The sequence below is a fragment of the Eublepharis macularius genome, chromosome 8, assembly GCF_028583425.1.
Source record: "Eublepharis macularius isolate TG4126 chromosome 8, MPM_Emac_v1.0, whole genome shotgun sequence".
In the NCBI taxonomy this organism is placed as follows: Eukaryota; Metazoa; Chordata; class Lepidosauria; order Squamata; family Eublepharidae; genus Eublepharis; species Eublepharis macularius.
In genome coordinates, this window is record NC_072797.1 from 86,065,021 (window position 1) to 86,137,109 (window position 72,089).

Below are 72,089 nucleotides of genomic sequence, written 5' to 3' on the forward strand. Positions count from 1 at the left end.
CACAGGAGAAAACTGAGATCTGGGTGATGAAAGATGTTAGAAGATACTTTTCTGGAGATTTCAGGAAAGGCTTTTTTGACCCACAGTGAAGTGGGCAAACAGAGATAATAAAAACCCCTGACACAAAGGAAGAAGTTCTCTTTGGTAGATTCCAATTTGACAGAAGGAGCTCTTTACACCTGGGCTCCCGCTGAAGGCCATCATGTGGAGATCTGCTGTCCAAAACAAAGACTCCAAGGTAATTAAAACACTGTAACTTCTAAGTTAAGAACCCTGCCTTAGAATAAGAGGTGCTAGGGCATGTACAGAATGAGAGAGTGGAAATGTGTATACAATAGAGGTGGGCAACATGCTGGTTCGTGAACTGGCGGTTTGTCAGAGTCCATTTCTTACAAACTGCAACAAACTTTAGGCCAGTTTATTTGGTTCGTTTTTCAGTTTGTCACTGCAGACAGCCTGGCACTGATCAATTAGTTTCCCAGGCAACCAGGGATGGACTTTCTGCAGTAGAGGTGTGCATCCAGCCACTTTTCAGCTGATGGTAGGGTGATCTCCCCATCAGCTGAAAAAAGTTGCTGGCATTTGAAAGCAGCAACATTTTTCTTGCTGTGAAGCTTTGGTGCAGTTTCAGGCTGCAGGGAAACAGTATCAAGAATTAAAACAAGGTACGATGGATATGATAACCCCTTTAGCTCATCATATGGATGAATTGGAGACTCCACATAAGCAAACTGCTCAAAAAGTGGAAAAAGCTATAAAGAAAATTGCTGGCTTGGAAAAAAAGATTGGAATAACTTCTCAAGATGGTTGGTCTAGAGAAAAAATTATGATTCTGGATTCTTGTTTAAGAGATAAAAATTTGAAATGTCGTGGTTTTTTACCAAACACTGAAGCAGCAACAGAACTTCCCATTTTCATGGTGTCCTGGCTAGCTACTCTGCCCTTGCACAACTCCTATATGGTATTAATTTGGGCATATCCATTGATAATTTGTGAGTTCTCGAGAAGATTCAGTCCAAATTTATCCGTGCCATCTTACAGGTACCCCCAGGAGTGCCAAATGCCCTCCTATGGCTAGAAACAGGCCAAATGATAATTGAAGCCAGAATATTGCTATCTTCTGTTTATCAGTGGCTCAAGATATATAACAATCAAAAAGGCCTCCTCCCTCTAATAAACCAAGATCCTTACCAATCTAGGTGGATGCGGATGGTTAAGAGAAACCTAGTAAGATTGGGACTCTCACCTGACGACCTACTGACTCAGGGCAGTGACCAGGCAAGAAGTATTGTTAAACAAAGGGTGAGAGACATATAGCGCCAACAAGATTTAGCTCAATCTCCTCATTTTATGGCCCCTAGAGAATCTAGATATGTTATGGGTATGGCCAGATATCTCACTCATTTGGATGTGCCATCTTATAGAAAAGCTTTCACTCTGTCCTGATGTCTGACCATTGAAGGGAAATATAGAAAGATCTCATACGAGGACAGATACTGCTGTTGCTCCATTGAAGTGGAATCACTTATTCATATGTTCTTTCGTTGTCCTTTCCATCAAGTCTATAGGGACAAGTTTATTTCCCCACTCTTAGACAGACCAATTGCAGAGGCAAATAAGGCCTGCCTGGAGAAATTCCTAATTGATGAAAATCCAACTATCTCCAGGCAAATAGCTGAATTCTGTTTCTATTTGGTTAAATTCCATAATAAAAAGAATAGCCATACATAGTCCTGCTCTTTTTATGATTTTAACTGTTTTAATGTCAATGTTTTAAGTATTAGAATTACTTCGGTTCCCAGAGAACTATATACATTTTAAGATAAGATTTTAAATGCTAAATGTATTTTTCTATGTACTTTACATTTTTATGCTGGATTTAACTATTCTATTGATTGCTAAGGATGTATTGCCATTGTTATGGTCTCTGACCACAAATAAATTCATTCATTCATTCAGCTACTTTGCTAAAATTGGAGGAGAGAGAGATGTCTTTAATTGTGAGAGCTTACCAAGTTGGCAAAATAATAAATATTTCTGAGACAGCCTTTCCCAGTAGAGAAATAGTGGTGGAGTTTGCTGATTATGGGACCAGGAAGAAAATTTTATTGGAAGCATGTCAGCATAACAGTTTGGATTTCCAAGGAAGCAAAATATCTGTATTTCCTGACCTCTCCTCAGAAATGCTTAGGATTTGCAGAGATTTAAAACCCACCATTTCAAAACTGCAGGCAGCTGGGGTTAAATATCATTGGCTACGCTCTGGCAAAATGTTTGTGGATTATAACCAAACTCAATATATCACATATGATCATGCTTCTGGAGCAGCTCAACTATCTGCACTGGGATTGTCTACCTTAGAGCAAGCGGGAACTAGAGCTGAAAAAAGAAAGACTCAATCTCCATTGATTTCAGCCAAAAGCAACAAATTTTATGTTACAGAAGAAGTAGAAGATGGAGAAATAGTATTAGAGGGGTTCTAAGTTCTAAATTCTGAAAATTTAGAAGATATTTTACTACAATAAGTAAGCTGAATATGTAATAGCCCTGAATGTTCTGTATGCAAGAAGCTGGGGGATATAGGCAGCAATTAGGTATGTGCCCCCACATTACAGGTCTATGGGTGGGGCAGATTTTCTTTTTTGGTTTTCTTTCCCAGCCCACTACTTAGGCTTCCCTAGACTTGCTCAGTTTTTTTGTTTCTGTACATTTACCTTTTTGATAATTAGTTGTATTATATGGATTAATACAAGAAGATAGAAGACCTCAAAGAACCTGAGAAATTAGATATTGTTGATTGTATTATAGCATTAAGTAATGATTGTGTTGTGATTCGGTTTCGTTTTCCCGGCCATGTCAGACGCTCCTCTCCGCTGGTCCGGGAGGAAACGTCTGAGCAGCCTGACCAGGCGGTTGACCCGCGAGGGTTAACCCCCAGGACTCCCAGTGAGGGAGTGAGGGTCCGGGGCACCGTGGGAAGAGCCCCCTGAATGTGATGCAGGGGGTAAATTGCCCGTTTGCTCCAATGGAGGCCGGCAGACTTGTGCAGCACATCGCGTGCAGCCGGGCCATGGAAAACGGCAAAGAGCAGAACTAGGCGAAAGCCTGTAAGTAAGCGAATCCCTTCTGTATTATAAGCGTACGTGAAGGATTGGTGGGATCTGAAGCTAAGAAGGCTTGGGTTTCTTCCCCCTCACTGAGTTTCAGAACTTGGTTGGTGGTTTCCCCCCACCCCTAAAATGGCGACGAAAAAGCAGAGTCCCGCTTTGGGCAAGTCAATCTCGGCTGCCCTGCAGGGTAAAGGGGAATCTCTCGAGGACTTGGTGAAGCGGTTGGTGACTGAAGCCATAAAGCCCTTTGTTGACAAGCTGAATGAAACGGATCAAAGGGTCGGCTTAATTGAGAGCGAAGTGAATACCATTATGGAAACAGCTGGGGGGGCAGAGAAGTCTGCTCGGGAAAATGCATTACTCATGAGGGCAACAAACAAAGAATTAAAGCTGGTGGAGAACCAGCTGATCGGGTTACAAGTGGAATGAGCACAGAAAATTTTGCATCTCCAGAACATGAAAGAGGAGGAAAATGAGAATTTGCGGGATCTGGTCTCGGAACTTTTAGCGACACCCGCAAGGGCAACTAAAGAAGAGTTAAAAAGCACCATTTTGGAAGTCCGTCGGGCTTCTTCAAAATATGCAACGAAGCGTCAGCTGCCTCACGAGATCATCATTGATTTCTCATCTAAGAGGATTTGGGACACTATCCTATATAATACATACAATGTGGATCTGGACTTTTTGGGCAATAAGGTTAAGATATTGAAGGACGTTCCATTTTTAGCTCGGAAAAGAAGATTTAAATACAAAGGGTTTGTGGCTCTTTTGAGGAAACGTGAAATAAAGTTCAAATGGTTATTTCCGGAAGGTATCTGGTTTAATTACAAAGATCACGCTTACAAGATAACATCAGAAGATCAACTAAGGGACTTTGAGGATCAGCATCCAGAGTTCCAGCAGGATTTGCAGCAAGAAGAGAAGGGTTCCAAGTCTGAAGGGGGAGGGGCGGAAGGAACGAGTGCGGCGACTGCAGCTGTTCAGAGAGAACCGAGGCCCGTGGGGGGGGGGAGGAAGACTTAATTTTGATTATAATCTGTATTTTGCAAGGTCTACCAATCTAACAGTATTTTACAAAGTTTTAATTTTAAACAATGGCAGTATGAAGGGAAAGCATTATTTGTAGTGTTGATATGTGTTTTTTTTCTTTCCTTCCCTCTGCCCCCCTCCTTTCCCTTGTATTGTTAGTAATTAAAAAAAAAGTAATGATTGTGTTGTAAAGTAAACTAAAGGAGAAAAGAAGAACATAGTTTAAATACAGAACCAGCAATAACACTGCATTATCAATATCTAATGTTAATTATAAGTTAGGTTGATTGTGCATTGTAGACTCCCTACAAGGAGCTGAGATAATATACTTCAAACAGTATTTTTGTTTGGTTATGTATTGTTATTAGTTATATATGGTTCTTCAATAAAAATTATTTAAAAAACAGGAGGAATGTGCAGTAATGTTACAAAGTTACTGTTACAACATTACAACGTAACGTCACAACCCACTTTTGTCTTTGAAAAAAAAGAGAGAGTGTATGCATACCCTGAAGGAGAAAGAGAAAAGCAGTCATTTAACCCTTTTCTGGCTTTTAAAGCCAGGAGGAATGTGCAGTAATGCTAATGTTACAATGCTACTATGTTACTATGTTACAACATTACAACCCATTCTTGTGTTTGGAAAAAAAAAGAAAGTATGTGCATACCCCAAAGGAGGAAGGGAGAAGCAGCATTTTAACCTGGCTTTTAAAGCCAGCGGAGAGAGCGCTTGCATACCCAGAAGAAGGGAAGTCAAAGGAGAAGCAGCCTTATGACCCTTACCTCACTTTAGCTCCCTGGGGAAAGGACAGCAGCGGCCTTTTAAAAGCAGCAACACTTGTGCAACAAAAGCATTGCTGCTTTCAACATCTGGCAGCTTTTTTCAGCTGCTGGGGGATCCCTCATCATGAACCAAACTAACTGGTTCACGAACTAGGACAAGTTCGTGGTGGTTCGTGGTTCATGGTTCGTGAAATGCCACAAACTATGAAACATACAGTTCGGCATTTTCCCAGTTTGTGTCCATCTCTAGTTTACAACTTTTGTTTGGATTCCTTGCTAAATCTGTTGCTCTGGTGACAGTATGCGTGTGGGTATTTTCTTTTTAATAATTATTTTTCTAATATTGAATGCTGTTAGTATTTCTCTGTACCACATAGACCTCCATTGCTCAAGCACACTATTAAAAAGGATGTCAGGGCAGGGGTGGAGGCAGAGCCTTACAAACTTTAAACATCATTGTTGTGTTATATCCTGGAACCCTACCCAGAAAGGAAGACACAAAGAATGGATTAAACTAAGGGACACAAAGAATTGATTAATTAATGAAAATGCTGAACTGCAACACCTACACTATTTATCTATCGGCACAGGCACTCTAAGGATTAGGTAACCCAATGAATACACCAGTGCTTAAACAATACCTTCTTTCCACTTGTAAAATGTTTGGTATTGTTGTGCCAGATCTTCCACTTACTGCTGTAAAGTTAGTATTTTGGTAGTAAAGTTTACATCAGGACCACAAAGCATAGCATCCAGACAAGAATAAAAGAATATGAAAGACACTGCAGACTTGGCCATCCTGAAAAATCTACAATACAAACCCCTGGGTCAAAATCAACAAATCAAAGTTATATTCAATAGTACATTCATTCATGAAAATTGTTTACAAGCATATAGATTTTCATACATATCATAAATTTGAATACATTTGTACCACCATTCAACTGAATTTCAGACCGTGTGAATTCTTAGTCCATGTGTCAATTTTCCATGTAGATAATTTCGATCTCGCAGTGCATCAAAATAAAGTTATTCACCCTTAAATGTGTAGTTCATCTTTCTTCCAAAAATTTTTTTCTCCAGTGCACTGCAAGACACTAAACTCCCAACGTGCTTGAAGGGGTTGTGTGGAAATTGTCTTTCCAGAGTTAATATCCAATTGCCTGCGGGTAGACGCCTGACAAACTTCTTTGCTCGTAAATGAGAAGAGCACGTGGGAGAGGGGGCCTGGCCGGTCTCCCCTCCCTCTGCCCAACAAGCCGCTTGCAAGAGTCGCTCAGCTTGTTTCACACCATTTCCTCAGGAGCATTTATGTCTCGTTCTTCTATCTATAAACCTAAGAAAGTATTGAAAATCATCAGCCTTCTTGTACAAATTACTGAATGATTATTACATAACCTACACCTTATCAAAAGTAATGCTTACCCAATGGCAAATCACAAAATCTCAGATGCTTCTCTCAGTGCACTCACACACGGTCTGTACCAATTAGGAATACCTGCCACACCCGACAGTTATATACAAGACTGGTTACAATAGTTTAAAGTTACAGAACACATTACAGCATACAGTGAAATTACAGCATATAACCCTGCCCCCATCTGTTGTTGTTACTTATAACTGTCACAAAAAACATGACAAATTTTGTTCTAAGTTCAAGCCCCTGGGTATTAAGGTTTGGAGATTGTGGATCCACTCTGCTTCTCTTTGTAGGAGGTTTCTCTGCACCGCAGTCTGTGTACTCGCAGGGGACACATACAAGATGGTAAATTTAAATTCTGTCTCCTTGGTGTGATGTTCACAAAAGTGCTACACTAGCGGTGCCTCCATATTCCTGTTCTTGATTCTGGATAAATGTTCCAGCACCCGTATGCGTACCGCTCTTGTAGTGCTCCCAACATACATTTTATTGCAATTACATTTAATGAGGTAAACAACCGCAGTTGTTTGGCATGTAGCAAAATGGGATACTCTTATGTTCCGAGTTCTACCCGCAATTTGGAACTCACTCCCTGACCACATCAGTGAACAAACCCGACAATGGCCACACGGAAAGTTACCGATTGGTAAGCTGTCATTTCTAATTGGTCCCCTCATTTTCACATGTACTAAGATGTCTTTTATGTTGCTTGTGCATCTGCAGCCCACCCTCGGTGGATCTCTGCATCCCTTTATATCTGATACCAAGTGCCAGTGTTGCCGGATAATACTCTGAATCTCATATGATGAAGGTGTGAAGTCTAAGGAGATAGTTATTGCTTCCTGAGTGTTCCTGTGTTTCTCTTTAAAGAGTTCCTGCCTTGAGACCCGAGCCACCCTTTCTTCTGCCTTCTGTATTTCTCTATATGGGTAACCCCTGTCTAAGAAATGTTGTTTGATCCTGGTGCAGCCTCTAGAGAAATCTTGGGCCGAAGTGGAATTGCGCTTCAACCAAAGCATCTGGCCATATGGTATATTCTCTCTGGTGTGGCGAGGATGGAAAGACCTGAAATCTAAATAGGAGTTCCTGTCCGTGGGCTTTTTAAACGGTCTAACCCCTATTGTACCATCCATGTTATGATAAGTGACCACATCCAGAAAGCTAATGAAATATTGTTATCCAATTGATTCATCCATGCTGCAAAGTCACCAGCTTGTTCCAATCCCCTGAATAGGACATAGAGATCGTCAATAAATCTGCGATAAATTATGATCTTATCATAAAAGGGGTTCATGGTGGGTTCAAAAACAAATCTCTTCTCCAAGTCTGCCATATACAGGTTTGCTATAGAGGGGGCGGCAGCACACCCCATGGCCACCCCTTTTGTTTGGAAATAGAACTGTGATTTAAATTGGAAATAGTTCTTTTCCAAAATAATGTCCACTAACTGTAACAAAAAAGGAGTGCTCGGAGTAGGATCCTCTCTTTGATGCAGGAGTGTTTCTACCACCATTCTAGCCCCCTCATGGGGGATGGAAGTGTAGAGGGACATAACGTCCATGGTGATGAAGACATAGTCTAACTGCATCTCCTCACCCTCAATCAGCATCTCCTTACCCTCAATCAGCCTGTATCTTTTAAGAAGGCTGGCGTCCTCATTACAAAAGGTTGGAGGGAAAAAATCAATATAAGTAGATAGGGGGTCCAGAATGGAATTACACCCAGAGAATATCGGGCATCCTGGAGGGGGATGGGTGCCCTTGTGTATCTTAGGAAACACATAAAACAATGGTATTCTCGGGGTCTGGTTCAGCAGCGCTTTATATGTCTGATCTGAAATCTCCCCTGCCAACACTCCTTCATCTAGTACCAGCTTAATTAAATTAGCTATATGGCCAGTCGGGTCCTGGGGGGTGGGGGTGTAGCTTTCCCTGTCTCCCAATTGTCGGAGAACTTCTGTCTCATACATGTTTGTATCCATTACTACCACCACCCCCTCATCTGCTGGCTTTATAACTATGGAGGGGTCTCTTTCCAGTGATTTCAATGCCATCCAATCAATTTTAGATAGGTTGTGCCAAACTTTGCGGTTTTTATTTTCAGCAACAGAAATATCTCTCAACACGACATATTCAAAAGATTCAATGCGGTGGTCTACTACGTTCGGAACAAAGGTGGATCTCAATTTAATCCCACTCTTCTCCCTGGGATGTGTTTTGTCCCCAAAGAACCTTCTTAATTTAATCTGTCTGATCAGTTTATAAATGTCAATTTGTGTTTGGAATGAGTTGTATCTAGGTGTTGGGACAAAGCCCAACCCTTTTCCCAACACACTCAGTTCACTAGGGGACAACTCTCGGGAGGAGAGGTTAAAGACTAAATTTTCCTCCTCCCTCTCTGGTATGGTCTGCTGTATCCCTTCCCTAAAAAAGACTGCCCCGAGTTCTGGTTGATGGTACGACTCCTCAGTGTCTGAGGAGACTGACACACTTCTTTGCTCGTAAATGAAAAGGTGTGGCAGGTGTTCCTAATTGGTACAGACCGCGTGTGAGTGCACTGAGAGAAGCACCTGAGATTTTGTGATTTGCCATTGGGTAAGCATTACTTTTGATAAAGTGTAGGTTATGTAATAATCATTCAGTAATTGGTACAAGTGGGCTGATGATTTTCAATACTTTCTTAGGTTTATAGATAGAAGAACGAGACATAAATGCCCCTGAGGAAATGGTGTGAAACAAGCTGAGCGACTCTTGCAAGCGGCTTGTTGGGCAGAGGGAGGGGAGACCGGCCAGGCCCCCTCTCCCACGTGTTCTTCTCATTTACTAGCAAAGTAGTGTGTCAGGCGTCTACCCGCAGGCAATTGGATATTTACTCTGGAAAGACAATTTTCCACACAACCCCTTCAAGCATGTTGGGAGTTTAGTGTCTTGCAGTGCACTGGAGTAAAAAAAATTTGGAAGAAAGATGAACTACACATTTAAGGGTGAATAACTTTATTTTGATGCACTGCGAGATCGAAATTATCTACATGGAAAATTGACACATGGACTAAGAATTCACACGGTATGAAATTCAGTTGAATGGTGGTACAGATGTATTCAAATTTATGATATGTATGAAAATGTATATGCTTATAAACAATTTTCATGAATGAATGTACTATTGAATATAACTTTGATTTGTTGATTTTGACCCAGGGGTTTGTATTGTAACTCTGGCTATTCCTTGGGCTTTGCCTGTTCTAACCCCCTCTTTTTGGCTTCATCCTGAAAAATCAGCAGTGGCTGAACATAGCCTAACTCAAACAGGACACAGTATCCTATTCCAGGGCACTAAAATACTTGACAACACTTCCAACTACTTTGTCAGATTGCACAGGGAAGCCATTGAAATTCATAAGCATAAACACAATTTCAATAGGAAAGAAGAGACTTTAAGAATGAATAGAGCATGGCTTCCAGCCCTGCAAAACACCAGGCTAACGAAATACTCCACATCCCACAATAGCTCTGCAGAGAAGATTAGCATATCAAGCACCAATCCATATGCAAAAGAACCTCCTCAGGATACAGTGATGCCTCCCTCCATTAGCATTCCACACCCTGGGAAACTCCTACAGGATGACTCAGCCCAAACCCACTTTCCTGAGTAGATATAAATTACCTGCCAACATCTCCACACCGTGACACTGAGAGATCTCTGTCTTTTGGTGCTACACCTCTGAAGATGCCAGCCACAGCTGCTAGCGAAACATCAGGAACTACAATGCCAAGACCATGGCTATACAGCCCAGAAAATCCACAGCAACCTTCAATCTGAGGTTTTGGAGTGTATTGTGTGCCCAATCTCCACTCAGTCCAGAGAATGGCTCCCTATCTTGACCCTGCTAATCTGGCCATGTGGATCCATGCCGTGGTAACCTCAAGGCTAGAATATAATAACATACTCTCTATATGGGTCTGAAAACAACTTGGAAAATCTAGCCATGCAGAAAGCCTTGCTCATTTGCTATTAGGAGCTAGGCAGAGTATGTTTATTATGCTTGCAGTCTCTCCACTGGTTACCGATACATTCCCAAGTTCATGGTGCCTGTTATTTACCCACAAAGCTATTCATAGCTTAGGACCAACTTTTATACAGGACCATCTTGATATGCTCCACTGAGACTTAACTCATGTGGACAAAGCCTGCTGAAGATAGCACCCTGCAAAAGTGTAAAAACAATAGCACCCTTATCAAAGCTTTATCTGTCACGGACCCTTTCTAGTGTAGTGGCCTGGCTGTCAGAGTCAGACAAGGTCCCCACACTTTGGTTGTTTGATAGACAATGTAAAACAGAATGGTTCAGGAAAACATTTTAATTAAGATGTAGATGTAGTAAAACAAAATTCTGCAGGAAGGACAGTATCTAGGTAATAAAGTTTTAATTTAATAGCCTGTGAAATTTTTAAGCAGCTCTTTTTCCCCCTTACTCCCTCTTTATGCAGCATTGCTTGCAAAATGTATTATACAATCTGTACTTCAGTGTTCTCTAATTGTGAAATCCAGTTTATTGGATTATTGTTCTGTGAAAATACTACTTATTTGGGAGAATTGTATCTAGCATATTCTCCCTGCACTCATGGTCAAATAAAATGACTGAAAAGGGCTACTATCTACTTTTCAACATCTTTCAACTAGACTGTTGAATTTTCTCTACCTGCTATCTTAGTCATTTTCCTAAGAGTTTTGTTTGTTCTTTGCTCTCTGTTGTTTTTATGATGAATGACCAGATTTAATGGATTTGCTTCCTGTATCCTGCTTCTACTTTATTCTGGTGGGTAGTTGAATTGATGGAAAGCTCTGATTTTTGAACTTTTATGTGCTCTTCAGATTTTGCATCTAGAATGCTCTGCTGATACCATTTTGAGCCTTTGGGTACTGATCCTGCAAAGTTGCTAAACCAAGCTTGACCCAAACAGGTAGAAGTAATCAAACAAATGCCCTGTTTCTGAATATTCATATGTACCAAAGAAGCTAAGCTGTGTAATCTTCTGTGCAGCTCTATTAATTTTAGTATGTCACCTTTTCATTGGTACTATTGATGCGTGCCTTGAAAGGCTCTATGCTCCTCTAATGCAAGGGCAGTAAGGAGAAGAAAGGGCAATGACATACATGAGCAAGTGTTTCAAAGTCATTTAATGAGACACTCTGCATAAAGATGAGGTTCTTTGAAACTGACACCATCAAAAGTTTAGAAGCTACATGCTGAATTGATTCTCATTAAGTTTTTAAGATTAATGATAAAATCAGTAAGCTGAATGTCATATGTATGATAGAGATGTTGAAGTCAAAAGAAGAACAAAAAATTTCACAAGCTAGCTTCATGATACAATATAGATTCTCAAATGTATGTTGTGGTATCTGTATTCATTTGTCAGAATTAAGAATAAAGGAATCAGAAAGGCAATGTCTTGAAGATCTGACCTTTTAAATATTCTGTATTTTGACAGCCCATCTAATTCAGCTTTTCCTAAGTCATTTTTTGAAATGGTAAACAAGGAAATAACAGAAAATTGCCAGGAATATAACTTTGAAAAAACCTGGTTTAAAAGGATCCATAAATAATCAAATTTGTTAGGAATAGCTGGATAATTTTCTCAATACAAAGATGAGAATGGTGTAAAGAAAATATTCATACTCTGTTCCAATATTCATGAATCAGATGGTAAACAAATCCTGATTTTGAATCCACCAATTGTGGAATTTACTTGTTACGTTACTGGAATTTCTAGGATCTGAGGGTCTGATTATTTTACATAGATAAATACCATAATAAAAAGATTGGCCTCTGGTTCTTAATTTATTTAAAGTTATTGTTTAGGTCACTCAGTCTTGACCAGGCCAGCACACTGGCCCATATGAGATGCGTATGCTCCACCCTTTCACTTGGGATTCCTCCTCCCATGACCCTTCCTCCATACATGAGCTTCCTCACATCATAGTCATAGACATGCCGCCACACTTGCCAGGCTAAACACCTTCCCAACTGCAAAACTAAAGGGACGTTTTGCCAAAATTCCATATTCGGGCCACCTACGTGATTGTGCATCTGGTGCAATAGGGAGACTGTATCATCTTTAATTATTCTGCCATCAATGGGCAGCCCCCAGGTCCCTTTGGATTACCTCCATTTTGAATAAATATGAACTTCTCTTGGAATCCTGGGTAATAGCCCCATTGCTGGCAGACTCAGATCCTGAAATAACACATCTTGTGGCAAAATATCTACAACGGTAAGCTCCCTTAAATGACATTGAAATGTCTTGTGTATTAACCTCAAAATAACAACAACAACAACAACAACAACAACATTCAATGTATATAACACCCTTCAAGACAACTTAATGATCACTCAGTACAGTTTGCAAAGTATGCTATTATTATCCCCACAACAATCACCCTGTGAGATGGATGGGACTGAGAAAGCTTACAAAATCTACAAGGTATACTTACAAGATCTATTACAGGGCTTTCAGATTTATATTAAATTTAAATTTAAACTGAGATTATGGAATTGTAGCAGTCTGTATCTTATTATTTTCTATCTTCTTGTTTTATATATTTTATATATAAATTATATTTTATAAATTTATATAAAAATTATAAACTAGCTTGATGTCCATGCTTCACTACAGTATTTAACTATAAATTTCATTATAATACTTATGGGCAGGGGTCATTTCCTATAAAAAGAACTACAGAAACTCATTAGCATAACTCATTAGCATAACTTATTAGTATATGCCACACCCCCTGACATCACCGGAAGTGTGTCAGAAGGCAACATCCACCCCTCAGGTCCCTTTCTGCAAAAGTCTCCAGGTATTTCCTTAAAGCAGAATGAACTCAAAGCAGCTTACCCTCCTCTGGAGAGCCAGCCCTGCTTGCACCCACTCACTCACTCTCTCAAGTCACAAATGAAAATAATGCAGCATGAATTCCAAGCAGCTTGCTTTCCTTTGGAGCTCAGCACCACTCGGCTTGCACTCGCTCACTCATTTTCTCTCCCCGCCCCCAGTCACAAATGAAAGTAAAGGAGCAGAGCAGAATGAATCCAAGCAGCTTGCATTCCTTTGGAGCCCAGCACCACTTGGCATTCTCTCTCTCTCTCTCCCCCCCCCCTCGCCCCCCAAGTCACAAATGAAAGTAAAAGAGCAGGGCAGAATGAATCCAAGCAGCTTGCGTTCCTTTGGAGCCCAGCACCACACGGCATTCTCTCTCCGCCCCCCCCCCCCGTCACAAATGAAAGTAAAAGAGCAGGGCAGAATGAATCCAGCACCACTCGGCATTCTCTCTCTCTCTCTCTCTCTCTCTCCCCCCCCTCGCCCCCCAAGTCACAAATGAAAGTAAAAGAGCAGGGCAGAATGAATCCAAGCAGCTTGCATTCCTTTGGAGCCCAGCACCACTTGGCATTCTCTCTCTCTCTCTCTCTTTTTCCCCCCCCCTCGCCCCCCAAGTCACAAATGAAAGTAAAAGAGCAGGGCAGAATGAATCCAAGCAGCTTGCGTTCCTTTGGAGCCCAGCACCACACGGCATTCTCTCTCCGCCCCCCCCCCCCGTCACAAATGAAAGTAAAAGAGCAGGGCAGAATGAATCCAGCACCACTCGGCATTCTCTCTCTCTCTCTCTCTCTCCCCCCCCTCGCCCCCCAAGTCACAAATGAAAGTAAAAGAGCAGGGCAGAATGAATCCAAGCAGCTTGCGTTCCTTTGGAGCCCAGCACCACTTGGCATTCTCTCTCTCTCTCTCTCTCTCTCTCTCTCTCTCTCTCTCCCCCCCCTCGCCCCCCAAGTCACAAATGAAAGTAAAAGAGCAGGGCAGAATGAATCCAAGCAGCTTGCGTTCCTTTGGAGCCCAGCACCACACGGCATTCTCTCTCCGCCCCCCCCCCCCGTCACAAATGAAAGTAAAAGAGCAGGGCAGAATGAATCCAGCACCACTCGGCATTCTCTCTCTCTCTCTCTTCCCCCCCCCCGCCCCCAAGTCACAAATGAAAGTAAAAGAGCAGGGCAGAATGAATCCAAGCAGCTTGCATTCCTTTGGAGCCCAGCACCACTCGGCATTCACTCATTTTCTCTCTCCCCTCCCCCACAAATGAAAGTAAAAGAGCAGAAGGAATCCAAGCAGCTTACTGTTCCTTTGGAGCCCAGCACCACTCGGAGGAAATCACGTGGGCGGGGCCAAAACCTACGTGACCTCTTTTTAGACATACCGGAATGCCATTCCTGTGTGTTCCGGCTCCAAATGAGCCCTGCTTATGGGTATGTAACATTTTTTGGTTTGTGGGGTTTTTTTTAGTTGGTTTTGTAGTATAATAGCATAGAACCCGTGCTTCACAAAAGTGTTTGAATAAAACAGGGCATGATGTGATGCATAAAACTGATGAAGTGAATTTTGAAATGTAATATTTATTGAAGAGAATTTTAAAAGGAAAAGAGTGTAGTACAATAAATAACATGAAAAATATGTACAACCTTTTTTTCCTACTGAAGGACCTCTTTGTAGACCTCATTGGTGGTTTCCCCACACTTTGGAGCCCCCACTTTGAGGAGAAGCTTGTGAGCTGGGAAGCCAGGAGGGTTGAGCATGTTGAGGAACTCCAGAGGGTAGTGGACTGCAGCATCCATTTACCCCACTGAGTCCACAGATCTTTACTCCATTTCTGCCCCTTTGGGGGAGTTAAGTTGTGTTTCATTAATGATGGCAGCCTTGTCATTCTTGGGGGTCAGAATGGCATGCTTGCACAGCGTGTCCATGGACTTCTCCATGATAGTGATGATATCAGGGTATATCGTGGCTGTTAGGTCTGCTAGGGTCGTCACTACGGTGCCCAGGCCTGCAGGAATGGTCACCTTTCCCTTGGATGTGAGACTTGCTGGTACTTGGCCACTGCTGCTCAATGCACCACAGGAGTACGATGTGGATATTTCTTTGCCACATCTCTAAGTTGTTTCCTCCTTTTAGCATTGGTATATCTTGCACAACATCTGCCAGGAGGCTTCTTGGGGGCAGTAAGAGGTGATGGCTGCAAAAGGTGTGAGGTGGAGTTAGATTTAGGGAAGGGAGGTGTGGTGGGCACTTTGGCAGGTTCATGTAAGAGGTTCACATTGAAATGGTCCCTAGAAAGGTTGTGCTCTATCTCCCTATGGACATTTAAAAACTCAGCTACCATACTGACTTTTATATAAAATCCTTTTTCAGGAGTCTTGTACTGTCCTTCTTCAACTGTCTGCAGTTTCCTTAACCTAATTTTACTTCAGAACACAGTTTCGCAGCTTACCCATCAGCCTGCCAGCCACAGAGGAAAGCCAGGCCCCAGAGGGAGATTGGCAACCCTAAACTGGGAAGTGTATTTTTTCCTCAGGACACGTTCAAAGACTGGGAATAATTTAATGTGTCCTGAGTACTGCATGTGTCTTGCTTACTGTTTAGAATGTTGGTATGATGACCAATCAAGGCCGCACGTGTAGATGACTTCAGGGCAGAGTGGCTGAGTTGGCAGTTGGCAGAGGGAGGGGGATGAGCAGCCTCCCAGCCATACAGGAAAGCTGTATCCCTATGGGAAAACACATTTTACCCCTTTTTACTGCCTTAGTGGGAGAATTTCTTAAAATCCCTTCTTGGTGAGCCCCTGCATCATAAAAGGAATGTTCTCCCTCAAATTTCACATATCTAGATCCAGGGGTTTGGGCTGGGCATTGATGAGTCAGTCAGGACACTTGTCTTTATATATATAGCTTGATGCCCATGCTTCGCTATGGTATTTAACTACTTTAAATCCAGTTATAATATTCATGGGTATGTAACAGTTTTTTGGTTGGGGGAGGGGGGGTGTTCAGTTGGTTTTGTAGTATAATAGCATAGTACCTGAGCTTCACAAAAGCATTTCAATAAAGCGAAGCATGTTGAGGCCTAAAACTGATGAAGTGAATTTCGAAATGTAACATTTATTGAAGAAATTTTTAAAAGGAAAATATTGTAGTGCAAGAAATAAAGTGAAAAATACGTACTGCCCTTTTTTTCTACTGAAGGACCTCTTTGTAGACCTCACTGGTGGTTTTCCGCTCAGGTGCTAGGATCACCAGGCTGCTGGGTGAGCTCACTCTGGAGCAGACCATGTAGAACTACCAATGTGAGAAGCAGTCCTCCCTCAAAGTCAATTCTTGCTACCTTCAGTGTGTGCCCCTGGGACTTGTTCCTCGTCATAGCAAAGCAGGCCTTAAGGGGGAACTGCAGTCTCTTGGATTTGAAGGGGTTCTCTGATGGTATGAGTGGTATGCATGCTATGAACACCGACCCCTTGCCCCTCAGCACTGCTGGTGAACAATGTGGCCTCGATGATATTCCTGTGGAGGCTTTCACTCATAGTCTTGTGCCATTGCAGAGTTTGGGTGGGCTAAGGTTCTGGAGTAGCATCACTGGAGCCCCCATTTTGAGGAGAAGCTTGTGGGCTGGGAAGCCAGGAGGGTTGAGCATACTGAGGAACTCCACAGGATAGTGTACCACATCATCATTTTGCGCCACTGGGTCCACAGATCTTTACTCCATTTTGAGTGAGTTAAGTTGTGTTTCATTAACGATGACAGCCTTGTTGATCTGGGTGGTCAGAATGGCATGCTTGCACAGCCAGTCCATGGACTTCTCTGTGATAGTGATCGTATTAGAGTATCTCATGGCTGTTAGATCTGCTAGGATCATCACTACTGTGCCCTGGCATGCAGGGATGGTCACCTTTCCTTTGGACTCATGATACGCTCCTTCCTCTATTTTTAGTAGGAGTTCAGAGAATTCCTCAGCAGACACCTTGCCTCTCAAGTCAACCTTCAAGTTCTTTCTTAGTGGGAGTCTCCTGATGAGGGGCCACAGATACGACACCTTAACATACGCAGTAAACTTGTCAGCTTGAGTTCCCCTTGGGACTACTGGAAGAGTCTAACAGAAGTCTCCAGCCAGCAGCACTCTGACTCCCCCCATTGCTCTCTCACTGCCCCTGACACCTTTGAGGATTATGCTTTGTGCCTCAAAACACCTGTTAAGCACCATGGTGCTCTCATCCCAAACAATGAGCTTACAGTTCCACAGCACTTGGGCCATGTTGCTTTGTTTTGAGATGCTGAACAGGGGTGTTTCTGCATGGATAAGGTTAAGAGGTAGCTTGAAGGTAGTGAAGGATCATCTGCCATGCCTGAGTGAGCCTTGACCTTCCATGGAAGTGAGCGCCTCTCTACTTGTCTTCCAGGATCGCTTTGCTCATAGAAAGACTCTGCTACTCTGTGTACCTTGGAGTGATCTTGCCGGGATTTGGCCACTGCTGCTTGGTGCACCGCAGGAGCAGGACATGCATATTTCTTTGCTGTATCTCTAAGTTGCTTACTTTTTTTAGCACCAGAGTATCTTGCACTACATCTGCCAGAAGGCTTCCTGGCAGCAGTAAGAGGTGATGGCTGCAAGAGGTGTGAGGTGGAGTTGGACTGAGAGAAGGGTGGTGTGGTGGGCAGTTTGGCAGATTCATGTGAGAGGTTCGCATTGAAATGGCCCCTAGAAAGGTTGTGTACTATCTCCCCATGAACATTTAAAAACTGCTACCATACTGACTTTTATATAAAATCCCTGTTCAGGAGTCTGGTACTGGCTTTCCTCAACTATCTGCAGTTTCCTTTGCCTGATTTTTACCTCAGAACACAGAGTTCCACAGCTTTCCCATCAGCCTGCCAGCCACACAGGAAAGCCAGGCCCCACAGGGAGATTGGCACTCCTAGACTGGGAGGTGTATTTTTACCTCAGGACACAGTCAGTGACTTCCAGTAACAAGTATATACTCTTTAGAATGTTGGAGAGATGGCCAATCAAGGCTGCATATGCAAATGACCTCAAGGAAGAGTGGCAGTTGGCAGGGGGAGGAGGACCCTGCCAGACACACAGGGAAGCTGTATCCCTGTGGGAAAACACATTTTACCCCCTTAGGGGGTGAATTTCTTAAAATCCCTTCTTAGTGAGCCCCTATATCACAGAAGGAACGTCCTGCCCAAATTTCACGTTTCATGCTTATAGGGAATATTGTATTTTTAACTATATATTATTTATGATCTTAGACCTCATGAAATTTATTGTCTTGAACTTTGTTTTACCTGCTGCTATGTAATACTGTATGTTGTTTTAAATTGCTGACATGTTTTTATAAGCCTATAAGCTTAAGACCTCTGGTCAAATGAGCTAATAAAAAAAGAAAAGGTTTAGGTCACTCAGATACACTACCTGGCTATATCCGTTACAATGTACATACAACATATAAGTGCCAAGTTTGACCATTAGTGTTAACTATCATTAGCTGATTAGGTTGCAGATTACTCTTAGTCATCACTAGTCAGTGATAAAGGAAACAACATTTTTATGACCATGTATTAAATACTAGACAAGAATTAAATATATAAATAAATATACTGAAAACCAGTATATTTATTTTTGAAGCATTAAATAAAGATTGAAGAGACATGGGTTCAAAGTCCCACTCAGTTGACCAATCACAATCTCTCATTCTAATATGGAGAGAGAACCATATGCTTTGAAAATTACCTAATGAACTAAAAGCTGATTCAGGGTCCATTTATGCACACAGCAGGCATGGGGAAAGGCTAGACAATGATGACCCATGCTGAGCATGTATATTCATGTACAGTACAATGTGATTTAGTGAATTCATCCTCCAGTAGTGCATGTACTAGCTCAGCATAGTCTGAAGCAGATGAAAATCAGTACAGGTTAGACTTTTCCTAAATTTGCCATGTTCTGAGGAAGTGAGGTGGGAGTCTCTGACATACCTTAACATATGTACAATTCTATTTATTTGCTTAATGTATTATCCCTTCTCATGGATACACACCTTAGCATGGTGAGGGGGTTTGAGTGCATCAGGGAGGCTGAGAGCAATTCCATCAGGAGTGCAGGCTTGGACAAGCATCTAAACTCCTGAAAGTGTCACTCAAGGCAGAATGGTCAAAGCTGAAACACTCTGGTGTCTCAAAGTCAGGAATCAACGGTCACATCAGCAGAAGACACCCTGATAGTTCCAATGATGGGTGCATATGAATTCTTGAAGAGTAGCAACTGGGCAAGAGCAGTAGTGGAAAGTGAAACTGGTGGAGGATCTTTCACAAACAATGACAGTGTCACATCAGCTAACACTGGTTAATACTGCTCAGAAGAAGACAATGGCAAACCACTTTTGATAATCTCTTACCTTAAAAACCCTATGGAAGACTGGATATTTTGGAGATCTTTCATTCATATGGTTGCCATATGTCGGAGGTAACTTGATGGCACATAACACACACAATTTATACTCCACCTTTCTCCCCAGTGGAGACTCAAAGTAGCTTATATTGTTTTCCTTTTCTCCATTTTATCCTCACAACAATCCTGTGAGATAGCTTAGGTTGAGGGTATAGTCACCAAGCAAGATTCCAGGGCAGGGTGGGGATTCAAACCTAAATGCAACATTTTAACCACTATGATACTTTCACATTTGAAGTTGCTTCTTACGGGAAGGATAATGTAAAATTGGTATTTTAATACATGCTGTGAAATGCAAACTTTAAACCACTTAAAATGAAAGTGTGATTCATTGCTTTTTTTGCATACAAATTTGCATACAAATTTCTAAGTTGTACATTAGAGTCAGACATATCTTTTTACTTTTTACCTTTAAAATTTGCAAATATTGTAGTTCCTATTAATTAATTACACAACAATAGACCAGATTGACCTCTTTTCCAGCTTCTTTTTTGGCTTCTTATAGCAGGTCATTATAAATATATCCAGGTAATAATTTATAGTAATAGTTTATAGAATATGATGTCCTGCTAAAGTGGACATCATATTCATTTTGCTACCCCCTATGATGGACTGCATGTTTTAAAAAGCCTGGAAGGGCTGTATACACAAAGTTGCAGGACTGTGAAGGGTTAATCCCTTACAGAATTAGAGAGCTTTGAGTGACAGACTACTCCAAGGAATCTGATTGGGTAGCATGAGCTGAAAAGAGAAGGGTCTTTTTTCAGCTCTAGCATAGAGGAATCTAGTATGAACAATGGGAAGATGGAGTCCTAACTGAACACAGTTTTAATACCAGCAGGAGAATTGGGGAAAGTTGGCAAGGAGGTTTGGGAAGTAGGTGCAGACTCTCAAACGGGCCAAAGAAAGGGATCTTCTAAGGAGAGTTTTTCCCTACCCAGTCAAACCGGAAGTAGCTCTGGAGAGTGAAGAAATCTCTGGCAGGCGTGGTTGGAAACTGCCTGTGGAGACCTTCAGATACAGTTAATGACTGAAGGAACGCACTGCTGTGTAAAGAGAAGGGGACTGGGATATTAGAAAGTGGCTCCAGGAGATAAAAATAATACTAAAAGAAAGTATACTAGAGTGCTTGAGGAAAAACAAAGGAACCAAATCCTCAAAACAGAAGTCTTTAAGGATCTGTGAAGAGTATATGCCATGAACATATGTGCATGTTCTGATTTTACCTCAGATATGTGTGTGTGTTAAATTACCTCAAAAATTTCAACCCTTAACTTCACCTGACCTTTCCCCTTTAAAGTAAATAAACTAGTCAGTTGTATTGTCAAAGGCTTTCACGGCCGAAGAACGATGGTTGTTGTGGGTTTTCCGGGCTGTATTGCCGTGGTCTTGGCATTGTAGTTCCTGACGTTTCGCCAGCAGCTGTGGCTGGCATCTTCAGAGGTGTAGCACCAAAAGATAGAGATCTGACACTGAGAGATCTCTATCTTTTGGTGCTACACCTCTGAAGATGCCAGCCACAGCTGCTGGCGAAACGTCAGGAACTACAATGCCAAGACCACGGCAATACAGCCCGGAAAACCCACAACAAGCAAACTAGTCAGTTATTTTTGGAATTTTAAAAATGCCCCCTTCCCGCATCTTGATGACAAGATCAGCTCCTGCATGCGTATCTGGCCAGACAAAAGATGGAGAGCCAGCAATAGAAGTTTGCCTGTGTCTAATGTCATCAAGCTAAGTGGAGTAGAACAGGCTGTCACAGAGAGGACCTTCTGGCTACCAGATTATTTATCAAGGATCTGAGTGATGAATCTGCCACATTAGCTTATCTGAAAAGAATTTTTCTCTGCCTTTGACTTGCCTCCTAATAAATGGATTGCCTGCTAAAATCACATCTCCAATCAGACAAAGACTGCTTATCAAATACACTTAACTTCCCACCTGGTTTACCCCTCCTCTTACATTTTTTGGAAGTTTTTCCAAGCCCTCAACCATCCATTCTTTCTCTTTATTTTACCTTGTCCGTTCCTTCTTTCCAAGCCTGGAAAGAAAAAAAAAACTTCCTGGCAGAGGATTGTTTTGCCTATTGTATAACTGCCACTAGGGGTGTGCACTCCCCCAAAAATCCAGGTTTCCTGCTTCGGGTTTACCCACCCCCACCCCCCACCCCAGGGCAAACCCACCCACTCCCATCCACCCACCCCACTTACCTGGCCAACAAGGAGAGGGGAGGCCGATCAGCTGGGCGGCACAGAAGTGTGGAGCCGGCTCCTGCAGGACCTGTGCCACCTCCTCCTCCACCTTAGCAGCCAGCTGGGCAGTGGAGAAGGCCCAAATCAGCTACTTGATAGGGATTTCTATGCCAAACAGCTGGTCTGCAGATTTAAATGCCCCTTTCTGTGCTGCTTCACATTTATATGAATCACTTTGGGAAGCTTTGAATTGAGGTTTCCGAATCGAGCCCAGCATGCTGAGCCCACTTTGGTAATCCCAAATCATTGCGAATTTGGTCCGATTTGGGTACTTTACCTGAATCTGAAGCCTGAATGGTACACCCCTAACTGCCACAGAAATCTGTCCCCAAAATGTACTTTTGACCGTCCTCAAACCACTCATGTTTGTACATCCTCTTAGGCTCCCATTGCCATGTGAGATACGGTCTTGCTTCTTTTGCCTGTTAGATTATTTTCTGCCTAGATGCTTGGAATCCTTCTAAGACAGCAATAACCTTAGTTTAGGGTACTTTGGTGTGGATTTGGGCTCAGATTGATACACGTTATTGTATGTGTGTCCTCAAACCACACATGGTATAAGGCAGAAATAAAAAGAAAATCTGCCATTGGAAAAAGCTGAAAATGCTGTCAAATAGCAAAATATGCACTAGTTACAGAAAACAGTGATGTTTAAATTCTAATTAGAATTTAAAAGAAACTATTTTTATATGACTAAAACACTGTCTTGTTCAAGGTCAGGAGTTGCCCCTGTGGAAATTCCTAGGATAAGGGTTAAGCACCATAAAATTAGACTACTTTAAAGTTTGAATTACAGCACATGAATCAAGGTTCTAAGACTTAGCACAATCCTATTGATTTCAATTTGGATTTTAGGTGAGTAAGCAAATTACACTGTAGCCTGGAAGATCATTTTAAAGATAATCATTTTAAGTCCAGGAAAATAAGAACTATAAGAAGGATCATTTTCTAGCATTTCAGCAAACAACTTGTATGTTTGCTAGAGCTCCACTGGAGGCAAAAGCAAGTGATACTTGTAAAAGTATCACTTTTTAGACTATTTGTATGGTTTGCATGGATTAAATGCATGGTTTAAAATGCACCAACCTCCTAATGCATTATGAGAGTTCTAGAGAGACCATCCCACAAACACATAGTATTTGTGCAGTATTAGCCATTTTCAGTATGACTTCTTTGAATTTATGCTTCTCTTTGGATTTTTGCAGTGCATACACTATTGTATTGTTTTTTGAATGTCCCAGTTGTTGGTCATATTAATACTGTGTAATCTGCTTTGAGTTTCAGTGAGAGAGAAAGCTCACAGACTCACCATGGGCAACATTGCCACCAAGGGCCAGACTGTGGGGGATGCAAATGTGTTCCAGAGGAGGAAGAGGAGTGGAAGGAGGCCTCTTCTGAGAAGACAATGTGCTAGTGCCATTCCAGCGCAGCACCAGAAAGAGCAAGGGTGACAGGGCAGACTTTAAGTATGACGAGCAGTTCCGGAAATGGGTGTCCAGCTGTGAGCTCACCAGGTGAGACTGGAAGGACAGTGATGTGTGAATTGACATGTTGGGGATGTCCAGTCATGGAAGGTCTGAGTGGGCCTCCACTGATAGGGGGACCATACAGCAGTACTCGCTCAGAAGGCCTTGTTGGGAGTTCAATGTGGGGCAGTGCCATTGGATGCATTGTAGGTATGATCATGTGTGCAAGGGATGCTACAGGTGGCACCCCTGTAAAGATTTCCCCCAGAGTTCCGGGCTGCAGCAGCCCTTTTGAGGAGGCAGGGCAGCCAGGGGAAGGACAAAAGGGGAGGTTGGGACTTGAGCCACATCTGGAGGTGCAAAGAAATGAACTGGGACAGAAGGGAAACTGTTGGGCACTGGCTGGTTTGGGGTTTTTGAGGCATTGGGACGCATCCTCAAGGGGTGAGCAGGGCAAAAAGAGTGGTTCACTCCTGTGGAATCAGGAGGCAAGGGCCAGACAGCATGGCTGGGGCCGAACACCATTTGCTCCCTTGGGGCCAGCACTGGTCTGGGGTGTCATGCATCGAACAGCTCAGAGCCTTTCGATGCCAGAGGATCCACTGCCCAGATGCCTGGCCAATGCTCCAACCTGGCAGTAATCAATACAGTTGTGGCCATTCCAACCAAAACGGAGGTGTCTGTGTATCATTGCTGGAACCCAGCCTAATATAGCATATAAGTGGCAAGAAAGCTTGCAGACTCACCATGGGCAACGTTGCCACCAAGGGCTAGGCTGTGGTGGAAGCAGGCATGGTCCAGAGGATGAAGAGAAGGAGTGGAAGGAGACCTCTTCCGAAAAGACAACGTGCTGGTGCCATTCCAGCACAGCGCGGGCAAGAGCAAGATGCTGTACCGCCCACCCACTGCTCTCAAGGCGGCCAGTGGGCCAGTCACAACTTTATGGGAGTTGGCAGTTTTGAGGCATTGGGCTGGACCCTCAAGGGGTGAACAGGGCATAATGGGCAGCTCACCCCTGCGGAATCAGGAGGCAAGGGCCAGTAAGCATGGCTGTGGCCGAACACTACTTGCTCCCTTGGCGCCAGCATTGGGCTTGAGTGTCATGCATTGAACAGCACAGGGCCTTTCAGTGCAAGAAGATCTGCTACCCAGATGCCTAGCCAATGCTCCAACTTGGCAGTAATCAATAAAGTTATGGCCATTCCAACCAAACAGAGGTGTCTGTGTATCATTGCTGGAACCCAGCCTAACATAGCACATAGGTGGCAACATACTCTAAATACATACATACATACACACATACATACATGGTTGAGAGTGCCCTGGCAACCCCTGGTGGGATTTTCATGGCAGGTGACTAACAGAGGTGGTTGCCATTGCCTGCCTCTGCAACCCTGGTCTTCATCAGAGATCTCCCATCCTATTACTAACCAAGGCTGACCCTACTTAGCTTCTGAGATCTGATGAGATTATGTTCCTCTGGACTATTCAAGTCAGGGAATGTACATATATATATGTAGCACAGATGCAGTAGAGATCATGATGCTACCCACAGCTCAGCACCAGTTTCTGTTACCTCTCTCATTCTGCTGCTGAGTTGTAAAGCTAGTATGGCTCAGCTGGGGGGGAGAATCCAGAGCTCTTTAAAGGGCGAACAGGTGTGTATGTTGGGGGTGGGGGGAGATTGTCTGACTTAGCTTCACTATTTTGAAGGCAGAGTTTAACTGTACCTCCTCATAGTATTGGGTGGATTGTTCATTGATATGATTTAAAGGAGAAAGCCTTGAGTCATGTTAAAAATGAGCGTAATGTTGTGTGGCGACTCATTTAAATTGGGCACTTCCTCATGTGGAACCAACTATAATTATTAATTACAATTTGTCCAAATTAAAATATATGTATATTATTATCAACTATCAGCTGAGATTGAGGCATGTTGAAAAACTGTAGCTTCTACTCTTCTCAGGAATGTTTGAAGCCTTCCCCTACCTAAGGTGTCTTCTTCCAGTGGAAGTAGTTCTTCCTCTGGTAGGAGCCATCTCTGTTGGGGAAAGGCTCCTTAGATTGAAGGAAGACTTAAAACTTTTCTGAGCAGAGTTGTAGGAATGAAGCTGTGAGGAAAAAATACTTAGCTAGAGAAACTATGGTGTCTGATAATATATACAATGAATACCAATTTTTGAATTAAATATGGAATAGTCAGTATATTCTTGCACATGCTCTCTATGACTTATTTTAGCATGGTCCATAAATTCAGAAGCTGGATAATCGTGTGAACTTGCCCTATACCAAGGGAGACCAGCATAGAATAATCTTTTCTAACATCTGCTGGAGATGGCAGAATTTGAACCTGGGACCTGCTGCTTGCTATGTGTTCAGCTGATACTGAGCCACAGGTCCTCTCAATCAGTCAAATAATGGTCACATAGAATACTGTAGGACTTTCTGTTAAAAAGAAGAACATTTGTGAATTGTAAAGGAATTGTATTTTTGGTCCTACATGATATTTATAATAAATGTTTATATTCTCAGCAGTGTGTGTATCCAAAGACCTTCCCTTGTGTTTTTTGGATTATTTGTTCATTCAATGTATTCATAATGAACTTTTTCAACTGATAGGCCTCCAGGATGGTTTCCTGATGGTTCCGTCAGGGAAAGGGGTATTTAATCATTTAAAGGGCCCTTTCCTGCTGCTTGTAAGGGGCAGGACCCTTTAAACTATCAGCTGGCAGGTGGGGGAATCCCCCCTGCCGCCTGCCAGCTGATAGTATAAAGGGACCTGCTGCTTGTAAGCAGCAGGGTCCTTTAAACTCCCCAAACCCCAGCACCGACCCCTAGCCCCCACCCTGCAGCCCCAGCCCCTCACCCCTCCAGTTCCAGCCCCAGCCCCCCCACTTACCTTCCCTCTGATGCTGGGGTGATGGAGGACTCCTTCACTGCCCTGCAGGCCTGCACAGCAGAGGAGAAGGCCAAAAACGCCCTTTTCGCCACTCAAATGGCAGCCGTGGCTGCCATTTGAGTGGCAGAAAGGGCTTTTTTGGCCTTCTCTGCTGACTTGTGGGCCTGCAGGGCAATGGAGGAAGCCGAAAAGGGCCCTCCCTCCCCTCAAATGACAGCTGTTTTTGGCTTCCTCTGCTACACAGTGCACCCACAGAGCATTGAAGGAGGTGGAAAAGGGCCCTCCTGCCCCTCAAATGGCAGCCGTGCTGTGCGGGCCTGCAGGACAGTGGAGGAGGCCTCCACCACCCCAGCATCAGATGGAAGGTAAGTTGGGGGCTGGTGCTGGGGCTTGGGAGGAGGGTGAGGGGCTGGTGCTGGTTGGTGTGGGTTGGGGCTGGGAGGTGGAGGCTGGGGGTTGGGCTGTTTAAAGGAAAAGTTTAAATGGCCATTTCCCCCAGGGAAATGGCCATTTAAACTGACCCTTTAATACGAACCAAATGAACCAGTAGTCCAGTTTGTGGAAGTTTGTGGAAATGAGCTTCCATGAGCCCTGGTTCGCGAATCATGAACCGAGTTGGTTCGTGGGGTTTTTTGGTTCGTATTCAGGTTCATGCCCATCTCTATTCACAGTAAGAAAACATTAAGATCAATAAAGCATTGGTCACTGGTGGGAAAGTTGATGATTTATAATTGTGAAGACAAAATATGAGAGGAGACAGAAGAGTGTGGCTGACAGACACATTGATCCATCAGCAAAGTGTTTATCAATCTCAGCACCAAAGAGGATGATTTATTGGTTCTTATGGACAGTATTTGTAATAAGGATTACTGAGAAAATGAATATCAAGCACTCTGTCTTCTGCTATCTAGCTTTTCTTAGTGTTCCACCCATGTGATGCCACTCAAGAGATCCCTCCACTGGCTTCTTATGATGTTCCTCATTCAACTCAGTGCTGTGCCATATAAATGAAGCCAGAGACCCAAAATCATACTCAGTGTGATGCCATGGCATGCCCAGCTGTGTCATGAACATTCATATGTATTCCTGTTGGCTTCATCCCTGTTTGTGGCTATAGAGACTTTCTGATTCTAGGCACATGGTCATGTGTCTCTACCCATATAGTGCAAAAAATGTTGCTTGTTTAACCTAATGTGTGATGTGGTGTTTAGCACACAGGTTTTAAGATGTTTGAATTCAACATGTAAATAGCCCTTTGGTAAATCCTCAATTCACTGCCTTCCTGGAACCTTCTAGAATTTCATCCTTTACATATAAACACAGTTTTATTTCAGAAAAGAATCTAGAGATCCTTAACTAGGCTTGTTTAATCTTATTTTTTGATCTAACAATCTATGTTGCTGTTGGACATGTTTCCCCATCTCTCAAAATATTGAGGGGTTGGTCTTTTATGCTGCATGATCACAATCAGTCTGGAATAAAATCTTAAAAGAAACTACTCTTAAAAAACCATGGGCCATTAAAACTTCTCATTAAGAATGACAGATGAATTCTATTACATTCTCAGCAGAGAATTCAAGGTAACAGAAGCCTGGGCACAGCTAGCATACAGCAATCACATTCAAGAGAAAGAAAAAAAGCAAAAAAAAGCATCACAATATTATCAGGCACTAGCAAAATGCCTACAAAATATACAGTTAAACTGATTTGTGCCTTAGCAGAGAAATGAAGGTACATCTCCCATGTTCAAAGCTGCTTATCAGTTTTGCTGGCCACCTTGCCTAACTGCATAGCTTTGCATAGAATTAGAGGAGAATCACATGCAAATACACATCCTTACAACAATCATAGCTTGGTTTGAAATTTTTTATAGATTTTCAGTATGAAGTGAGCAAATGCCCAGATCACTGATGTATAGAGCTTTGGCTTTGTTTTCCTAAGCTTCTGAGCCAGAGCGCATCAGATAAACTAAAGGAAAGACATCCTTTAAACCTTTGAATATCACAAAGAGGAAACACATGCAATACTTATGAGTGGGATCCTGATTACAAATTGCTGGGAAATAAGACTGAACAGAGGGAAAGGTTATGCTAAAGTAGGGTTTTCCTGCCCCCCAGTTATACTGAAGTCGATTTTTTTCAATCTCAGGAAACTTTTTTTTTGTTTTTTATCTGTCTGTCTAGAAACACTACTTGTCCATAAAACACCAATGTTTTCTTTGTCTATAAAGATTTTTGTTTTAATGTCCATATCTATATGAGAAATGTATGAAATGGCTCTGTTTATTCATTATAATATGTAAATATCCCCCCTTCTCCTTAGATTCAGGGTAGGTAATAACTAGGATTGCCAGGTGGTCTTGTCACTTTAGTAGAAACAAAATGGTGGAGTAGAGCAATGTTGTGACATCTCTTCTGGTTGTATCCAGAAGTGACATCACAATGCTTTAGGAATCCCCTGATCTCTGTCGTAAAAATGATAGAGATTTGGGGAATTTCCAGAGTGTCATGCCATCACTTCCAGGTACAATGGGAAGCGACATCATGATATTACATGCCACCCCCCCCCCCCATTTTTGCCCCCATTGGAATGAAAAGTGCCAACAGGGACTGGGAGTTCGGGCCAGAATATTGCCTGCCATTGAGGAAAATCTGGTAAAATGTGGTAAAACCTGGTAAGGCTACTAACAATTTGTCATATAACAACATCCATTAATAAAAAAATAACTAAAAATCCTAAAATTGCATGTAAGGCCATAGAAGTTTTTAAACAAACTGACTTGCTACTCCTGTGACAGGTTCGTTAAGCCTTTTGAAAGAATAAGGCCTTACAAGCCTTCAATAATGTGGTTATTATACATTTTTGTAGTCAGATAACATCATTTCCTCAGTACAAAAGAGTGTTGATGATGCTAGTCAGCATTGGCAGTTAATTTATATTTTTAAATACGGAACAATATCGTGCAGAGAAGGATGGGTTTACTCATACATCGAGATACTGAGAAATGTATGTTACTTGAAATCTGGACTGCCTTGAGAAATTTGGATCTGATTCTTTTTATAGATTTATGAACTATGGCTACCCATTGTGTTAAGAAAAAAACTTACATTTAGGTTACTGTACTGTACTTATGAGTTTAAGAATAAGCATAGCAGTTCCAAATCAGATCAGTAAATCAGTGGGCTCTCAGGGTGGTTCTACAGAGCCTGTGAAGTAGAAACAAGAGCTTTGCAGCTATTTGTTTTTCTTTGGTGCCCAAGCAAGCAAAGGAGAAAACCAACTGGATTTACCAGGTTCCAGGCAGACTACTGGGAAAACTGTGTAGAAGAAATAACCACATTTATGTTCCCTCCTCATGCTCAATGAAGCTGTTTCCCAATCATTACTGGTCACAGGGAATAATAGTTTGTGTAGCCACTTTCTCTGCAGTCATCCCTGCAGATGACCAGGTGATCACATGGAGGTGTGTGTGTGTATAGGGGGGGGAGACCTATCACTCTCCCACCCTGCACATAAAGTGAATATGTGTGGCTGTCATTTGTACCTGGATGTCCTCTGTCTCATTGCAGGTTTAATTTTACTGTATAATGTTCTTTAGTTTGTGTCTGATGTCTTGTCTAAAGAATCTGTGGCTTGACACTTCTTGTCCTGCCCAGCTGCACAATAATTCTAGGTTTCTCTTAAGGAGAGAAGGTAGGTCAACAGCATGTGGTAGTTGTCTGTATGGTGAGGGAAGGAAGCCCCTTTTACGGCTTTCCCAAAGACATCTCCTATGGGCTTGGCAATTAACTGCCCTGACCAATTAGGTTCTGTTCCTTATTTAAATTTTAGAAGGTGCCTGGCCCCAATGATCATGAATTTATTTATTTAAATCTTTTCTATGCTGCCTTTCCACCAAAATAGGGTCTCCTATAATTAAAATAATTAAAACAGCATTTAAAATTAGACGTGTAAAATACTTAACAATTGAATGAAAATATTTAGACAAAAAGCATAACTGAGGGGAAGAGCCAATAAGAGTAAGAAAGAAGAAAGAAGAAACCTTAAGAATGAACAGAGCATGGGCTCCAGTTCTGAAAAACACCAGGCCAACAAAACACTCCACACCCGACAATAGCCCTGCAGAGAAGATTAGCACATCAAGCACCAATCCATATGCAAAAGAACCTCCTCAGGATACAGTGAAGCCTCCCGCCATTAGCATTCCACACCCTGGGAAACTCTTACAGAATGACTCAGTGAAGCCTCCCGCCATTAGCATTCCACACCCTGGGAAACTCTTACAGAATGACTCAGCTCAACCCCACCCCTCCTGAGTAGATACAAATGACCTACATCTTTTCCACACTGTGACACTGAGAGATCTCTGTCTTTTGGTGCTACACCTCTGAAGATGCCAGCCACAGCTGCTGGCGAAACGTCAGGAACTACAATGCCAAGACCACGGCAATACAGCCCGGAAAACCCCCAACAACCATCGTTCTCCGGCCGTGAAAGCCTTCGACAATACATCGAACCAGTATAAAGTTCGTGGAAAAGGAGCTTCCATGAACCCAGGTTTAGGAACCCCAAACCAGCCTGTTTCGTGGGTTTGTTTGGGTCATATTTCGGTTTGTGTCCATCTCTTGTCAATACTAGCACCTTGATTTGAGCCCGGAAGCAAATCAGGAGCCAGTGTAGATGGAACAAGACTGGAGTTATGATGTCCCTATGACCCAGTCCAGTCAACATTCGTGTCACAGCATTCTGTTCCAACTGTAGCTTCCAGACAGTCTTCAAGGACAGTCTCACATAAAGCATACTGCAGTAATCTAATCAAGATGTTACCAGAGCATCCACTACAATGCCAAGATCTTTCCTGCCCAGGATGGGCTGCAGTTTGATCACCAACTGAAGCTTGTGAAAAACACCTCTGACCACTGCTGCCACCTCTTTATCCAATCCAACAGGAGGCCTGAATCCAGCAGCGCCCACTAGCAAGAAACCTGTTATTTTAGAGTACAGCCCCATTCAGGAGATACTGCAGTTCCCAAGTCAAACGTTCTATACACCAGTAGCACTTCTGTTTTATAGGTTTGTTTGCTCTCATCTATCACAAAATTTCCTCCAGGCATCTGTTCACAGTTTCCACAGGCTTCATGGGATCGGCTGCAAGTGTGAGGTAGAGCTGTTTGTCACCTGCATATTGGTGGCACCTCAGACCAAATCTCTGGGCAGCCTCTCCCAGCCTGAGAAACAAAGCATAGGAATATGCAATTCTTTGTGTGATTTTATTGTCTTTTCTATCTTATTTGACTCTGTGCCCTCTTTGATATGCAGAGCAACACCACCCTCTCCATACCCTTTATCAGTCCTGCCTTTAGAGTTTATATCCATTCTTCATTCCACCTGTTTTTGAAATGGTCACTGTATCTGTGTTGTCATTTGGCCCCAACCATTCCACTTGTTCCTATTTGTTAGATTGGGTTCAAGATAGGAGAAGACAAGTTCAGTCATTCCTAACAAGAGAACTGATAATGACCCTGTTGGTTGATAGCTGGTGAAAATTAAAATGAAGAGTCTGTTGGTAGCCTTTGAAAGGGATGCTGACAAAGATACTTAACAGCTTTTGATTTGTAGGTTTTTCATATACTTCTTATATAATGTAATGTTATTAAGCTGATATATATGCTTAGAGCTAAGTGCTTAATGAGCTGAATATAGCTCTGATTTGCCCTTGCTTGGCCTTCTTTCATTCTGCCTAAATAGCTAGCAGAGGCAGAAACAGATTTTTTTTTAAAAGTACTGTTGCTTTTTAGGCAACTTTTTAAAAAAAATCTGTGTTTTAGCAGCCAATTTTATTACTAATCCATTTTTATTTCCAATACAATTTTTGTATATATTCTTCATCTTTAATTGAACTGTGGAGATAATGTATGAAGTGAAAGCTCAAAGGTATTTTTGACAGAAAATAAACATGAAATTAAATATCTTTTGGAATAAACCACAAAAATTGAATTGGTTAAAAAAAAGATACATGCTATAATTTTGTTGTACCTGAAAGTAAGGAAACAGAAATAGCACAATCCTATGAATGCTTTTGTGGAAGCAAGTCCACTGAATAGATTGAGTAAAATTTTAAATAGACCTGCTTAAGATTGTACTCTTGGAAAAGGGTTGCCAGCCCCCTCTTACCTTGAAAGCAGGGGATGGGGAGTTGCTAGGCAGGCAGGGGGCACAATTGTGGTTCCTTGTACATGTGCTCTGTCTGGAACCCTGCCCCCCAGGGGGGGCTGGCATACCTATCTTGGACTTAGATCCTATATAATATGTGTATGAGGGTGTGGTTGTTTCCCTCCATTTCTTTTTTTTTTGAATTTTATTTTTATTTTTTAATTACTAGAACTACAAAAAGGAACAAATGGGAACAGGGAGAAGGGGAAGAAACAACACATAACAACACAAACACTACATCTACAAGTAATGCATTCCCTTCATACTGGAATTGTTTAACATTAAAACTTTGTATAATGCTGTTAGATTGGTAGATCTTATAAAATACAAACTACAATCAGGATTAGGTCTTCTTCCCCCCTCTGGGCCTCGGTCGCAATTCTCTCTGAACAGCTACAGTCACTGTGCTCGTTCCCTCCTCCCCTCCCCCTTCAGGCTTGAAATCCTCTTCTTCTTGCTGGAAATCTTTGTGTTTACACACAAAGTCCCTTAGCTGATCTTCTGATGTTATCTTGTGAGCTTGATCTTTATAGCTAAACCAAATACCTTCTGGAAATAACCATTTGTACTTTATTTCACATTTCCTCAGAAGAGCTGCAAACCTTTTATATTTAAACCTGCTTTTCCGAGCTAAAAATGGAATGTCCTTCAATATCTTGACCTTATTGCCCAGAAAGTCCAAGTCTGCATTGTATGAATTATATAGGATGGTGTCCCGGATCTTCTTAGATGAAAAGTCAATAATAATCTCGCGAGGCAGCTGACGCTTCGTTGCATATTTTGAAGAAGCCTGACGGACTTCCAAAATGGCGCTTTTTTACACTTCTTTAGTTGCCTCCGTGGGTATCGCCAAAAGTTCCGACACTAGATCCTTTAAATTCCCATTTTCCTCCTCCTTCACATTCTGGAGACGCAATATTGTCTGAGCACGATCCACTTGCAACCCGATCAGTTGGTTCTCCAACAGCTTTAAGTCTTTGTTTGTTGCCCTCATGAGTGCTGCGTTTTCCCGAGCAGACTTTTCCACACACCCCCGCTGCTTCCTTAATGGTTTTCACTTCACTCTCAATTAAGCCAACCCTTTGATCAGTTTCGTTTAACTTGTCAACAAAGGGCTTTATGGCTTCGACGACCAACTGCTTTACTAGCTCCTCCAGAGACTCTCCTTTCCCCTGCAAAGCAGCCGAGATAGATTTGCCCATAGCGGGGCTCTGCTTTTTCGTTGCCATCTTAGGGGGGGGGGAATCCGCCAGCCAAGTTTCGATACTCAGTGAGGGGGAAGAAATCCGAGCCTTCTTAGCTTCAAATCCCACCAATCCTTCGCATACGCTTGTAGTAACAGAAGGGATTAGCTACTCACAGGTTTTCACCTTATATCTGCTTTTTGCCGTTCTCCATGGCCCGGCAGCAGGTGAAGTGCTGCACAAGTCTGCTGGCCTCCATAGGAGCAAACGGGCAATTTACCCCACGCATCGATTTCGGGGGGTTCTTCCTGTCGCGCTCCGGACCCTGACACCCTCACTGGGAGTCTTGGGGGCTAACCTTTGCAGGTCAGCCGCCCGGTCAGGCTGCTCGGGCGCTTCCTCCCAGACCTGCAGAGAGGAGCATCCAACATGGCCGAGAAAACAAAACCAAATCAGTTGTTTCCCTCCATTTCCATTCCCACATCATTCATCAAAGATCTCCAACCTGATTCTACTGGAGACACTAGAATTCACATGTGTCCCAAGAGGGGCTACAGTGAGGGAAAACCTCCCCCTCCCCTTGGTGCAAGTGAAGCCTATCTGGATGTGTGGTTTGTCAACCATGTGAATCTCACAGCTTTCTGATCAGTGCTTTAGCTGTTCCAAGGAATGGAGAGAGAGGGGGAAAGAGGGACAGAGACAGAATAAATGATTTATACAAATAAAATTCATTTAGTCCTCATGCACACACTCCAAAGGATCCACACTTCACTAGTAGAAATGATGCATCAAAAACTGAGAAGTATGTGGTGGAGAAAGTCCATCTGACCCATTCGTGGAGTCAAGAATTTTCAGTAATTTCCCAGGAAAATTAATTGTCCTAGATGAACCTACTCCCATAGGCTGCCTATATAGTTCATAAGGCCAGCATTCGCAAGCTCAAAAGTGTATGTCAATGATTGCACTGTGGCAAGGTCCCTGTTTTCATTGTGAAATATGAAAGGTACAACAAGAACAAAGTTTGAACATATTTTAATGCCATTTTAATCTTTAAAGTCATGCAATTATACATATATGTAACACACAGTACCATCCTAATTCTGTTGACTCCAATGGAATTAGAAAGGTGATGGTACTTATTATTCCTCCCCAAGACATATCATGTTTCTGTATAGTTGCAACTGTTCTCTTCTTTCAGTGAAGAAAGATATTGCAATGCTCCTTTCTACAATAGAGGGAGGTTTTTTGGCACTTTGCTTAGAGACAATTTACACTCTTGTCACACAGGATGAACTAAGATTTATAAGACAATTCAGGGAAGACCTAAACATTGTATTCTCTCTAAAAAGACCAAAAAGCTTACTGGTAAGGAACTGAGATTTTTTTCCCCCAAAGAAAATAAGTAATTTTGAAATGGGAAATGTAGGGAAATTGTCTAACACCATGTGCAAATGATGTAGCTGGAGAATGGCATATGAAAAGCTAGGCCTTGATTATCTCTTGACACTTGTGCCTCTTTCCTCTAAGGAGAAAATATACAACTGGGTACCCTTTGTCGGTGCAGGAGAGATTATCTTTACAAAAACAGAACGGTATTACAATTTAAAGATTAAAATGGTATTAAAATATATTCAAATTTTACTCCTGTTTTTAAGATGTATATGTTTTTCATTGTTGTTGCTGTTCCCCCAGTAGTGGTGGGGGATCCTCTGCCCCCCCCCCCACTCTGTTGGGTTTAGTTAAGGATGGCTGGATCAGTCAGACAGCCCTTCCTTGCTTTATTAACAGAGTGCTCCTCCTGAGCTTCAGTGCAGCAGCATGGCCTAAACTAATATTTACCACACTACCTTACAAATTGCACACAGAGCACCTCTCCTTTGAATTAAAGAACCAATAATGGTCTATTTATTTAGAGAAATACATTAACTTAAGTGTAGTGGAGAGAATGCGGCACTCCCCAGCCTCGACAACAGCTGTGGGCTGGGGGCCCGAGATTTGCCTCTCTGAAGGAGGCGGAGGCAGACAGGGCTTTCACAGGCATCCGGGTAAGCTGGTGGGGTGGAGACAGAGGCCTGATAAGGCTGCTCCACCCACCCAGCCAACAGTTATTGCCTTGAGAGTGGAAGGAGAGGATGCGATATTGCAGCCCTGTTCCCTTACGCCACATGGGGCAGTGGTGGGTGGCTAAGTAGCTCGGCTGCCTTCCTAGACGTGATGGGGGTGCTAGCCCCGTACATCGGCAGTGCCTTTGAGGACTGGCTTTGTCCTGCACACAGCTTGGGGAGCCCAGCCCTGGGTGGTTTGGAGATCTGCAGGAGAGGAACCCCTGTGGGAGGGGGTTGGTTTGTCAGGGCCTTTGATCTCCTCCTTTCTCGGCATCGCTCAGCCCACCGGGGCAGAGCAGGCTTAGTGCTCAGCCACTTTTGTAGCCTACTGTAATGGGCAAACTGCTGGGATGTGCTGGGCTCATGGCAGCTCCAGCCCTTGGTCTCCTTCATAGTGTGAGCCCCTCCTCTTTATTCTCTTGGTGTGCATGCATGAGGGCCTTCATTCGGGCTCCACAGCACTTGGGCTCCAGCTACACTAGTCCATGCACCTACCTGCCCATTTCTTAATCCCCTTTGCCTCCATCATAATGCATGCCCCCATCTCTATTTGCATGGAGGGCACTCTTAAGGGCCTTTATTGCAGCCAGACTGCTGGAGGACAGGGGCCAGTTTGGTGTTGTGGTTCAGAGCAAATACACACCAGCCAAAACCGGGAAAGGGTTGGTTTGGGTAGAAGAGCCACCAGGGAGAGGATCCTAAGGGGGGAATACGTTGATGTCTTTACCCTTCTTTTCAGGGAGCTGGAGAAGAAGAATAAAGAGGACCTGGAAGAGCATGATAAGAAGCACCTTAAGTGCCAGAGGGTCGATCGGACCTGGGTTAACTGGCTGCCCGGTTTATTGATATATGCTGGGGTAATTTCCCAGGCACAGCCCTGGAGGGCTGCCTCTTTAATCCAGTTCATGGACATTATTTACCGTGGGTATTCAGATTTCAGTGGTGCCGCTTGGATGCAATATGATGAGGAGTTTAGAATGCAGGCAGGCCTGAACCCCTCTATGCCCTGGGACCAAGTGCACTAACAGCTATGGCTACAAGTTGTCACCAGCGCGGCCTAATGCAGGGGACCTCTCAGACAGTGGTCACCTGGTGCACCACCCTTCTATGAGCAACAGTGGCCAGGGGGGACAGAGACCCTCAACGAATAATGCCCCCCTTGCTCTGCTGGGAGTTCACCTCACAGGGGATTTGCAGCAGGAAAGCTTGTAAGTTTGGGCACAAGTGCCCCATATGCAAAGGTCCCCACCCATTTACGGCCTGCAAGAGGCAGAAATCTCTTAGTGAGCAGAGTGGGGCTCCAGTGGACAACTATGGGGCTGGACAGGGGCCACAGCCCAGAAAACCAGAGGGTTTGTGAGACCTGGGTGGGGCAGCACCCCAGGATTCAGAGGGACGCCACTCTGGAGCAACAGGACTGGGTCCGTTACACTTCCTTTGACCAAGCAGCCAAGCTTCTGATAATTTGTGTAGTGTCTCAAATCCATATTAGGCTGTCTTTGGGGCTTGAGCAGGGCACAGGCCCAACAAGTGTCAATTTGGCCAGTGTGGCCTTCTGCTGCTTTGGGCAAGCATTTTTCCCTTCGAACTTAGTAAATACCTTCCTAACACTATTTTCCCCTAGGTGGTGGGCCGGCAGGAGGAGTCCAGTATCCTCATCAGCGGCCACAGCAGGGCTTGGCAGCACACCAAATTAAGAAGTTGCCATTTCAGTCCCAGCAGCTGTTTGGGCCCCAGCTCAGCTGAGCCAGTGGGGCCTCCGTTATGCCTGGGCCATCAAGGGTAAGCATGGGTGTAGTTGCAGGAGTTGGCAAGTGCTGGCCTGGCATCCTGATGATCTGGTCTGCAATGCTTCCACACTGGTAGGGCAGGAAGCGTTGGACCCTACAGCAACAGGGAGGTCTGGGTAGAGGGCCAACAGAGACCAAGTGGGTTGGTAAATCAGCTGCCTCTTCCACAAGAATTGGGGGCTGAATTGCGCACCTCTACTAAGGGGATGGCACAACCAGTCAGTGAAAGTAGGCCTGCAGCAAGGGCTCAGGGTAGCCTTAAGCCACATGTCGGGTGCATAGGGCTAAGCAGAGGCTTGGCCTTTGTGGTGGCAGTTTAGATGTAAGGGGGAAAGCAGCATGATGGCAAGCACCCATGGCATATCCCCATTGGTGGGGAATTGGGGTCTGTCAGGAGTGGCTGTCTGTCTCATGGCACAGTGGCAAGGACAGACCCCTGGACAAGCCAGTCCTCCCCCAGCTTTGTGGTGGGGGGGGGAAAGAGATTTAAAGGGGTGAACCACATCACCTGGCCAAGCCGGGGTGCAGCCATATGATGGATGGCTTAGACCTGGGGCAGAGGGTGGCTCACCCAGACAGGTCAGGGCGGAGGTCCAAGAATGACCCCAGGGCCTGACCTGTACTGCTAGTTAGGCCCTTGCTGTGGTTGCAAGAACGTCCCAGTTCCCAATTCTTGTGTCTGCCTCTTCATTCCGACTGGGGGTGCAAAAAGTGACTAACTAATTGAGCTAACTAGAATGGCTTCAGATTGATAACAGGCCATCTGCTTCATTTGCCCCAGGACGAAATACCATGCTGCTTCTCTTGGTGCATGCAGGGGCAAAAAAGGAAGAAGAAGAGAGAGGAAGGAAGGAAGTTCCCTTGGGCTACATTCTACCAATCAGAGAAAGTGAGTAATAGTAGGGTAGCCAGGAAGCTGATATTAGCCTATCAATCTGTCTAACTCTATGGTTCTTGCCTTCCTTTTGTTTTGTTTGTAGTCTTAAAGGTCTGAGCCACAAACATTGCCAGTCCGTTTTTCTAACACCGCTCACTGGGCCAGTAAGAGAAGAAAGGTGGAAGAATCGGCCTCCCGGGCATGCTCCTGGAGCACTGCAACAATGTCACTCTCAGGAGTGATGTCATTGCACTGCCAAAAGAATGCTGCCATGCTTTGCAGCACTTTGGGGCCCAAATAAGTCCAATGTGAAGCATGCACACACTCCTGGGACTCCATGATGATATTGTCTCCTAGAAGCATGCATGCAAAGAGGACAAGTAAAGTGAGGGTAAGGGTATCTGGCAACCTTAATTTAGCTCATGTCCATATGTACTTGTCCATTAAAAAACCTCACATGCACAAAAAACATATTATAGATTAACAACTCAAACAATGGAGATAGATCAAGATGGGTAGCCATGTTAGTCTGTCAGTAGCAGTAGAAAAGAGCAGGAGTCCAATAGCACCTATAAGATTAACAAAATTTGTATGAGCTTTCATGAGCCATAGCTCACTTCTTCAGATATACCTAGAATGTGATTCCATCTTTCCTCATATCTTAGAGAGTGGAGTGACTGCAGAAGCTGAATGATAATAGTAAATGACAATGACAGGCATGATTAAATAGGGTGGAGTATTCAGAGGGTAGTGGGTGTGGAGAAATTAGCATTGGTGATGAAACTGGAAGCCAAAATCTCAATTCAGTCCGGGTGGATGCATTGTCTTGAACTTCATTATCAGTTGCAATTCAGTAGGTCCTCTTTCTAATCTCCCTTTGAAATTCCTCTGGAGGATAACTGCTACTTTTAGGTCAGCAACTGAATGTCCTGGAAGGTTAAAACGTTCCCCCATTGTTATTTGAATGTTCTAGTTTCTGATATCCAACTTATGTCCATTAATTGTTTGTCGAAGGGACTGGCCAGTTTGTCCAATATAGAAAGTGGAAAGAATGGCTAACATCTGATGGTGTAAATTCCTTTGGTGAATGAGTAGTAGTATGAACCTGAGATGGTTTGGCTGATGTTGTTGGGTCCACTGATGGTGTTGCTCAGATCTATATGAGAGCAGAGTTGGCATCTTGGTTTGTTGCAGGCCTTTTGTACCAGAGTCCATGTTAGTGTTAAGTAGTTTATCATTGTAGGTGAGTAGTTGTTTCAGGTTAGCAGGTGGTCTGAAAGCAAGAAAACATCACTCCCCCCACCCCCAGTGCCTGTGTGAGTGAAGTGTCACAATTCAGCATGGGTTGTAGGGCATTAATGTGTTGAACTGGCTTGAGTTGTGGGCTGTAGACACTGGGGGATTGAATTTATGGGATGAATGTACACCATGCACCTTTATACCTATATATGCATGTACAACACTACAATTTGTTGATAAGGTGTCATCATGAACTTCTTATTTATGATTCTGAATTTCAGATTATGCATACTTCTCATACATGGACAGGTTTAAGAGTTACTAAATTCATTGATATACTTCTAAATTGTTTTTCATCTTCAGACTTCAGTAACAGAATTATAGACCAAGGCTGGTTTCAATATTTTCAGTTACGTAATTATATATCCTGACAGGCAACAAGATAACTTTTCACGAGTGCTGGAAATATGACTTTGTGTTTGCAGATTTTTTACATATGTGGTGACTTTGTCGAATTATACAATAATTTTGGGATAATGGAAATACTGAAATCAATCATACACTGAACCTTGGACCTCTAAAATCTCCTAAAGCTATCATTTAAGGCCTTTCTCATTATTATTTTTAAAAAGAGCATTTAAATACTCTTCTTAATAACAATAATAATATTAGATTTATATAACACCCTTCAGGACAATTTAACACCCACTAAGAGTGATTTACAAAGTATGTTACTAACCTTTCCACAACAATCACCCTGTGAAGTGGGTGGGGCTGAGAGAACTCTAGAAGAGCCATGACTGACCCAAGGTCACCCAGCTGGCTTCAAGTGGAGGAGTGGGGAATCAAACCTGATTCTCCAGATTAGAGTCCACCAATCTTAACCACTACACCAAACTGGATTCTTGACTTAATTTTTACAGTTAAAATGTTAAAAGTGGAAAATTGAAAGCCTGCTAAGATTTAATATTAAGAGCTAGATTTAAAAAGTTTGGCAAATCACACAGTTTTTGTAACTGAGTAAAGTAATTCATTTGAAATGTATTTATTTATTTCAAATTTCTATTCCGCCCTCCCCGCAAGCAGGCTAAGGGTGGATAACAACATATTAAAATACAATAAAAATTCATCTACATTAAAACATCATTAAAATAGCAGTGTATTTCTATAAATACACATTTAAAACAGGATGGTAGACAGCCTTCACAGGGAGGGTTAAGATTTTATACACCCCTTTTTTCAGGCTGGTGGAGGCCCAGCCTCAGCCATATGTCTGGCAGAACAACTCTGTCTTACAGGCCCGGCAGAAGGATAGTAGGCCCTGACGGGCCATGATCTCAACAGACAGAGCATTCCACCAGGTGGGAGCCAGGACCAAAAAGGCCCTGGCTCTAGTTGAGGCTAGGCAAGCCTCCTTGGGGCCAGGGACCACCAACAGCTGTTTGTCCCCTGATCGGAGTGTCCTCCGGGGAATATAATGGGAGAGACAGTCCTGTAGATACTCCGGTCCCAGCCCGCACAGGGCCTTATAGGTCAATACCAGAACCTTGAATCTGATCCAGTACTCTACTGGCAACCAATGCAGCTCGCATAAGATCGGTGTTATATGCACCTTATTTGGCACTCTTGTAATAACATGCGCTGCTGCATTTTGTACCAGCTGTAATCTCTGGGTCAGGCTCAAGGGAAGCCCTGTGTAGAGCAAGTTACAGTAATCTAGTTTAGAGATGACCATTGCATCACTGTAGTTAAGTCATGGGTTGACAGGTAAGGGACAAGTTGCCTGGTCTGCCACAGATGGAAAAAAGAGGAACTGACAACCACTGTGACCTGTGCCTCCATTTTCAGGGAGGCATCCAAGATCCCCCCCAGGCTCTTAACCCTCAGAACTGGCACTAATGGTGCCTCATCGAGAGCCGGGATCTGGAGTCCTGAACCTAATCCCCCATGGCTCAAGTACAGGACCTCCGTCTTTGTCGGGTTCAGTTTCAGCCAACTCTGCTTCAACCAACCAGTCACAGCTGCAAAAGCATGTTCCAGGACATCTGGGGCTGAGTCAGGCCGGCTGTCCCTCATCAGATACAACTGGGTGTCATCTGCATATTGATGACACCCAAGTCCGAAACGTCACACCAATTGGGCAAGGGGGCAGATATAGATGTTAAACAATAATGGGGAGAGTATTGCTCCCTGTGGGAACCCACACACTAACGGGTGGCGGGATAACAATTTCTCCCCAAGTGCCATCCTCTGTCCCCAACCATGGAAAAAAGAGACAAGCCAGTGCAAGGCAGTTCCTCGTATCCCCACATCAGCAAGGCGGTGAGTCAAAATATCGTAATCAACTGCATCAAATGCTGCCGACAGATCCAATAATATCAGCAGTGCCAAGCCGCCTCAATCCAGATGTCTACGAAGATCATCTGTGAGAGCGACCAGCAATGTCTGTGTCCCATGTCCTGGACGGAACCTGGACTAGAAGGGGTCTAGGGCTGAGACATCCTTTAGGAAGCCCTGCAGCTGTTCCACCACTGCCTGCTGAATCACCTTTCCCAGAAAAGGGAGGTTCAAAACCGTGTGGTAATTGACCAGATCAGAGGGATCCAGTGATGGTTTCTTTAAAAGAGGCCTCACCACAGCTTCCTTGAATGGCCCAGGAAAACCCCTGGAGCCTGAGGGTAGGTTAACAATGGCCTCCAGCGAGGACCGCAGCCCCTCAGCACTGGCCTGTACCAGCCACGGTGGGCATGGGTTCAAGGACATGTGGTGGGCCTAACTGATCGCAGGGTCCTGTCAATATGATAGACAGTGTAAGCTTACTTGCTTAACAACCTGGCATCTTTTCTTGAGTTCTGGAAGCAAAAGCTGATCAATAAACAAAGAAAATCTTTGTTTTGTAAATTGTTGACTAGAGGAAATAGAATTTGTGTGTGTTAGGGTTGCGAACTCCTAATTGGGAAGTTCTTGGAGATTTGGGGGGTGGGAGCTTGGAGAGGGGAAGGACTTCTGTGGGCTATCACACCATAGAGTTCACCTTCTGAAGCAGCTATTTTCTCCAGAGGAACTCATCTCTGCAGTCTGGAGATCAGTTGTAATTTCGAGAGATTTCCAGGCCCTACTTCGAGGTTGGCAACCTAGTGTGTGTGTAGCAGGAAGGGTTTGTGGGCTCAGCTCTTGAAAGCACTGCCTTCACCTGCATTCAGAAAGCAACTTGCTCCTGAATTCTCACTGCATGGAGAAGCAAAACTTTGGAGTTGTTCTTTGGAGAGGGAAAGGCCATTATCTGCCAAACTCTTGCACATGGCTGCTCTCGCACAAGGCAAATAGCAGGAAGTATTTTGAGGTATAATTGTATGGGCTATCCAATGGTTGTTCCTTTAATGAATACAAAATGACACTGGCATAAGGAACAAATCACTGACCTAGCCAATAAGATTAATCTCAAACTATGAATTAATTTTTGATTTTAACAATGTGTGTAATTTTGGAGGTGGTGGATAGATTGGCAGAGGTGTTTAAGAGGCAGCTGAATGTACCAGTATTCATTCATGCTTGTGTCTCTCTATCCTTTTTCATAATAAAAAGTCTACAAGCCATTCAAACCCAGACAAACAGTGTATTAAATGTTCAGCACTAGTGATTATATCCCTATGCAGGCCATGTGCTGAACTGATGGGTGACTGAGTATCTTTGATTTTATATTGTTTTGTCCATGGAAAATATCTTGTTGCTGGAATGATGTCAGGATGTTTTACATATGTTCTGATAGATATTAATTTCTGCTGTAGCTTCCGTAAAGCTGATTCCTGTAGCAGCTACATATAAACTGTGTTAGCTTTTATACAGGAAATGTAAGATGTTGAACACAATGAATGTTTTATTTCAACTGGCCTTTCAATTAATTGCCCATTCAGAACATTTCATATTAAACCTCCTTGTCAGAACGTTGTAGGTATTCTGCTGAGCTAAATGTATCCCTGCAGATTTGTGCATCTAGAGCAAAACTATTACTAAGCAGAAATACTTTCCATATGGGACTTCTGTAATGTTTGAAGTGGCTCTTCATCCCCTTGTTTATTTTTTAAACATATACCTAGTTTACCCTGAGAACAGATGACTTTGAGTAGAAGTGAACAGAGATCATTTATCAACTTGAACTTTTTATCATTAGTGCCATTGTCCTTGTGTTACTTCTTAATTAGTAAGAGATATGCTAATTGATCAGTTTATAGTGGCCTGTCTTTGTCCTTAGTAAAACAACTTAATGGATGAACAGCTGGAGATGGAACTTTGAATCCCTTGTGAAAAGTTCAACGAAACTGTGCATGTCAGCACAAACCTCTGGACAGTCAATCCAACTTTAAAAATTAGTATTCCATTTAATACCTTACTTAAGTGTCTTCTACTGTCATATCTTCCCACTTTGCCATCTTCCTAGAATTTCTGGAAGTTTGTTGGCAAGGCCTAAAATTATCTGGGCAATAAAGGGCAGCTGGGAAGAATTAAACAAATTGGATGCTAAAATTAAATTTTAATGTGTATCACCAATTATTTCTATTCTTCCAAATTTGGGTTATTAGTTTTTAATAGATTTCTAACATATAAGTAACTTAGCAGCTGTATTAGTTCTATAAAGTCAAAATTTATTTCATATTTATTTTTCTTCTGCTGGAAAGAAAGGCTTAATTTAGAAAGAATGAAGATATGCTAGTGCTGCCAGACATTTGTGAAGTGCTGACAGGCATTTGTGAAGTCCATCAGTCATTAGGACCCCCTCCCCACACATAGGCTAATCATGTATTTCCTGACATGGGGCTCTCCTGAGACCAGAAAGACATGTAAAGCAAAGAATAAGCATACATGATGGGGTCCCTGGAATTTTCCAGACATCTGGTGGGTGCTCCCATCTGTGAATAGGGAAGCAGTCTCTCTTGTGGAAAAAAGATGCACTTGGAAGACAATCTCATCATCCATTTCCCCATTCAGAACCCTGGAGGCATCCAAGATTGGCCATAATCATAGCTTTAATGCATAGAAGAATATACAAGGCATACACCAGGATACAGTACTATCAGCCATCCCAAACTGAATAATTAATCCCACCTGATTTTTTGTCTTTTAAACAGAAGCATTTCTGATTAAGCAGAAGCACCTGTTCCTATAATATTCTTCATAATATTGCTGAATTTTACCTGAATACAAACTATCCAGTAAGTTTCAAACTTTTCTCTGCAGTCCAATTCCAATCCAAGGGAAGTGAAATCTCTAGATAATAGTATTATCCGTCCATTGAATGACAGAGTCCCCTGGTAAACTTGTAGCAGATCACCCCATCTCAATTCCACTGGTAGCAGGTCTCCTTGTAGCAGAATCACCTGACTTACAGCCCCTATGACACTGTACTGGGCCCTCAATAGACACTGCAAGCAGGCCTTGGTCTCCAAATTTTCCTTCTTCAACCTCTGGATCCCCCAATCACTGCCTACGATTACCCCTTACAGCACTGTTGCATGTCCTTCATCTCTCTCCATCAGATCTTCCCAGATTTCTCCTCCTGTCAGGATTAGGCTCATATGCTTTCTATCTCTCATTTGCACCCTTATCAACCCTGTTCTAGAACTCATGTAAGTTAGGTAATAGATTTTGGTTGTGTATTAGTTGTGTGTGTGTGTGTGTGTGTGTGTGAAAGAGAGAGAGAGAGAGATAGAAAGTAGTGCATTGATATTCACTCCATCTCTTGTCTGTTTTAGTCCTGTATTGTATTTTCTAGCAAAGATAAATCTGTACTATTTTCTACCTGCTCTTTGCTGATTTCCCTTTTTTCCTGTTTATAAAACACTGCTGAAGTTGGGACCCTGGTATACATCAGAGGTACATATGTTCTGCTTTACACCCAAGGGAGATGCTCCAATGTTAAGGGACCTATATGTTTACCCTACTTGGGTAACATCTGCCCTCAACCCTTAAGAGCTTTGGAATGTGGAATGTGAGGATAGAAGCATCAATCAATATTGTGACATCATGTCCAGGTTTTATCCAAAAGTGGTATCGTGATGCCCTAGAATTCCTAGAGTATTGTGATGTCACTTTCAAATTTTATCAACCTTTCTCCTCCCCACCCCCATTTCCCCCTGCCATGCTATTGAATGGGTATGGGGGCACAGGAGTATTGGCAGAAGGAGTCCTACCACAAGCAGGGAAGTGGTAACTAGGGGTGTGCAAGCCAAAAATTTTCGGCTATAGCCGAAAGTAGAAAGCCGAAAGAAGATTCTCTATCGTTCAAGCCGAAAGCCGAAACAAGAATCTCTTTCGGCTTTCGACTTTCGGGATTCTTTCGGCATTATTTCGGCATTCTTTCGGCTTTTTTCTATGGGAAAATGCCTCCGTCTTCCAGGACGCCTGGAGGAGGCATTTTCCCACCACATAAGCCCAAAATTGGTGGGGACCTTCCTCTAACCCTTCTCTAACAACCACCCAAGTTTCAGACAGATTGGACTTTGGGGGGCCATGTTATGGCCCCCCAAAGCAGGTCCCCCCATCCTCCCATAAGAAAGTGAAGGAGCAGCATATTGTTAGCATGCTGCTGCTGATCTTTCTTCATTATTTCCTATGGGGAAAAAATGAAGAGGCAGGCTTCCTTTGCCAGGGGTGGCATTTTGCATGCAAAATGCCCCCCAGCCCTCAGGGGCCCTTCTCCCACCCCTCCTCCCACCCCCCACCAAGGCTCAGCCTGCTCCCACTTGGGGGGGCCATTTCATGGCCTCCCCAAGTAGGTGCTCTGCTCTCATCTCTACCACTGACAGCTGGGGGAGGCTTGTGTTGCCAGGGGTGGCATTTTGCATGCAAAATGCCCCCCAACCCTCTGGGGCCCTTCTCCCATCCCTCCTCCCACCCCCCACCAAGGCTCAGCCTGCTCCCACTTGGGGGGCATTTCATGGCCTCCCCAAGTAGGTGCTCTGCTCTCATCTCTACCACTGACAGCTGGGGGAGGCTTGTGTTGCCAGGGGTGGCATTTTGCATGCAAAATGCCCCCCAGCCCTCTGGGGCCCTTCTCCCACCCTTCCTCCCACCCCCCACCAAGGCTCAGACTGCTCCCACTTGGGGGGGGCCATTTCATGGCATCCCCAAGTAGGTCCTCTCAGCCCCTAAAGTCCACCCCTTACAGCCCCACACAAACCCAATTCCCCCCCAGCTGCCACACACAGACCCAAATCCCCACATTAGCCCCTCACAGACCCAAATCCACCCCCACCTGCCCCACACCCATAACCCCAGGAACAGGCTGGCAAAGGCCAGCCCTCTCCCTTTGTTCCCTATGCTGGGAACTTCTAAACTCTCTTTCCCTGGGCAATTCTGCACAGCCCAGGGGTGCCACAATGGTGGGCACACTTCTGAGTGCCAGCTGGTCCCTGTGAAAGAGCACCTGAACCACAGACACCCTCCCTCAAATTCCCCCAACACCTACAGAGATGGCTGGCCAGCCAGCCCCATTGTTCCCTATGATGGGAACCAACTGCACAACAAAGAATAAAACAAGAACAACACAAAATAAAGTTTTAAAAAAATTATTTTCTCCCTTCCAAAGTACAAGTAGGCAAAGCATTATGACACATTACACCAGCAGTCCCCCACACAGAAAAATTAAAACAAAACTCACTTAACATCAGAGAATCACAAAGCATGATTCCTGTCAAAAACACTTTATTTCTTGAACAGCTTTAGGTTACACAGCAGGGGGGAACACCAAAGGGCATGGCAGCACTATCTTACACAAAAATAACACAACTCACTTAACATCAGAGAATCACAAAGCATGATTCCTGTCAAAAACACTTTATTTCTTGAACAGCTTTAGGTTACACAGCAGGGGGGAACACCAAAGGGCATGGCAGCACTATCTTACACAAAAATAACACAACTCACTTAACATCAGAGAATCACAAAACACAATTCCTGTCAAAAACACTTTATTTCTTGAACAGCTTTAGGTTACACAGCAGGGGGGAACACCAAAGGGCATGGCAGCACTATCTTACACAAAAATAACACAACTCACTTAACATCAGAGAATCACAAAAACACAATTCCTGGCAAAAACACTTTATTTCTTGAAATAAAGTGCAATCTGTCTGAAACTTGGGTGGTTGTTAGAGAAGGGTTAGAGGAAGGTCCCCACCAATTTTGGGCTTATTCGGTGGGAAAATGCCTCCTCCAGGCGTTCTGGAAGACGGAGGCATTTTCCCATAGAAAAGCCGAAAGAAAGCCGAAAGAATCCCGAAACGTTTCGGCTTTTTTCTTTCGGCTACCCGAAACGTTTCGGCATTCCCCGAAACGTTTCAGCATTCCCCGAAAGAAGCCGAAACACTTTTGTTTCGGCATTCTTTCGGCATTCTGAATGCCGAAATGCACATCCCTAGTGGTAACCCTGTGATAAACCTCACATCCTCCTGAACACTCAATAACAACACAAATGGCTATACTGACTTCTGAGGTAAGGAAAGAACACTTTATACCTACCCCAAGATAAACTGTTATCTAGACAGTGAGGATACAAGGAAAGGAGAAATATTTCTACCAAATGAGTAAAAGATATGGAAGGTACCTATTTAAGTCTAGATGATGATTTCAGTTTCTGATACCCAGATCACATCAGAACCCTACGGAGGATTTATTTTATTTTTTTATTTTGTTTATTTAGTTAGTGCTCATGGAAGTTTACCGTATACATATAAAAACACTATTAAAATAATATAAATATAAACATTAAAATCAGTAGTACAACATTAAAACAGGAATATAAACATTAAAAACCAATAATACAATAGAATACAAATTAAAACCCATACATATAAGAGAACAACACCATCACTAAATCCTACTCAAGCCCATTGTCTATAATAAATAACTCAAATGAAGTTAAGCCAATAAAATTATTTGAATCAGCTGACAAATGCCAGACAAAACAACTCTGCTTTGCAGGCCCTCTGGAATTTCACCAAACACCAGAGGAAGTGAGTCTCCTCTGTTAATGCATTCCAGAGGGAGGGAGCCACAACCATAAAAGCTCTCTTTCTAGTCAAAAAGAGTTGAACAGCCCTTGGGCCAGAAACCATTAACAGGTCCTGAGTTGAGGAGCATAGGGTATGTGGGGGTTATACCAGTAGAGGAGTACCTGTAGGGTCTTAGACAATTAAGGACTTTAAAGACTAAAAACAACACCTTGAATTTGATTCAGAAGACAATTGGAAGGCAGTGCAGTTGCTTCAAAATCAAAGTAATATGTGTTGACCATGGTGTACCAGTTAACAGACTGGCAGCTGCATTCTGTACTAATTGAAGTCTCTGAAACACCTTCAAGGGTAGCCCTAAAAGTGAGTTACAGTAGTCTAGATGCGAGGTGACTGTAGCATGAATTGCTGTGGCAAGGTCAGACAGATACAAATATAAAGATAACTAGCGAGTTCAGCGAAGATGGTAGAATGCTGACCTCACCACCATGGACACTTGCTTGTCTATGGAAAGTATGGAATTCAGAGTCGAACTACATGAGACGAATTACACAAGACAGAGCGGGCGTCAAGAATTGTGTTGTATCCTACCTGCCCATGTCCTGCAGTCCCATGATGAGCACTTCCCACTCTGGGAATGCATCAATAAACCTCTGCTCGATGTGTAGTCGCAACGGTGAGTGTATGTGGACCCCATCAGTAAGTTGGTATTGTAGAGTGGCCATTTTCAGTGGTCTTCCACTTCCCACTTTCCCTTCACTCTACTGTGTTATCAAAATAACAATTAGATGGCGCTCTCATCTATGTGACGGTATTGTATGTTTTGGGATAGGAGGACGGCCACTCTACTCCTTCCCAACTGCCCGTTCTGTAGCTGCCCACCTCTGTTTTCAGCAATTTGCAAATACATTTCACACAAGTTGTGGTCTGCTTCCTGTTTGGATTGATCCAGAAGAGCATCTAGTTTAAAACCTTCAGAACAGATTAAGCATGCACTAACTGGAGATGCATGATGGGATATGACTCCCGCGTCTTGGAGGAATGCTGAAGAAACCCGTGCCAACTTGCACATGGGATCAAGTACAGTCTTGCCGCACTGGCTAGTGTACAGGAAAGCAACGGGGAGACACGTGTAAGTTCACTCACATGTCATTTGCATGTGATTTGAGCCCAAATCAGTGTAGTTCAGCTCTCAGCAACCCTCCCAAACTCCAGACAGAGTCCTGTGTTCTGTGAATATTTGGTGCCATTATCTTTATAAACAAGACTGCCCTGGAGCCTTGTATACATTTCCAATTGAAAATAATTGCCTTGAACTCCAGAACCTGAAACACGCATGGATTTGAATCGGAACCACTAACATCCTACCCAGAAATAAGCAATCGTGGTAAAAATTCTCCCCGTGAAGTCTGGATCTGAAATTATAACAAAATTTTTGCTACAAAAGTTTATGCTACAATAAAGTTGGTTAGTCTTAAATGTGCTACTGGATTCTTTGCTATGTAACAAAATTTTTGTCAGTGTACACTCCTAGTATGGAGTTTCTAATAAAGAGTTGGGCATTCATGCTTTTATCTACATTCTGAGTGATGTTTCATTGAGCAAAGTAGACAATAATAGGGGATACTTCTAGGGAAATAGTGTCTTATTGTATTTCGCTGGCCCAAATGTATGTCTATGCTCCATTCTAGCATATGAATTTGTATAAGTTGGTGTGTTCTAGTATAAGAGGATTTCATATATATGACGTGTGTGTGTATTTCATCTTTTTAGGAGCTGCAAAGTCAAATAATCCTAATTTTGATGAATAAAATGAATGGTGTAGCTCACAGAAGAATTAAACTATTTAGATATTTCCTTTGTTTTGCTCTTTTCAGCTGCAGAGTTTTGTGTTCAATAAAACTGTGCTTAGATCATTGTTTATATTCTATTAGTGCAGCTATAAAAAATCTGTTTGGTATGAGCTCTTAATGCTATTCCCATAAGGTTGGGCTCAAATCTTATAAATAACATTAATTAAAATTGTAAAACTGAGTTGTTAATGTTATGCCATTTTGTTATTTAAAATAATATAATTTGAAAGTCTACTCTAAATGTGATCATAGACAGGTGAATATAATTAATTGTAGCAAAAATGTTATTTCAGGCTGGCTGCTTATAGTATATAACAACTAGCTTGTAATGTGTGGGGCTTACATGATTTCTTAAATGATAGATTTTTTTTAAGGGTATATTTGAAAGCATAATATATGCTACTGTGCTAGATAGTTTAAAACAGCATGCATTCCGTTTGTAATACCTTTAAAATGACTGGAAATTACTTTTGAAGTATGCTTAATGTTCACTTTTGACATGAGTGAAAGATGCCTTTCATAATGTCATCACCATTTGTCAATGAGGTACAGCAAGATTACAATAACAGAAAGCACTGGTAACTTCTATGTCTCTTCCTAAAGTATTTATTTTGAGCCTTTAAAAAGCAAAAAAACAAACAAATTACAAATCATTGTGAGATCAGGGTGATGATCAGGATTAACTGTACCACATTGATTTTATTGCAGTTTAGAGTAGCATCTGCTCTGATTATGAGCAAAGTTTTAAATCATTGCAAATATGAAGAGTGATAATAAAACATAACGTTTGTCTCCAGAATTGCAATCCTTTGTCGCACTGCAGGAAACCATCCACAATTTTTCTTTGTTCAGAAGAAGTTAGGGGCAATTAAAATTCAAATAGAAGCATGTATTAAACAAGATGGCACACCTAGCTGCATGTGAAACATGCTTAGGCTGGGTGCCACTTTTTGCCTCACTGAACAGAGGGAGAGACAGCCTTGCATTCCTGGGCATCCAGGCTTTGGGAGGTGGGGCCTGACCCTATAAAGGGCGGCTCCGCCTCTGTAGGGCTCAGTCAGCTTTGAAAGCTTGGTCCACCCACCGCACCCTATGGCAGTACAGGATTAGCTGGTTGCTGGTTACCAGGGCCAGGTAGGAATTTTTTCTCCTTTTCCCAAATTGGCAGAGGGAAGAGGTGTTTTTCACCTACCATGTACTGTCTTGTAGGAGCGGTATTTGGAGTGGTGGAACTGTAATCTAGGTCCCTGGCAGGTTAGATTTGGGTAGACAGAGCAGGCTGGTGAGCACCTGGTGACACCTCCCCATTGGTGGGGAATAGGGGTCTGTCAGGGATTGGCTGGTGGGCTGTACAGCTGCCAGGTGAGAGGGCAGACTGCCTGTGGGACCCCTGTACAAGTCCTTCCCTCAGGCTTCACGGCTGGGGTGTATGGAGCTTTAAGGGGGGAACTATTCGCCTGGCCAGCCGGGTTACAAACATTCACATGGATGGTTCACACCTGGGGCAGGGGTGACTCACCCAGACAGGTCGGGGATGAGGTCTGGGGTGATCCCTTGGTCCTGAACTGTACCGCTAGTGATGCCCTTGTCATTATTAAGTTTAATGTTCGTCAATAAATGGCCCAAATTTATACTTAAGCCTTGTGTCTGTCTCTTCATTCTGAATGGGCGGGGGGGGGGGGCAAAAGTGCCTAACAAAACAAGCTGTCCCTGTAACATTCCAGGATGCGATCTTTGTCCATTGCTTTTACACAACCAGAGTGTAACATTTTGCAGTTATAAGATAGAAGAAGAAAATACTGTGACACAGTAAGGGAGGCTAAGCTGGTCACATTATTTTGATCTTTATTTGCATTTCAGATTTACTACATTTGTGCCTCACCCTTTTGCGAAGCAGCCAATTGTGCAACCCTAAGTAGAGTGAAACTCTTCTAAAATAATTGACTTGACTTCAGAGGGCTTAGAAGGGTGTAACTCTGTTTAGGATTGCACAGCAAACCATGTATATCAGAGATTATAACCACCTAGTAAAGAGTCCAGTAGCACCTTTAAGACTAACCAACTTTACTGTAGCATAAGCTTTTGAGAACCACAGTTCTCTTCGTCAGATGCATGATGAAGAGAACTGTGGTTATCGAAAGCTTATGCTACAGTAAGGTTGGTTAGTCTTAAAGGTGCTACTGGACTCTGTTCTATTTTTCTACTACAGACTAACGTGGCTAACTCCTCTGGATCTAAAACCACCTGGTGAGCTTTGAAGTGGAGTCATGCATTTGAACCAGGATCCTCCATACTCAAGACCACTGCTTTAATCAGTGATTGTCACTGTCACCACTGAAACTGATAGCCCATTATTGATGGCATTGTTGCTGTCATGTTGGTGGCCATAATATTCTGATTTAACCAGCAGATGATGACATGGATATATTTTTTTAATGATAATTAGTAGAAGATGAACTCAGGTGTTTAAAGGTGAAAATAATGTGGGCTCTGAATGTCAAAGGAATGCTTTACTATTTGCGACATTTCATACATGACCATTTAATAATGGCAGTGTTCTGGCAATGCCTGAGAAACAGATCCTATCAATAAACTTTTATGATATATGATGACTTGGGTAATGCTAGCCTTCTCTGTATTGTTCCAGTTTTAATATATGTGCTGCCAACATGACACCTTTCTATTCTTTGGCTCAATCATCAACCAAAAGGGAGACTGCAATGAAGAAATCAGAAGAGGCACCTTAAGCCATGTGACATACACTTGACAGACTTCCAGGGTCGTTGGGTTCTGGTGGTGGGCATTGGCAAATTTGAAGTTAAGTTTTAAAGACTTTTGTGGCCCCCTCTGCCTGATCATCATCGAGGCACACCACATAAGTTTGCTGGAGCTTGATTGGTTTGTAGCATTGGGAATCCACATCTCTAGCATCCAACAAATCAGCCAATTGAACACTGAGGCCATCTGTTCTGAATTTCTATCCCTATTCGATGGCTCCCTGGGATGTTACACTGGACCACCGGTATCCTTTGACCTAGACCCTACAGTACTGCCAATCCGTTTGAAAGCTCGACGTGTTCCCTTCACTCTCAATCCATGAATTGACAAGGAGCTAGACCGGCTGGTCACACAAGGGGTCCTTGAACCAGTGTCACATGCCCATTGGGAGACTCTCATTGTCATGCCCATCAAGGCCAACAGGACAGTAAGTTTCTGCGCAGGCTGTAAGTGTACCCTTAACAAGGCACTGCAACAGCATGCTTATTTGGTGCTGGTAGTGAGTCACCTCCTGGTATCGCTAGCAGGGGGCAAGATCTTTGCAAAGATTAACCTGGCACAAGCATACCAGCAGCTTCCAGTAGAAGACACCACTGCGGAAGCGGATTCATGATTGACGCCAATGGCATCCACCCTACAGCCAGCAAGGTGAAGGTCATTCGCAGTGCACCTACACCTCATTCCAAGAAAGAACTCCAAGCATTTCTCATGCTCCTGATTTTCTACCACTCTTTCTTGCCTCACAAAGCATCACTAGCCAAGCCACTGCATAGACTACTTGAGAAGAAAATGCCCTGGGTCTGGGGTCGGAAGCACAACCAGGCATTCTCCGCAGTTAAGGACCTCATTTCATCAGACAGCATACTCACCCATTAGGATGAACTCAAGCAGCTCATGCTCACCTGCAGTGCCCACCTTACGGAATTGAATGCCTGATGGATGGGAGGCCCCTATCGCGTACTTTTCCAGGACCTTATCACAGGCAGAACAGAACTATGCTCAGATTGACGAAGAGGCTCTTGTTCTGGTTGCTGGTGTTAAAAAGTTCCACGACTATGTCTATGGATGGCGCTTCAAGAACACCACAGACCACAAGCCACCACAGACCACAAGGCCTTTTTGCACCTGACCGACAGACCCTGCAGGTCATGTCTCCAAGAATGCTGTGCTGTCAGTTTTCCTATCTGCCTATGATAACGAACTTTTCTATCATCAGGCGAAAGCCTTGGGACACACCAATGCCCTTAGTCGCCTGCCACTGCAGGGTCCAACCACAAACCATGCTCCTGCTCATGAGGTCATGCAGATGGAATACCTGCCCCAACCACAGGTGCCACAGGCCCCTGTGCACCCATGGGAGACAACATACACACCGTGATCACGGATCCAAATTGATTTCGCTGGGCCTTTCCAGGGGCAAGTTTTTCTCATCATAGTGGACTCCTTTTTCTAAGTGGCCGGAAGTAATCCCTGTATCGACCATGATGTATGTGGTGTTCATCCATTCATTTAGGCATCTATTTGTGACCCATGACCTGCCAGGCACTATAGTCTCAGACAACGGTGCACAATTCACCTCCCAGGAATTCCAGAGATTCCTCAAGAACAATGCCATCTGGCACATCACGTCAATGCTCTTCCACCCATCAATGAATGGAATGGCAGAAAGAGTGGTGAGGGCCACTAAAGACTCACTCTGCAGATTAGGCCAAGGTGATTTGAGCCAGCGGTTGGCCAACTACTTATTGTGGCACCACATCACCCTGCATTCCACCATGGGACAGAGCCCAGTGAAGCTCTTGATGGGATGACGGCTAACGACCCTATTCAATCAGCTCAACCCAGACTTAGATCCAGATGCCAGGAGGGAGATGGAGGTTTCAGGATAACTCGGGAGGTTCCAGCAGGGCAACCTAGTTTACGCCAGAAACTATGGGGAAGGGCCAACCTGCGTTCTGGCTTCAGTGCTCAGAGCAACGGGGCTAATCTCCTATGAGGTGGCCGATGCCACCAGCAGAATACTCCGGAGACACACCAATCAGTTATGGCAGTGCTGGCCAGAGCGGGCGCTGACACAAGGGCTGAATCGGCAGTGACGACTGAACAGAGTGGAGGTAGTACAATGGCACAAAGCTGTTCAGCAATTCAGTCGAGTCCGGAGAACTCCTCCACTTCTCCTAGTGGGGCAAAGACCATTGTCAATGCTGAGCCACCTTTCCGAGGACCATCTATATCAGAAGGGTTGCATAGGTCTCAACAGGCTCGCCATCCCCCAGCTTATCTTAGTGACTTTGTCTGCAATGGGGTAGCCCGAACTTAGGGGGATGGGTGTTATGTATTGCTTGACTAGAATGAAGGCTCCTGAAGCCTACAAAGCTATTGGTGCTTGGGTGCCGGCACAGCCAATCAGAACTGTTGCCCTGTAGCCAAGCCAATCATTGTGCTAAAAAGTAGATACTTGTATATAGTTCATGCAAACGAAGGATTCTAGCTTCTTACATTGTATTGGTTGTTGTACAAGTGGGTGTGGTTTCTACAAGTATAAATTGGTTACTGAGGCTTCAGTCTGTCTGCTTCCAGTTTTCAATAAAGATGTTTATCATAATAAAGAGCTGTTAATCTCAATATACAATAATTGCTGTTGCCTTTTTTGATCAAAAATGATGGTTCATTTTTATAGAGACCTAACGTTCTAAACTACAGAGTTGGGGTTGTCTTTACTGCTAGTGCCCCCACCATGGTACCTGAGACTGATCATTTTGATCTTCTGCTGTCTGCACTTTATGGGTTTAGTATTGCCTTTGAGATATATATTGATGACTATGTAAATTTGTATTTATTGATTGGTTTTATCTGTTTTAATATGTATTTTAAATCTGTATTTAACTGTTCATTGTGAGCTGCCCTGAGCCTGCATGCAGGGAGGGCAGAATATAAATCTAATAATAGACATAAGCATAAACTGTATTCACATGATCTTTGAAAAGCCAGCCAGTGAAAAGAGGGATCTGAAGGAAACAAGCACACTATGGGCCTTTAAAAAGCTAATCAATGACTGTGTCAACTATGACCCACAAATACCTGTTTGTCAAGTTCTGGCATTGGTAGTGATATTTTGGTTCTATTTTTGCAATGACTTTCATTGAAGGTTTCAAAATAGCTTTGTTGTTTTTAATCTACAGTTATAACACAATTGCTGACAGTCTTACAAATCTGGGGTGTCATCATGTATTTCCTCTTGCTGCAAAATAGCCAAGCTTGTCAGGAAAGATTGCAATTTTAGCTTGCTTCCACTGTGGTACTTCATTAGTTGTTGTTGATAAAATTGTCATAATTAGCCTTAGCATATGCCAGAATAGTTTAAGGCTCATCCCAGGCATCTATGCACACATATCTGCAGATTGTGATGTACGGAATTATCTGGAGTAGTTCATACTATAAATAAGATAACTTTTGAAATATTTGGTTAAAAAAAAGGTAAACGTCCATGGGAGTTGTAGGAGAATAGTAATCTGATGACAGAGGAAGCTATAAAACCAGACTTTCTAAAAGCAATTTAAAATATTGCAGAGCAGGGTCATAAGAGTTAATTTTTTAACTGTATTGCCTTGGGCTGTAACCCTGTCTAAATTTATGAATGGATATATCCCATTTGCCTCCCCCCATCAGAATAAAGAGGCAGACACAAGGCTTGGGTACTAATGGGTAAAGTGGTTCCCCCCTTTAAAGCCCCTTAAAGCTCCAACTGCTCAAGCTGTGAAGCCTGAGGGAGGACTGGCTTGTCCAGGGGATCCTCACTAGGCAGTTTGTCCTTGCAACTGAGCCATGAAGCAGCCAGCTGCTCCTGACAGACCCCAATTCCCCACCAATGGGAATATGTCAAGGGTGCTCACTGGCCCGCTGACTCTTCCCAAACTCTGTCTTGCCACTAACAACCTATTCACAGCTCCACCTTGAGCCAGTTACCATGTCCCATGTACACAGTACAAGGTAGGCAAAAAAATCCTCTCCCCAACAGCCAACGGGGGAAAGGGGAACAATTCCTACTTGGCCCTGGCAACCAGTGAAACGTGCACTGCTATAGAGTGGATGGGTGGTCTGAGCAAGAGGTGATCACTGAAATGCCAGGGGGCTGCCTTTTAAGGGATTCAGCTCTGTCCCACCTCTTGAGTGAGGTATGCCTGCCGCTTTCCCCTTCTGGGGTAGCAAAAGCAGCCCCCAGCCCTAGCAGCTGGTTCTGTGGGCCAGGAAGTGCCAGATCATTTCAACTGGACTTTCCCACACATGTTCTGTAAGTAGGAAGAAAGTGGTTTTTATTTATTTTTGAGAGAGGTGGCAATGGCATGTTGGAACATCACACAAGTAAAAAAGATAGGAACTGAGAAAATACTGGGAATAAGATAGGAACTGGAAAATTACTGAAAACAGATTTAAGGGAGAAAATTTCCCCTAATAAGTTGCGTGAAAAGGAAATGAGGGGTAAAGAAACTATTGTGGAAGGTATCTTGGAAGACCGACAAAAAAATAAGACAAAAACATGCAAAAGAGATTGATGATTGTAAAGAAAGGTGGGAGGAAGGCAGCAGAAGAATAGGTGGGTGTGAAAGAGTCAGGTCAAGGTGAATTGAATCTGAAACAGGTCAGTGAATCAAACTTCATCTAAATGTACTTACTTTGAGCATCCTCAAACTTACATTAGAGGTGGGCGTAAGAGCCAAAGAATGAATTAGAAATTGCTCCTTCAGAATTAAATAGAAGATCAAAGGGCATTACATTGTGATAACAACTATGAATTGTATCTGTCTAGATAATTAAAGCAGCAATGAATGAAAAGCTAGCACTGAAAAATGGAATAGATTAAATTGCAATTTGAGCACCTTTCTGTACAGGGAACTGGTAGAACATCCCAGACTTTTTCTAAGCTCTTCTAAAATCTCATCAATGGTAAAAACCATTACTACTTATATTTCCTGACACAAGCACCTCACTCTTGGATTTCTATTCTTCTAGATAAGTGGTGTCCATAATCAAGTCATTTTTTTCCCTAGTGATGCATGTTTTCTGGGCATTTACAATCTCAGAAGGTATTTGTAAATAACCTGAATTATACGATCAGTGAAGATTAGGCAAAATAAGAGCATGTTTCCTTATTTTGCATACTTTATTGTGCTTTGATTAATCATGGGGAGTGGCTCATGGGGAGCACAGGATAGTGAATAACCTTTCTTTGACTTCTAGAACTCAGCTGGAGTTCCTGTAAGAAATTTCTTTCCCTAATGGTCCTCAACTGAAAAAGTCCACTGAAATGTATAACATATTCTTTATAACTGTATATTCAAGTATGTTTGCATGAAGAAATGAGACCATAGTCTTCTGGAGACCAACAGAGTTTGCTTACAAGCATCTTTTGGCTCTCCCTTGGGTAGCCAGATGGGGTTAGTCCACAACATCCAATAATTTCTTGTTACACATTTGGCTCAAACAGACAGGTGTAATGGTACCCCTGGTAAACTAGATCATAAATAAGTATTTCTTCATATAGCAAAGTTATGTAATAGTTTGAAACAACAGTAGGCAAAAAGTGTTATTGAAGAAATTTTGGGTTATGTATATATTAGTGGTTAATTTGTTGGTTCTTGATTTTATTAGTTATTATTTTGCATTGTAATAATGTATTCTGCTCATAGTTGTACAGCAGTGACTCATGAATGGAAAGCCATCAGAATTTCTGGGGTCATGTGTAGCATCATGCAACTATTAAGGGGCTAGTGGAATTAGCAATGGCAAGTGATATCATCACCCTACATTTGCACCAGGTTTCATAAGCCACTCAGTAGCTTTGTGCCTGCACAGTGCTGCAACCATGGCCATGGCGGCTCCATTGCCATCTCCCAGTGCCCACCAGTAAGGGAGGCAGCTTACCTTCCCTTTCAGCAGCACTCAGTGATGACAGCTGGGACGTTTGCTGTATAAGTGCCACTGTGGCTGACATTTAAAATGAATGAAAATTTTAATTTATGGCACTTCCCCATAACAAGATTTTCAAAGCAATGTACAGGAATAAAAATAACTTCAAACCCCAACAAAATCAAGCATCCCTACAAATCAATGCAGTAGTCAACACAGTTAATTTAATCAATACAAGCATCAAAGGTTTCCCCCCCCTCTCCCCCCAAAACCTTCCCTTTGGCAACAGAAAATAAATGGCACACTGCATAATACAGCAAGATTCAAATAAATGTAATAAAACCCCAACCAACTGGACAAGAAAGCAGAGCCAGCTTTACCTAGATCCTAAAACTTCACAAAAATTAACAAAAAAGGTAAACCAAGGCACATACAGCAAGGCTTTAGGTACTTCTCCTATACTCCTCCTATAATGTAGTACATTCCATGACCCTAACTAGTAGTGGTAATGTTAATGTGATAATGGTTCCTATGGTCCGTAATGATCCCTTCCATTACCACCACAATATTTATACTGTTTCCACAAGCCTCCTTTTATAAACTAAACTGCCCATGTTCGTTTATTATCTTCATCATCGTCATCGTCATCATCATCATAGTCTGCCTTCCTCACTGAGATCCAAGACAGATTACACAGTGCAAATGAAATACAATATAATCAACAGCTAGAATGTTCACTGAACGAAGTACAATAATGAACAACAGTTAGGATGTTCAATGAAACAGATACAATAGGGTATGGTAGCAGAAAATTTGATAACAAGCATAAAGCAGAGCACAGAGATGAATCTTTTTGAAAAAAAACAACGAATTTACATGACATGCTTAGCAATGCAGAATCTCTCTAGTAGGTGCATAATCTACATCAGCAGATGATACCCAATAGCACAGTGTATAGTCCCTGTCCCTATCAAGTCATCTCCCTGAGCTGTTTCTTAGGACCTTGACCTATAACCTGGGTAGAAAGCCCTCCTGAATAATTCCGTTTTGTACAGTTTTCAGAAAACCTAGAGAGTCTCTAAACAATTAAAAACAAAAAGCCTAGAAAGTCTCAATATTACAGTGTCATAAATCCAGGTGGGCCAAATTGGCCATGTCAAGGTAGAGGGCCGTTTTCCAGGCTAGTCTGCGTTGTGAGAAGGCCTTTTTTACAGCTGCAAGAGAAGCATTTTCTTGCTTCTCTAGCACCAGTGCTGGGTCTAGTATAACCCCTAGGCTCTTAACTGAGTTGGCAAGGTCAACTAAGCCCCATCAAAGGCTAGAAGAACAATGTCCTTCAAGATCTCTACTTTATCAACCAGCATCACTTCCATCTTGTCTGGGTTCAATTTCAATTTGTTTGCTTTCCATCAGTTGACAACAGCTGTCAAGCAATGACTTTACTGCATCACCAGGAGATTTGGGTAATGAGATATAGAACTGGGTATCATCTGCATATTGACGGAATCCAATTCCATATCTATGAATGAGGTTTCCTAAAGACTTTACATATTGTTTGAATAATATGGGAGATAAGATCACACCTTGCGAAACCCCACAAGATAATTCTCACACTGAGGATAGCTGGTCTACAATAGGAACCCTTTGAGTCCATCCCATGAGGAACAATTTAAGGAAGGTCTCTATCCCAGGTACTTTTCTCACTCAGGTTTTAAAGCGTGTCTGTACCTGTTCTGCATCCCATGTTTTCAAGGGTTTCACATTTGCAAGCTGGTCATAGGATGTGGTGCCACTCTTTTCCCCCATTACCCCGATTTTTCTCCCTGCTGATATAGCCCAATGTTAATTTTTAATCAGCTGCCCAGTCGGGGCAGACACGATTAATGCCAATGTGAACATTTTGCAGCACTCCTCCCCCTCTTCTTTTCCCTAGTTGCTGATTGGATTGTGTGAAATTAACCACATCCACATAACTCAGCTCTCTGAACTCCTCTTTTCCGTCATTTTTTTGGCTGCACGTACAGTCTCTCTTACTTTATTACTCTGACATATACTTTTCCTTTGGGTGGAACCTGTAAGGGAGGAGGGGTTGTTTCAATTTAATTCTTCTTTCTCCACTTTATGTGCTATCCCTGCGCCCCGGTGCGTTTCATGTGAGTGCTGCCTGTTTAGGTTGGGTTGTTTTCCTCCCTTTCTCCTCAGCCTGGATCCATTTCCTTTTCTCTCCCTCCCTCAAGAGCATCTCTCAAAATGCTGTCAGTCAGAGTGGCGGGGCTTCTCTTTCATCTCCCCCCCTCCACCCTTTCAAGCCAGCAAGCGAGAGCATGAGGTGGGGGCAGAGGAGTGGGAGGCGGGGATGTTAAAGTTACATTACTGGTGTGATGGAGAGCGGAAGAGAGAGAGGCGTACACACACACACAGAGGCTCTCCACTGGCTCTCCACTTCACGCAGCCAACTTGCTAAGCTCAGCCAAATTGTGCTGGGTTCAAGAGCTGCTGCAGCCTCTCCTCTTTGGAGTGTGCATGCGCAATCCCCACGCAATAGAGAATTTCCACACAAGACAGAATTTCGCAGCCCCTCAGAAAGCATGCCAAGCCCCGGCTCAGCATGTCTCAGCAGAGCCAGAGGTGGGTATGAGTCCACTCCCCCTCACACCATGCCCAACCTCTGGGGAGGCAAGTCCTGCCTTACCCTGGGAAGAGTGCAGTGGGAATGGGTGGTTGAAGGGGCGGCATGGGGGGGGGGAGGCTTGTCTGTCCGAAGATGTAATGCAGGGTCATTAATAGACATGGGCACGAACCAAAAAATTTACAGAACCAGAGGATCATGGTTCGGCGCAGACCACGATCCCGAATTCCCGAACAGCAACGACTATCTCCCATTCCCGAACCCGGATAGTGGATTGTGGAGGCAAAAGCGGAGGGGCGCCCCGCTGTTCCCAGTGATACAGGGACGGTGGGTGATGCCGGCGGCATCTGTGTTTGTGTTTGGCCATCTGTGTTTGGCCGTCAGAGCTGCCTATCGGGGTTCACAGGGATGAAATTGGAGTGCCCATGGCTACAAAACACCCCCTTCCCCCTCCCCTGGGTGTCATCTCCCAACTTGTGACTGCTTTGCTGCTCTGTGGTTGGAAGGAAGCCCTGCTGATCAAGGTTAGCTGGGCTTCCATTCAGGTTTCCAGGGCGACAGAAGGAGTGCAGACAGAGTTCAGGCATTCCCCTGGCTCCGTTGCCAGGGGAATTGATTGCTGGCACCTGACTGTCTGGCTTCTCGAACCGCGGCCAAACGCACTGAACCAGGCCTCAAGTCAAGCTGGGCTTCCATTTGGGTTTCCAGGGCAACAGAAGAAGGGCAAACAGAGCTCAGGCATTCCCCTGGGTCCATTGCCAGGGGAATAGATTGCTGGCGCCTGAGTGTCTGGATTCCCGAATCGAGCCCAAATGCCATGATCCAGGCCTCTCCCAACCGCTGGATCGTTGGCTGTGGATGATCACGATCCGCCGGGTCACGATCGCGCGATTGCCATTTTTGTGGAGTTTTGACGTTCATAATGAGGATCGTGCCCATCTCTAGTCATTACCATGCATGCTCAAAGTTTTTTTTTTAAAAAGCTGACGTTCACTGCGATGCCCCAAAAGTCTGAAACTGAACAGAGGCTTCCAGGCAGAATCACGAGAGGCCGAATCGAAACTGCTGGGAAGTGTGAAAAGATCAGTACCAAGCCGACACCACTGTGGTTGCTAAACAATGGCACTTTAAACTGTGAGTGCGAAATCCACCCTCGTCTTCCATTTTAGTTACTTAATTTTTATGATATTTCTCCCAGCACATATATCAATGTTCTCAATGTTTTTGCTTAATACTGCTTCTTATATAGTGTGGGATGCATTTTTGTCTAAGATGGTAATCAATTAATATATATTCCATGAATGATTTTATTAATTTTGAACAATAGCATACAATATTAGCCACTTCTCAGACACAAAAATGAGCCTTCATGTTGGATAAAGCAATGTGTGTCTTGGATCTTATTGTATGGAAAATGTAAGGCACAGGAACAGCTTAACCTCAACTGATTTTAATGGAGCTGCATGGTTCCAGTTGATGAAATGCAGTTGATGGAATGTAAGTAGAGAGAGATGGGTTGCTAACTAGAGTTTTAAAAGAAGTTCAGTCTGAAATAATAAATGATATGTATCTGTATTGCACCTTGAATTATTTTACATTCACTAAAATAAAGTATTTTTTTAAAAAATTCTAAAGTATTTGCGACTGTGAAGAATTATTTGTTACTCTTTCTCCAAATATGTTCCTAATGATTCTCATATCTACGTTAATATCCCGTTTTAAGAAAAGTTTAGTTTGTAGCTGGAAATATTCATAGTTTTTGTAATGTACTCATTTTTAAAAAGAAATTCACTGTTTCTGTGCATAAAGTTATGATACAGACTAGAAAACAAGCTATAAAACAGCACAACTCAATAAACAACAATCAACACTAACTACAGAGGCTCTAATAGCCTAAAGATGGTAAAACTGTTCAAAGACAGAGATGTTAAACTAGCTACTTAACAATAGCAGAACTCTGACTGCACAATTCAGCAGCAATTTACAGGGCAATCCTAAGAGAAGTTATTCCAGTCTAAACCCATTGAAGTAAATTGGCTTAGATGAGTAATTCTGTTTAGGATTGCACTGTTAATTTCCAAAGGTTAGACATCAGAACTGTTCCATTTATTGAAATGAATAGAGCAGTTTGCATGTGCATGATTTTTTTTTGTTAATAATTTTTATTGGATGGGTCAATACAATCAAATTAAAATACATATACAATTCATTTAATTTCCCACAGCTATATTTCCCCACCCCTCCCCTCCCCCTTTTCCATGTTGACTTCCAACAGCACTCCAACCCCCCATTATTATTATCACATTATTTCTATACTATAGTTGTTCTTGTCTCGTTATTGGTAAAGATCTTAACTATATCTTATCTTACTTAATATCTTTAAAACCCTTCAAAAGACCATAATTGTCCCTTAACATCCCATCTCTTTTCTATATATTTTTTTAGTTTTTTTCCAATCTTCCAAAAACCTTTTGGGATCTTGATCGTCCAAATTTCTTGTTAACTTGTCCATTTCAGCCATGTACAACCATTTCCTTGTCCATTCTTCAATTTCAGGTATTTCTTCTTTCTTCCAGTATTGAGCATATAACATTCTTGCTGCTGTTATCATATAACAATGTCTTATTTCTATTAACATCTTCTAATGCAAAGATAATAACAACATTTCTGGGTTTTTAACAACATTATACTGGAGTATCAAAGACATCTCAACACAAATTTTAATCCAAAAGTCTCTAGCCATTCGGCAAGCCCACCACATATGAAACAGAGAGCCCTCATGCTCCTTACATTTCCAACACTTATTGGATAGCTGTTTATTGGCTATGGCTAATTTTTTCGGTGTTAAATACCATCTATATATCATTTTATAGCCATTCTCTCTTATACTGGTACATGTTGATATTTTTAATGTGTTCTTCCACAGGTCCCATGCTTCCATCGTTATTTCATTATTACAATTTATTGACCACTACCATCTGTACCTTGACTGTTTCATCTTCTGTGAACCACTTCAATAACAATTTATACATTTTTGAAATTGCTTTAGTATTATCTCCTAACAAAAGTTCTTCAAATTCTGAGTTTTTAATTATAAAACCTGTTTTCCTTTGGTCTGAGTCAAATAAATCTTTTATCTGTCTGTATTGTAACCAACCATACTTAAAAGGCAACTCCTCATTTGGTTTAAGCTTCAGCTCCTTATCTGCTACTTCTGTTAAATCATTGAGGGTAAGCCATTCTTTCCCCTTATACTCTAGATTTGGGTTGATCACCTCAGCTGGTATAATCCACAGTGGTTTCTTCTGATCTATATATTTTTGGTACTTTAGCCAAGTCAACAATAAATTCCTCCTCAAATAGTGTTGCTGGAACATTGCATCCACTTTATACTTATCGTACCACATATATGCATGCCATCCAAAAAGCTTATTATAACCTTCCAAGGTTAACAAATTATGATTGGTTAAAGACACCCATTCTTTTAAACAGACTAGGCATATCGCTTCATGGTAAAGTCGAAGATCAGGTAACTGCATTCCACCTCTTTCCTTCGCATCATAACGTACTTTCATCTTTACTCTGGGTTTCTTTCCTACCCACACAAACTCCGATATTTTCTTCTGCCATTTTTCCAATTGCTTTTTGTCTTTAATGATTGGTATTGTTTGCATTAAGAACATAATTCTGGGCAGCACATTCATTTTAACTGTGGCAATCCAACCAAACCACGATAAGTTTAATTTGAAACCCCAGCTGGAAGGAAGAGACAGACACAGGCTTGGAATAAAGGGGCGTTTATTAAAATGACCATAAATGTAATGCACGGCAAGAGCTAACTAAGCGGTACAAGTCAAGCACTGGGGTCATACCACTGACCACCGCCTTGCCTGTCTGGGCGAGCCCCACTGCCCCGGGTATAGGCCATCTCCTGAATGGCTGGAACCCAGCAGCCAGGCCTAGGATCCCCCCTCAAGCACCCTTTACGCCCCAGCCGACTACCATGAGGTTAGGCCTTGCTCCTGGGGATCCCCTCAGGTGCCTGCCCTCTTAGCAAGGAGCCGTCAAAAGCATCCCGCCGTCCTGGCAGCCCTGCACCCCACGCATGGGGAAATGCTAGAGGGGCTCACCGGCCCGCACCCTATTCCCAAAATCTCCTGCCAACTATTAACTAAACAGCACAACCCAACAATAACTCAACCACTGCCATTAGTGCAAGGTAGGCGAAAAAAAACCCTTCCCAACAGCCAATCAGGGAAAAGAGGGAAAAATTCCTACCTGGCTCTGAGCCCAGCAGCCAGCTAGTCCTGCACTAAAAACAGGGTGAGGTGGGTGGGCCGAGCGATCGAAGAGACTGGAGCTGGGGAAGGGCGGAGCAGCCAGCAAATGGCTCCTGGCTCCGCCCCCCAGCAAAGCCCCGGATGCCCAGGAAGGGAGACTGTCTCCGTTCCACCGGGCGGGGCTTCAAAGGACGGCTCCCAGCTCCAGCGGCATTCTGCCGCGCTGGGAGAGCCGCATTATTCCATTTTATCATGTCTCTTTCAATTTGTGACCAGAGCTTTTCATAATTATTCTTAAATAAATCAATGTTTTTTGCTGTCAGCTCTATTCCCAAATATTTAGTCTTGTGTACCACTTCACAGTTTGTAAATTCACACAATTCCTGTTGCTTCTTCTTGGTCATGTTCTTAGTTATTATTTTTGATTTCTTTTTATTTATAAAAAATCCTGCTAAGTCTCCAAATTCTTTAATTTTATCCAGTAATCTTGGCAAGGTTTGTATTGGGTCTTCTACTATAAACATCACATCATCTGCAAAAGCTCTTAACTTATAAGAAGATCCCTTTATTTTTATCCCTTTTATGTTGTCATCTTCTCTCATCTGCCTTAGTTATATTTCTAAGACCATAACAAAGAGCAAAGGTGATAGTGGACATCCTTGTCTTGTACCTTTCCTTATTTCAAACTTCTCTGTCAGGTCGTCATTGACACAGATTGTTGCTCTTTGTTCTTTATATATTGTTCTCACTGCTTCTATAAATTCTTTACCTAAATCCATCTTTTCCATTAATGCAAACATAAAGTCCCAGTTCAAATTGTCAAAGGCCTTCTCTGCATCTGCAAAGAAAAAGTCAACTTCTTTGCCTGATCGTTTATCAAAATATTCAATAGCATTTATAACCACTCTCAAGTTGTCTTTTAATTGTCTGTTTGGTAGGAATCCAGCCTGATCCTCTCCTATAAAATCCATTAGCCATATCTTTAGCCTGTCTGCTAATATTCTTGCCATTCTTTTATAGTCATTGTTTATCAGTGAAATTGGTCTGTAGTTTTTCACATCTGACAAGTCTTGTGATTCTTTCGGGATCAGAGCAATGCTCGCTTCATTCCATGTGTTTGGAAGTCCTTTTCCTTGAAGTATGCATGTGCATGAATTTTGTGTGACATGCAAGCTGTATACAGGACTTTGGATGAAGATTTTCATGATGTTTTTGTGAGACTTCAGAGCCTTTCTTTCTCCATTCTTGTTTTAATCCACAAATATCCACACATTCCTTTCCTGCTGTACCTCAAGCAATCATAAGTCCAAAAATTTCATTACACTTATATTTTAGTATGTATGAAGGTTCTTGAAGAATGTCTTTGTACAATTCTGAAATGTTTGGTTCAGCATTTTCTGATTCAATGGTAAGGGGGGGAACTGTAATAAATTTTGAAGCTATTGGCTTTGAACACTGCTTCTCTCCTACAACAGCTGCTGCTGATGCACTGAAATGTTTATCAAAACACCATGAGTTACTGGCATATATTTATGCATTATTATTATTTTTTGCACAGGTGGGAAGTAATTTCTGCTCTTTCCATTCCATGAGATATTTGCAGTTTGCCTATATTGCAAGGCAGGCCACCATTTTCTGCCCTCAAATCCTGAGGGTTGCTTTTGTTTACAATGGAAGTAGCTATGATTCAATATTGTGATAACTTGGAGTAATTCCCTCATCTCTCTCAGGTTGTAGAAAGGAAATAGTTGAATGTCAGTATTGTTCTGGTATATGGCTTTTGTATCCATTTGTATTTGTGCTTCAATAGATTGTCTAACAGGTTGAATTGTACAGTTCCACATGTGTGGGAGCAAAATCTAGATTCTAGTCAAAATAGTCTGACAAAGAGGGCTTGACTCTTGAAAGTTTATATCCTGGAAATTTTGTTGGTGTTCCTCTTTTACTGCAGACTTACTCAGGGGGATTCCACATGATCAATTTTGATCGGACTTTCTGAGCAGTGATGCCGCAGTGGAGTCCTATGTATCCCCTTCTCCCCGATTCCACATTAGGCTTTTGTTTCGCACATTTCGGCTCAAAGCCCATCATGCAGAATTTTTGACAGGATAAAAATCGATTCCTCATCTCTTTTTCCGGGGGAAGTGTCGAATGATGCACATCTTTTTTTTTATTCCCCCCCCCCCAAAAAAAACGTTGCTACACATAAACATTTCATCAAACCAACACATTAGAAAAAAAATTCTCACAAAAAAACGTTGCTACACATAAACGTTGCATCAAATAAACATATTGGATAGGCCAGAGCACTTCCCGCCGATATTGTGGAAGAGTAATGGCTATTGACATTTGGAGGGAAAATTGTTACCAATGACCCCGCGTCTATCTTTCCCGCTTTCTTCGTGAGCAGTGTGGTTTAGTGATAGGTGTTGTGTTGAGGACGGTCTCTTTCTCCCTCCATGAAATGCCTAGACCACTAGTTGAACGCTGAATTCCCTCCATCACACTTTCACTCTACCTCAGAAGCTGTCAGCTGTCAGCAAGCAACAAGTAACAAATTTGGCGTGTTGTAAAATGGACCTGTTATTGGTCAGCTGTTGTCATGTGACACAGGATATGTTTCTGCATAGATTTGTAGAAACGTTGCAACGTTTTTTTACATTTTTTTAAAAAAAAAGAGGGGAAGGGAAAGGGTAGTGGGTGTAGCTTAGAAAACATGATTGGCCAATCAAATTAAGTTGATTCGAAGGGCAAGAGAAAAGGGCAAGGGTGGGGAGAACATCGGATAAAGAATTCTGCATGATTAAAATCCCTAATCTGCTGCGCATGGACAAATAAGTCGGGGGAAAGCAGGATGGGAAAAAAACAGACAAAACGAGCAGTGACTTCGAATCTGCTGCTAGGATTGCCTTCCCACATGTGGAAACACAAGAAAAAATCGAGGTCATTTAGAAGCTGAAGCAGGGAAAACCATTCGTGCAGAATCACCCATAGTTTCTCACCTGAAAATTGCTTTGTTTTCATGTATGGAGCCAGAGACACCCTTACCCCTACTCGGTATGATTAATAAAAACAAAATAATTTCTCCTCTCTCCTGCCCTCTTTCTTGGGGTGTTTTTTTTTCTCTTGATCCTCTTGGATTGAACGGCTCACTCCAGTTGTTGCAGGTTTACATGTTTAAGAATACTGGATGGAAACTGCACAATTGCAAAATACAATGATTGATTGATTTAACTTATAGTTATCTCTCTTTGCAAATGGGCTCAGAGTGGATAACTTTAATATTAAAATGTACATTAAAATTTTACATTAAAACCATAAATAGGTATACATTTCAGTCATAAAAAACAACTCTAGATGGTGACTCATTTTACCCAGCCCCCATAAAGCATTTCTATGTGGTAGGAGGTGAAGAACAGCAGTAGACCAGGGACCACCAGCAGGTGTTTATCAGCTGATGAGAGCAACCTCCAGGGAATATATGGTTAGAGGCAGTTCTGCATATATGCTGGTCCCAGTCCTCTAAGGACTTTATAGGTTAGAACCAAAACCCTGAATCTGATCTGAAACTCTACGGGGAGCCAGTACAGGTGTCATAGAACAGAAGTTATAAGTATCCATAAGAATGCACACAGCTACATTTTAGACCTGCTGTAATTTCGGGACCAGACGCAATGAGGCAACTATATCAGCATGACTGAATTTGTGGATTTATTTGCTGAAACTGATAAAATGTATTTATGGAGGACTATTGTCATAATCTTGCACTCACTATCTGCAATGATATAAAATCTTAGATAAATCTTGTAAAACTATCAAACAATCCAAATTTGAAATTGAATTGAAAAATACTTCATATTTCTAATGCCTGATTTCCCAATATGTTAATAATAAAGAATTTGGTTCACTTTAATAGGAATTAATTAAGCAAATAAGATAAATAGCATGCACACACACATACACATAAATCAAATCAAGAAAATGAAGGGATGGTGTCACCAATTTTCTGACTTGTAAAGCACAGGGAAGAGTAATCAGATTTTCTGGAATGACTGACACTCAGCAAGAAATTCTACATGCCATCCTGTCTTAAACATCATCATCATGATCCCAACCAAGGAAACTACCTTGTCATGGTGGTAGGAATTGTGTGCTCCTATGAGGCAAATATGCTGGTGGTAGCAAGGCTCAGTCACTCAAGCCAAACTGGTTTTTGCTGAGGAAGCAGACTAAAAGTGTCCAAAACCTATGAAATATAGTGAAAAAGTTGAAAAGGAAATCCATATTGGATCAGTCATCACCCAGTTCAACAAGGACCACACTGGATGTTGGAGCTCATGGACATCAGGTGATAAGTGGGCTACAGGACTCAATGACCTCTGCTAGACAACCAGGGCAAGACACTGGAAGGCTACTAGAAGGATAACTACAAAGAAAGAAATGGACATTGAAAAATAAGTCAGCAATGGAGTGTTATAGCCAAGCAAATTTATCAGCTTGAGGGTGTCACAAACAAATTTTTGCAATTTGGAAAGAAAGATTCCTTGATTCTGAAGTAACTGAGCAGCAATTGTGTGACCAAAGATGCTATTTAACAGGGATGTCAAACATATGGCCTACAGGCTGTATCCAGCCCTTCCAGGCTCAGATTCAGCCCGAGAGCAACCAGGTGACTGGAGGCTGCTCTGGGGTGTGAGCAGGACATTGCATAGTGAAGGTACACCAGCTCAGAACTCACTAGCTGAGACTTCTGGCTCCCAACACGGTCTGTGAACTATGACTCCCATGATGCTGTATGCTGGGGGCCCTGACACTGGTGAGGCCACTTGCTTTCAGTGGCAGGGTCGCTCTTCAAATTACCATAGTGGCAGGGTGAATAGGGAGCTGGCTGGAGTTGGAGGCTGTGGCATGGCATAATTCAGCTGTAAGGGGTGAGAAGGGCTGAGTTGGTTCTAGGGTAGGATCACTGGGCACAGCTGGGAAGAGGGTGTTTGCCCCCCCAGTCGGAAGAATGAGACAGACACAAGTCTTTCGAATTAAGGTCCGCTTTATTGAATACAACATACACTCTAAACTGCGGCAAGGCAAACTGGCGGAACAGGTCAAGCCATGGGGTCACCACAGGACCTCTGCCTTGACCTGTCTGGATGAGCCCCACTGCCCCGAGTGTGAGCCATTCATGGAATGGCCTAGACCCAGCCGGCCAGGCAAAGGGTTCCCTGCCTCAAGCTCCTAAAGCCTCAGCCATACAGCATGAGGGAAGGACTTGCACCTGGGGTTCCCTGAAGGTGGTCTGACAGGTGGTGGTAGCCATGAAGCATACCATCCCTCCTGACAGATCCAATTTCCCCCCTATGGGGAATTGCCATGAGGGTGCTCACCAGCCCACTCCTTATTCCCCCACTTTCTCCTGCCAGGATGGCGTAACAGGCACCACTCAACCAAATGCCTCAAACCCCTGCTGCAGTATGAAGTAGGCAAAAACCCCATTACTGCTTTGCCAGTTAGGGAAATGGGGAAAATTTCCTACCTGGCTCAAAACAGCAGCTGGTTAATCCCGCACTGAAACAGGGTGAGGAGGGTGGGCTGATCGCATGGAGCAACTGAAGCCGGTGGGGGTGGAGACGCCAGCTACAGTGCCTGGGAAGGAGGGAGGTCTGTCTCTTCCTCCTTCCGTGGGGGCAAACTTCGCCTCCCAGCTGAGCCTCTAAAAGGTAGCTGGGAAGGGGCTGCATTGTGTGAATCTGGAATAGTTATGATGAACTGTTTGGGTGATCTGATGTCAAGATCATGAGAATGTCCATGTGGATGGGGCTTTGGGGTGGCTACAATATGGTTAGGAGTAGAAAAACGGTGTTGGGGGTTCAGCCTGTTAAAACTTAATGGGAATAATTGCTAATGAAGTTCACCAACATCTAATTGATAAAGACCTTTTA